Genomic DNA, 72,089 nt, shown 5'->3' with positions numbered 1-72,089 from the left:
CCTTGTTAACGAAGAAGGAGTGAAATGTTCTCCCCTCTTTTTTAATGAACCCCGTCTTCCTGTGCCTTAGGCGGCGTGTGCCGGCGTGTAATGAAGGTCCACCGGAGTCAAGTGTCAGAAAAAAAAGGCGACAGAGTTGGACTTGGTAAATCTTAATTTTTAGAGACATTAAATAGTCTGTGTGAATATTCATGGTGTCGGGACATAATGAATCGCACCTGTTGGTGGATTCGGTTTGGTTGGGGGGCTTTTTTTTGATGCCCCTGCAATTGTATGTTGCATGACGAGTGACAAGCCAAGAAAAAGAGGGTTGAGGGGGTGACGGGACTGGTGGAGGGGGGGGGGGGGGGGGGTTGAGGGGCTGTCGGGACTGGTGGAGGGTTGGGTGGGGTTGAGGGGGGTATTGGGACTGGTGGAGGGTGGGGTGGGGTTGAGGGGGTGTCGGGACTGGTGAGGGGGGGGGGTTGAGGGGGTGTCGGGACTGGTGGAGGGGGGGTGTTGAGGGGGTGTCGGGACTGGTTGAGGGGGTGGGGTTGAGGGGGTGTCGGGCTCCGTCAGCTCCTGACGTGCGATTCATACCAGATTCATCACGGACAACAGGCAGGACATCCAGGACTTTATTACCCCCATCCATCACCATCACTTCATCAATCTGTGGCCCCGGTGAGCCCCGCACCCCGACATCATCTGCCCCCCCTTTCGGCACGTTTACGCTGTGACTCGTGGCCCCGACCCTGCTCCCTCCCTCCTGCCGATCGATTCCCATAAACTGAGCCGCGGTGCGGGGCGGCATTTCTAATTTCTACGCTTTCGCTCATGTGATTACCAAGAAAATGAACATTGTTCGAAATAAATAAAAAAAGAGCGTGGCTCCGAGAGTCAGACTCCGTTTTAATCGCACACTTTTGAGCTTGACAAACACAATCTGTTATTGGATTGCGGGTGAGAAAAAAAAAAAAAACAGAACGAGGAATACAATTAACTGCAGGCACAAACATTTTAGGATGGGAAATATTTTACTGAGGATATTAAGGTAAAGAGCTTCACTCATTTGTCCAGATGAGGTAGATCGTGAATCCACATTCCATTCCATTTCATTACACATTCCGTTCTGCACGTAGTGCTTGTTGGCATGAATCATCATCATCGTAATCATTATAATCTCTCCGTCTTCATCATGCTCATTATATGCAGAATAACCCACCTGCCATTGTTTACTAACACACACGCGCACACACACACACACACGCGCGCGCACACACAAATGTGTTACAAATAGACAAAGCCAATTAGCGTAAATCCTAAATAAAAGACATTGAATGTCCTGTTGGAATGATCTGCCTGATATTTACATTGAAGACATCTGCCTGGACCACGGTGAACTTCACTGCTGTGTAAAGCCGCTCCCCTGAGCCACATTAGGCATAACACAAAACTAGACTCTGCAGAAACCACCGTATCGAGGCAACGATAATCTGTTCATGAACATCCCACGTTTTAGAGTGCTGACCTGAGGAGGGTGGAATCCCCTGTTCTAAAGTGAAGTGATTGTCACATGTGATACACAGCAGCACAGCACACGGTGCACACAGTGAAATTTGTCCTCTGCATTTAACCCATCACCCTGAGTGAGCAGTGGGCAGCCATGACAGGCGCCCGGGGACCAGTGTGTGGGGACGGTGCTTTGCTCAGTGGCACCTTGGCGGATCAGGATTTGAACCGGCAACCTTATGATTACGGGGCCGCTTCCTTAACCGCTAGGCCACCGCTGCCCCCTACAAATGCACGAGCCAGCCAGTTCCTCGCTCAGGGTTGTTTTTTCCTTGCTGCCGTTGCCTATGGTCTGTGCTCTTGTTAGATGTTTTCTGATGTTCCGCCGTACGTTATAAAAATGGCTGTTTTAATACAAACTTGATTTATTGTGAGATCAAATCTGGACTTCAACCAGGCCCAAATACCCGACCAGTGAGCAGGTTGCCTTGACATGCCTGCATCTATATGCATGGTTGTGGAGATGCACTCGCTGTCAGATATCCCACCTCGCCGGACCATCGCCGTCCAACCAGTCGGAATCAAACTTTTCCTGAGCTGACAAAAAAAAAACTTTACTCTGTCACTCATGTTCTTTTCCCTCGAGACAGCAATGGTTTTTATCACCCAGACACCAAAAACCTCCACTAGATAACCTTCTGTTTACTTGTTTGTCTTGTTTTCTGAGCTCTTGAGTTCTGCTGACAGTTTTGCAGGCTTTTCTTCCGCCCCTGCCTTTGAGAACTGTACATTTCAGCAGGTGGCCATCTCTGCTCGGAGAGGTTTTTGGGTCTCCAGATCCTTTCATGATAGTGAAGAAAACAGGTAGACTGTCCAAGTGAATTTCCAGATTCCCCACCATCCCACCACAACAGAGCGCACGGTGGCTCCGGTCTCAGGAGAGGGGCTTAAATCATGTTTAGACCATTAAAAGCTTAATGTTTTGGCACTTTTCCTTTAACCATTTCATTCATGAAAATACATGAATGTATTGTGATATTATTACAGCATGTTGCTCAGGACCAACAAATACTCAATAGTGACATGTCACGCAGGTCTAGGGGCACTATTTTCAAAATTGTGCCAAGCATGGGACCAAAAAATCTACGGTGTACTCCTTACATAAATAGAGTTGTATCTCGGTGCGTAATTATTTCTGTCGCCAGGAAGACGATCTTTAATTATGAATTAAATACACGCCCGTCAGTACATCACATGTGCAAACACTATGAAAGATTATGTTTCTTTCTGTTCTTTATCTATCGATCTGTGTATCTATTAATGTCCTATTTATTAATGTCCTGAGTACATTGCTGACCACAAAACAAGCCCAATGCTTAGCGTGTAGCTCTGTGCTTGGTGCCTGTAAAAAAATTCCTTCCCCCTCAGGAACATGGTATTCAGTGGCATTCTGAGTAACTTCACATGTTATGACATAAACTCCCAAAATTACAGATTTTTTATAGCACCGGTTACAAAACAGGGCAGTATACATATCGTTAGTTTTAATACCACTACAAATGTGTCTGAGATAAAATATAATTTAAAGAGAAGAAAACCAAGAATGAACTGTGTCCGATTGTTGAAGGGTGTCCACAAATCTGTCCTCACCAACTAAATCCCATTTGAACAAGTCTGTTTTGTGGTAACACGTCTCATTGCCGGCTCGGTCGTTGGACTGGCTTCATTCTTGCCGGTACGGACGCGGGCTTTTCCATCCTGTTTTGTTTGTGCCGCGGCCGGAGCGGGCGGAGTGTACCTCCAGTATACCTCCATTGACTGAATGTATAAATTAGTGGCTGGAAAATGTTTACCCGGCCGGATGGCTGATGAGGAAGGCAGTGGAGGAGGCAGAGACGCCGCTTCTAATGTGACTGACTGTCAGCGAGGAGATGTTTGGGTAATGGTGGTTTCCCTGGCGACAAAGTGAACAGCAAATATACCCACCAAAACACACACACATACACACACAAAACATTTTGTGCTTTTTCCTCTTCTAGGAGATGTTGATTGTGGTTTGTGCACTAATGCTCACACCAGTGTCACGTTGGGATGGAAGCCAGTTGCTCAGATGCTTATGTTGCTAATTTTGTGTGTGTGTGTGTGTGTGTGTGTGTGTGTGTTTCCTATTTGCTTCCTGCTTTCAGACTAGATAGAGGTCCAGCTCCCTCTGGATATCACAACCGTTATTCATTCTGACTAAACAAAGAAATGCAAAGATCCAGCAGTGCTGCATTCATTCTCTGAGAACAATGGATCCACCGCTTCTCCTCTCCACTGGAGCTGGTGTTCTGGTAAATGCTCTTTGGGCTGTGGGAGACCCCAGGACACCCCCCCACCCCCCACCTTATCAATTTACATAACCACAGAGAGGACCATGGCCACAACTCGTAGCCGCCTGCTCAAAAATGGCACTTGGAGAGATATAATTGCTTATTAATCTCCTACCTCAAAGCCGGATATGAGTTAATTAGTGCATTTTAAAGCACTGAGCAGAGTGGAGTAGCGTAATGTAAAAGATTAACAACAGCGTGTGCCTCTGTGTGTGTGTGTGTGTGTGTGTGTGTGTGTGTGTGTGCGCGCGCGCCCTGCGCACGCTTGTGTGTAATCTGTTACTCATTCAAGTCATGTCACAGGCCAGACACTCCATTGTCAAGAGACGCTTTCATCTGCTCACTTCAAATGTGCCTGTCATCCACTCCAATTATACAGAGAGAAATAGGTATTGTTACACTCCAAGGACTGATTGAAGACAAAATAGAAAAGTGAAGAAAGGGAATACCGCCTGAGATTCAAGAAAGTCTCTCTCTCACACACACATGCACACACACACACACATGCACACACACATTCTCAGCCAGTGAAATTTAGAGCGGAACGGCATTACAACACATAATCCTGAAGTGCAGCTTCGTAGAAGCTCCTCTGGACATTTCTGAGATGCCAGATGTGGGCCAGACGTTTCAGGCCGAGAGTTCCCAGCATGCCACAGCCCGGCACAGTCAGGAGATCTGCATGGCAATGAAAGCTGGTGCTGTTTTATTTATAAAGTGAGGTGGCGCCGAGGTGAGCGAGGACCAATATCTGCGCAACGCAATGGTCCGATGGGGCATGGATCCGGCCATCAGGAATCTCATTATCTCATCCGCCCGGGTTCCCCACAGCACGCGCGCCTATTACTTCTGCAGGTTTCCTCGGCCTCGGGGCTTCTGTCACACTTATTCCCTGATCATGCCATCACATAATCCGCTCAGCCCAGATAAACACCCAAACACGCTCACGCGGCCCCATCCCTGCCGGCCCCCAGGCTCACAAAGTCCTTCAGGTAGGTCCTCCTGTGATTAAATTCCATCTTCTGAAACGCACCCCTTTCCAGACAGTGATTGACTGCTCCCTCCTGTTTCTTTCTTTCTCTTTTTTTTTTTTTCCCAGTTGATGCATTCATATTCCTGTAATTACTGTGCGCCTCTCACCGGGGCGCAGAGAGGAGACAAATGGGTGTCTGTACATTAACTTAATGTTCATTATTCCTAAAGCAGGGGTCTCTGCGCATCTGCTGAGGCGGGGGAGCAGCACAGGCTGCATCATTAATGCGCTGTGTTTTTGCTATTAGACCGAGAAACGGTAATTATGCACTTAAGTCTTACAGTGGCAGTGATTAAATTATAATGCAGGATAGAAAAGAACAGTTGCCGTCTATTAATGCATTGTGCTTAATTATACCCTTGAAAATAGAAAGTCAAAGCACAATCTTTTTTTCTCCTCATGCACATCAAAACACACACACACGCACGCACACACACACTCACATACTCTCATTCACACACACACTTATTCAAAGGAGGAAAAGTGTCACTATGGAAACAAGGGGAGAGATTCTAAATGCCGGGCTCCTGAGAAGACGGCATAAAAGACAACAAAAAAGGAATCTCCAGTAGTGTCTGTAGCAGTAACGTCACCTTGCGCGTCCTCTTTCTCTCTCTCTCTCTCTCTCTCTCTCTCTCACCCAGCCTGACTGTCTGTCTCCTTCTGCTTCGCCCGCTCCTCTCCTCTCCATCAACATAAACAACTAGATGAAACGGGCTTATCTGGCTGTCATCTCTGGAAATTCCCTCTCCCTTTTTCATTGTGTGACTGTGTGTGTGTGTGTGTGTGCAGGAGGTGAGAAGTTGTGTATCCGCATTAGATCAGTTTAACAGAGTAATCTATTTTAATAACAGCTGCCAGTGTCTTGCCTTACAATGATGAATGTAAATCTTGATAATAGGAGGCAGAGTCATGCAGCATGGTGGGTGGGAGAGAGATATAGAGATGTGTGTGTGTGTGTCCGTGTGTGTGTTGGTAAAAAATATGTGTGGTGACGGAGAGCGAGAGAACCTGAGACAGTATGTGTGTGTGCATATAAAGTGGAAATGAATGTGTGTGTGTGTTGTCGGTGGAACACAATCTGTTCACTGATACCTAACCCCCCCCTGCCTGCTATCAGCTGTGTGCTGCCGGTGTTTTTCCTGCTTGTGCTCTGGGGGTCTCCTGCTCTTCAGACATCAGGTCAGATCTGCAGCAAACGATCCCTTTCAGGACCACGGACAGCGCAGTGGGCCGAGGACCGGCCATTATCCCCCCTACGCTCCTCTGACGGGTCATGGCTTGGCAGTCTACAATACATTGGGGGGCTTTTTAATTTTATAAAACATGATGAGACAGTCTGGCCCAAAAATAGAAGCAAAAACACAGTTTTGCGTGGGCATTTAAGAGCTAATAAATATTTCAGCTGAATTTTGTCCTGAAAAGGATGATAGTCGGGGGTGGGGGAGATGGATAGTCTTCAGATGCTGGAAGAGAGAGAAAAAGAGAGAGAGAGAGGAGAGTACGTAAGAGGCAAATAGGCAGTGGGAGAATCAGGAAGGAAAAAGAGGCTGTTTTAAAAAAAAAAACAGGGGATGCTAAGAATGTGTACGCTAGACAGGAGAACAGAGGGTGTGTGTGTGTGTGTGTGTGTGTGTGCTGGAGTGTGAGCTAAAGAGACAGAGGGAGGAAAGGGGGAGAGAGGGGTGTGTGTGCTCGTATGCGAGAGAGAGAGAGAGAGAGAGAGTGAGGGAGAGAGAGCGAAAAGAGAGAGAGAGGTGCAGACAACGGGAGGGGAAAACCTCCTCTTCAGTAAGGATGATGTCAGTGTCTGCAGCTGAGCCCCCCGTTCCTGCCTCGGTGTGCAGAAGACTCACTTCCTCAGCCCCCCGTCTGAGAGGGAGCGAGGGGACAGGGAGGAAGAGGAGAGGCGAAGGACGCGCGCAGGTGTGTATTATCACTCGAACGTGTGTGATCCTGTCCCTGTTTTCACTCGGCTCCGTGTGTGGAGGGATCCATGCTGTCGGCTTCTGCATCATCCTCATCTTCATCTTCACCCAATTGGGACATTTGTACTCTGTGTCTGGGCGGAGAGGGTGCAAGGGGGAATTTTTTCTTTTCTTTTCTCACACCAGAGAACATTGAAAAATGTTCAGTTCCGAAATCAATTAAAAGAGATCTGCTTCTCTCTGTCGCCGCCCCCCCCGGGGAGGTGGAATTGAAAAACGAGCTGATTAATCTGTTGAGCGCCCCTGTGACATGCCGGGCTGTTTGTGTGGAGAGGCGGTGGAACTCTACGCCTGACATGGTGCCTGATAAACGCCGGGCACGGGGGAATACTGGAGCTCAGACAAGAGGCCCAGCAGAGGTTAGCTTTTACAGAACACATCAGATTGATGTTAGGGTCACTGTCATTCCCATTGCAGTCCCTCAGGAGCCCCCCCACCAGCTCGTCACATATTGCTCATGCGCCGGGGCTGATTAATTCAATTGATCACTTATCATCGTTAATTGATCGATTGGCTGCCGGCTATCTGGGGAGCCCAAAAAAAAAAAAAACCTGTCGACCTCAAGCGAAAGCGCAGCAGATGCTGTGGTGATATCGACTGCGAGATCTGACCAGGAGCCAAGAGCTGAGCAGAACTCCAGGATAACCATCTCATCCGTCTCACAGAGGAATTCAGCTGAACTGATTTACTGACGTCACCAGCAAACATAAATCGGGGGCAAAAAATCTAAGAAACTTATATATACATGGCCTTTGAACACAAAAATTTTATTCATCAATATATTGAAATTTATGAATGATCTTGTCAAATGTTCATTTAGGACCACACGTTTTGGCAAAGGACCGCTCTCAGTTGGCAGAAGTGTCTTGTCTTAGGGACTATTTTTCTCATAAGACTAACTCAACCACTTGATGCCATATATATCCATTCATTCATTCATGTTTTCTGTGAGGTAATATTCATATTACATATTAGAACAATATCAAATTATGGTTAATCTTTTGAAACCGATAAACGTAGCACACATTTTCTATGTGTGCAAAAAAAAAAAGATCTGTTTGTGTTTGTGAGATTTTCTCCCAGACACACATATTGTAATTTTTTAGATTTCACCTTGTCATTAAACCTTTTGTTTAATGACTGGTTTTCATTCAATTATGGGCAGAGCTGTCATTGGTTCTCAACCCTGTTACGTGATGAAATCCATTGCAAACCTGGCTCACAATTGCTTAAATGGCTCAATTCACCCAGTGCAGGAGATGCGACTGTAAGCCTGGCGGGTCGACCAGAGCTTCACTAATGACACCACCAGTCGCAATCCAGAACCTCAGCCCCTGAGGCCGGTTTGTGTAAAAAAAAACAAAAAAACGACGTAATCTCTACAGCTAAAGGGGTGAAATAAATCAGCGCGCCCAGCCCGTTCTCGAGAGGGCAAGGAGCCGCGGCAGATACTGCAGCAGCAGATGTGAGGGGCGTGAAAACGTTCAGTCGAACCCAGTAGGATCCGCTCCATAGTTTGTGCTGGAGATCGGTGAGGGATTACATAATACCTGTGAAGGGTTACAGTGTCGCAGTACGAGGGGAGCGGGGGGGGGGTTATCTGGCTGATGTGTTTTTAATTGGCTCTGCATCATAAAGAATGCAGGCAATCAGAATTCATCCTTTCTTTAATAAGTGGAAGGGCGGGGCACAAGGAATTTTTTTGCAGTTACATTTTGCACTGCGGAAGCTTTTTTCGTTTTATATTATGTTTGCCATTGAAGCCAAATAATCAGACGGAAAAGGCTTCAGAAAGATTCATCTTGGTTCTACAAACCCTCCACCCCGACCGGCGCCATTCATCCAGCGATTGAAACGGTGCCGCTCTGTACTGCGCTTGCGGGCCTCACCTGTAAACGCGCGATAAAAACTCCTGACACGCGTCAGATTATTGGCTGAGAGCGGCACCTCATTACCGCCGCTGCTGTCCGCCTCGCCGTGTTTCAATCAGCCCAGATGTCCAGCCCGTCTCGCCGACAGCCAATCCGCTTGTTTGCATTTCCGCCTGACAGACACCTCCTTCATTTCGCTCAACCTGGAACATCAAACAAAGACTTTCAAAGACCCCAGCGCACCCTGCCAGAGCTCTCCCCGTCCTTATTTCATCCTTATCACTAATGACAAAAAAAAAAGGGGTGAAAATGTTCCCCTTTTCTTGATCAAGGCCCTGATAAGTCTGCTGTGATAAAGGCACAAAACCATTTCAACCATTTCATGGGGAGAGGCCTTCGGTAGGCGCCGCAACGTAAGCAACACGTCTCCAGCTTGTTTCCTGCACTTGGCACCGCGTAGGGCACGTTCGGCGGAAGGGGGAAGAGCACTGAATCAGGCGAGTAAACAAACCGCAATATTTAGACACGGCGGCGAGGCCGGAGGATGCCAGCGCCGCCGTTGCGGCTGGCTGCGGGGGTGCTGGAGGACAGGAGAGGTTGGGTGTTAATTACTGGGCCTCCTCAGCTCTGTCTGGGCAGGATGTCATGAGCATGTGACATCGGGTGCCTGCGGTGTCTGATCTAACGCCAGCTTTGATCTGGGCGAGAAACTCACACAATTCCTCTGTAAATATAATTCCAAGTTCATAGAACTATACATTTATAGAACAGCGATTGGATGTAATATATTGCACTGCACTCAATTTGCAATTAAAAAGAATAAAAAAACGATTCTTGAGTTAGAAACTTTGTAGAAAAAGGCTTCTTGAGTTAGAAAGATGATGGTGACCTGCAGACATCCTTTGCCAGTGTGACCCTGAATGATTGGGTCTCTTTATTCCCATGCTTTAGTCATGGCATTTGTTGCACAGTGTCGATCTGATTCCTCTCCCTTAAGCGGCCCGAGCGCCATCCATCACTCCCCCTTTCCTTGACGCCTCCACCTTGACATTGTTTTTTTTTTTTTTTCAACTGTGCCCTTTAGTAATTTTCCATCCCCGAAGCCGCAGCCCCGGCTTTTGTGTCCAACCCGGGGAAGGTGGGGTGGAGAACACCGTTAGAGGTGGCCCCTGCTCCCATCAGCAACCATGTCATTACCAGTGACCAGCTGCCTGTCCCTATCGGTGGCTGATCTCCTGCCCTCCCCCCCCGCGGCAGCGCAGCCCGCAGCTGGGGAATGCGATGCTATTTCGGGGCCCGGGGACGCTGATAATGTCACTCGACTTCAAAGAGCAAAGCCGTCCTGCCTCCCCAGAGATCTTCTGCACAGATGAGGTGAACCGATCAGCCTTGACAAGGAGCTCGGCAATAATTGCACTTTTTTTTTTTATTCCTCACAAAAGGTGTTAAGAGAAGATGTGTTATTCATTTGAAATAAACATGACTTAACATTTGCTTCTGTTTGTAAGTAGTTATGACAATTTTGCCAAGAAAAAAATAGAAAGTAATTCAGTAATTACCTCAGTTCGTTTCCCTTTTTCACCAGAGATAATTTGCCTAATGACATAGTTTTTCATATGCGCCGGCTCATAAATTCATTCATTGCAAGTCACACAGTGTGATAAAATGGCACTATCATCATTAGCAGCTGATAACAGGACCTGGCTGAAATTTAATTAAAAGTGGTAGTAAGAGACTGTGTGGGGTAATAATGCCAGATGCTCATCTGTCCCTCTCCACAGAGGAGATTTTTTTTTTTTTACATTTTTTAAAAAGCTGTGGCACCGCAGGAGGAGCACTTCAATTTAAAGCATACCTGAAAGTCTTGTTCTTGAAATTTTCAAATGAGAAAACCAGACCCCCCTCTCTCCTACCTGTCTGGCCTACTTATTCTCTGCTGTCGATCTGTTACTCCCCACCTCTCTCCTTATTCTCTCCTCCCAGGTGAATAGAAGTCCATCTCGCCAAAAGCCGGGAATCTGTTCCTGAGGCCCTGCTTCACCGGCCCTCTCTGCTGCTGTGTCTTATGGCTTTTTATTCCTATGTGATGCTGAAACTGGATTCATGTAGGGATATAAGCCACTAAACACACGGTAAGGACTCAGCATGAAGGCCAGCTTGGAGGGCGACTCAAAATGGCAGCCCAATTTCCTCGGCAATCAAGTTTCAGTCAATTGCATTCCTCCGTCGCCTGGCTGGTCATTTAGGTAATAGAGTTAACCTGAATCTGGGACCTGTTAGCTCACACCGCAGGGACAGTCTTCAGTGCCTGTGCAATCTGTCATCTCCCCGTGACGCCTCCAAAACAAGAGTGTGTTTGGTCCAGAGATGTGGGAGCTTCAAAGCCCACAGCTAGGCTGGTAGCAGTGAAAACAACTAAGCGATTAAGTAAAGTCATTTAGACTGTGGGAGCGGAAGAATAATCAATGTTCCAGGCTGGCCTGGATGGCAAAGTACTCACTTCTGTCAAACCCCTACAGGGATCAGCACCACAGACAGCTCCCTCCCATTATTATTTCAGCTCCATAGCCAGTGACGGACATTCCTAGATCAGCAACTACAGTTCCAGACCAGGCAGCAGAGCAGTAAAGTCAGTGAAGACAGCTTTGCTGAATGGATTGTAGTCGGAAGCTATAGCTTCTAATCTTGGAATGCCCATGACTGGAAACTATTGCATAGAATAAGGATATGGAATGGGTTATGTTCAGTCCCGAAATCATTTGTTTTAGTGATTCAGGGATTCACTAATTGATGGAATTCCCTTAAAACTGAATGGTCTGTATTATAGAACCGTGATTTGAAGCTCCGACATGCAATGACTGAAGCTCCGGAATGTTATTGGATGTGGTCAACATATGGGATTTACATTCTAATCAATGTCCTCCTGGACTGATGCAGGATTCTTGCCCTGTTGGGACATTCAAGTAATCGTCCATTTCTGTCTGAGTAAAGGACCAAATCATTTTTCCACAAGGAGCTGTAGTTATTCTGTCAGTAATCGCTCATTTACAGTCTCTTATTACAGCTTGTCATGACGTCCCCTGTCTCAAGTGAAATAATCCCGTTGACACAATATTAGTAGTCTTTTGAGAGTTTATTTTTTATCTTGAAAGTTTTGAAATGCTAATATATAGAATATGGCATAATGTTGAGTGTAAAAACATACTGACTCAGTTGATGGATAGCACCCTGGGATAATGTTTTTCCCTCATGAGATTTATCACAATTTTATTAAGCTCTATAGTTGAACACTGTGATGTTCTTTGATATGTGAATATTTTATTTACTGAAATACAGTTTTACAATGACCATTTTATAAAGGAAATGTTACTCTGAGATTCTTCAAGTTGAAATAGCATATCTAAAAACAATTATGTGTATTAAAAATTAATAAATGCATAAATATCAGTGGCCCCTTAATGATTTTGTTGATTCATATATGACTTCAATTGTTAACATCCAGTCTTACCTCAAGTGACAAAACACAAAAGGACAAAACAACAAATGCAGACTTTTAATAACCAACTTTATATGAGGCACTTTGTGAACCACTTAAAAGCCAACAGTAGGCTTCTTTTTCAATTCCCTTTCTTTTTTCTCTTCATCTATTTTGCACATTATTAAAATAAAACTTTGACAATACGCATTGCACAAGAAACATGAAATCTACCTACAATATTGTACAATATAAGATACATATACACAAGATAAAGCACCTTTTTGTTTGATTCTAGAAGTAAGAGTCATAAACAAGTGGAAGAAGATTTGATAACTGAGGATATGTTTTATACATGGTGACATCAGTGCATGGGAAGAGTTTCTGATATGGGCTTCATGAGGATAGTGTTTTTTTTGGGGGGTGGATGGGGATAAAACCTGAGATATTGTGACAGATGGTATCTCATTCAGGTTAAAATGGTTTTCCTAATGCCCTCTCCTAGAAACCAAATAAACATGTGAAACAAATGCATCATTTTCTATGACAGTATTTGCTTTTCCTCATTGCTTCAGAGAGTACAAAGTACCAGTAAGAATGTTGTGGTGATTGTTAACCGCTACATGTTCCCTTCAGACAGAGGACACTTGTGTTCACATTACAATATAATATAAAATAGCACCAGTTAATGTTGATACAAAAGCTAATACAATGAATGTCACTGCAATACAGTAAAGTAATAGAATACAATAGGGATAATCCTGTAAAGCATACACAGAAGGCATACTGCCACAGTCCCATTCATATGAAAAGTCCTTTGGTCCTGTTTTTTAAAAAGTGAAAAAAAAGTGAAGTAAAAAGTGTCATGCATTACTTGGAAAATATTTTCAGTTTAATTTCAAGTAATATATTTATCTTTTCGTTGTATTTGTAAATGAGAGTCTGTAGTAAATAATGTCCAACTTCAGAAAAGAGGAAATAAAGTTCTTTAAAATATCTGCTGCATACGAGCTTTTCATTTCATATTTATGAAGTTGTCTGTTCAGCTGATCCTCACATTGATGTGATGGGACATTTACAGAAATAAAGTGACTAAATAAGTGAAAATGTTTTTTTCACTTTGGTGAGCCAGTACAATCTCAGTCACATCAATGAACTGGGGCTTCTTGAATTGCAACACTTATCCAATGTCAAAGCATTCAGCGAGCCTCCTCAGTTTATTGATTCAGAAGTGTCCTTCCTCAAAGGAATTTTAAAGCTTGTGAGCTTCTGTCCAAAGAGCTGGCTCAAAAGGTTATTCTGTGACTCCGCAGTGCGGTAGGCGTGTGTATCCACAGCTCTGACTCCCACCTTGGGCCTGGACTTGTTGATGGAATTGCTGACGGGCGTTACTGATGATTTAGATGTAGGGGACTGAACAGGCCTTCCAGGGCCCAGCCTCTTCCCTTTAAAATCCCCGTTCATATGCCGTACGATTTCATTTTTCCTTGTGGCGTAATTATCAAGGGAGCCTCTCTTGAGTTGAAGACTCAGACTCCCTGTCTTGGGCTTGGAAACAATTTTGTTGCTGACTATATCATCCTTCACAGAGGAGAGCACTGTGTAGTCACAAGGGAGGTCTGTCTTCCTGGTGCTCTCACACTTACTGGGGCGGAACTTCTTTTTGGCTCTAGAGTCAATGTCAAGGTTTTCTCGTGTGGCAGGAGATGACATCCTCTGGGAGTTGTGTGATGTTTTCGACTCCTTCCTCTTTTTCTGTAGCTTTACAGAATCTTTGTCTTGAGTTGCAGCTGAAGTAAATGCTCCAATCTTGCCACGATGGACTGGTGGCAGGTCAGTGGCTGCAGAACCAGCAGTTCTTAGAGTGAATCCTGTTTTTTGATTGTCACTTGTTTTGGAAGACATCTTGTCCTTGTTATGATGACCTGTTAGCTTCTCAGCAAAGCTTGGTGACTTGTCTGTGCATTCAGATTCATTGTTCATCATGCTGGATGGATTTTCTTTTTGTTGATCATCCATAGGTTGGTCTGTCAAGTTGAAGGGAGGGAGGGTATCTTTCCCTTGATGGTCTGCTGACTCTAAGTTGCTCAATGGCTCAATGAACAGTTCCCCACTGGAGTGATCTGAATCTATTAACTCTTTTTCTGGAGCAGTATCATGAATACTGTAAATCGACTTGACACTCTCTGCGCTTTCCTCCTCATTTTCAGCAACGCTGTTCTCTTCAGGCAAAGTCAGAGGAGGAGCAGATTTTTTTGGATGATCGTCATCTTCTTTTTTTACATCGCAGCCCTCTTCCGAATCTGTTTCCGAATTGTTTTCTGTGCTTATTTCATTTGTCTTCCCAGCATGGTCAGTAGATGTATCAGTCTGTTCTATCTTTGGTATGGTGTCGTGGAGGCAAGTCTGGTCAGAGGAATCAACATGGAAGCGTTTGGGGTCTTCAAGAACATTTGAGAAGTCCCCAGCAACGTCCTCAGTTTTCACATTTACGTCATTTGTATCACTCTGTTTGTCATTGGTTATTTGCACAGGTTCAGCCATGTTGGCTTTTTGAGGGATGTCTGCACTCGGGGCAAAGTTCAAACAAGCTCTACTGGCCACGCAACTGTCAAAGCTGTTCTCTAAGCTCTCTGTCAATTTTCTCCTCTTGACTGGTGCCAAATCAAAGGCATCATCTCTGGATGTGGATGGCTTAGAGGGCCTGAAGACCCCTCTGAACTTAAAAATCTTATTACCCCCTGCTAGATGTTTCTCCATGTGCCGATCAAACTGCTCCTTCTTTGAGAAGGTGTAGTTGCAGGTGCTGCAAATGAAGGATTTTTTTATCACATGCATGACATCAGCACATAACTCACAGGTATATAGTGTGGTATGTTTAGAGTCAGGTTCATCCAGTTCCTCATGCTCCTTCTTTAGATGTTCTTTGAGATCTTTTGCTTCCTGGTATGAAACAGGACATTTGTGACACAGAAAAATTTTTTGCAAGCTGTGCACTACTAAGTGACGCTGGAGCTTGAAGGGTTTAGGGAATTGCTTGCCACAATGGTGGCAATCTCTGGAAGGATCTTTGCAGTTGGGATGAATCTCAACATTCTTGGGTGTGGCCTCAATGGGAGAACACGTGCCTTGCTTGCTTTCGCCTCCTTTAGTCTTTGAATCTGAATTCTCCCATTCTTCAGGTGTCTTCATTTGTGGTACCATACTATCATTGGTGGATTTCTTATCCTCTTTACATGTAGATTTGTTAGCATCCCCCTTCACAGATTTGCTTGGTCGGTGCTGCATGATGGAAGTGATGAAATTCTTAACTGCACTCTCCTGCATGAAGCACCCTGGCATGTCTAGAATGGAGCTCTGCGTTTGGCCTTTACGCGCAAACTGGGTTGCATGCTCACGCAAGTGCTCGTTGTACATCCACACATCTGAGATCTCTTTCAAGCACATGCCACATGTCCAAACTCCTGCTTTGTTTTTGGCATGTTTCTCCTTGAGGTGGTCTCTAAGCTGTTCTCTGGAGCTGAACTTGCGCTGAACGCACATGTAACAGGTGGGGGGTGGTGAAGGGTTATGAGACAGCTTGTGGAAGTTCAACTCTCCCAATGTAAGGAACCATGTAAAACAGACCTTGCACTTATACTGTTTGTCTTTGGGCTTGAGACCTGATTCTAAGCGTTTTCTTCCCTTACGCTCTGTGGACTTCTTCAAAGGTTTGTCACTCTCTGTGATAACCTCATCCTTGGTCACAGTTTTTCCAGCCACAGGAGCAGGAATGTCCTTGCCTTGTTCAAAAAACTGAATTTCAGGAAGCTGGAATGTAGAGTCAAGCTTTTGAATGTCAATGCCGGATAGTGTCGAGGCTAAATACTCCTGCTCAGAGGATGTACCAGAGTAAGAATGAACGATTTGGAGAGGACACGGTTTAGACAGAGCCTCTGATTTGCCAGCTGATGAGTTGTCTTGGGTATTCAAGGATTCTAAAACAGCACTGTCATTGTTTTTAGAAGCACTCAAGGCCTCTGATGCATTACTGGTGTCACTAGCCTGACATGTGAAATCTTTCACCACAGATTCACTAGTCTTTTCATGGCTATCTCCTGGATGCTTCACCAAGTCATCCTTTACACTGGTTACCTCAACGGAACTGTTGTTGTCTAACATCACTGTATCTTCAACAGACGTAGTTTCATACTCACAAACAGTCTTTCTATTGACACAAATTTTGCTAGTCTTATCTTCTTGACTCGTTTCCTTCTTGTCAGGCAGCATATCAGTGAAGTCCTGAGCCAGTGGCAAAGCAGCGTCATGCTTTTGCTTTTTGTTGATTTTGCCATAGACCCTAGGACATTTCTTCCTTTTCATTTCTTCATTTCTGGGGAACAATTGTGAGAATGTACTTTCATCATCAAGAAGATCTTTCAGGTCAGGAATCATTTCTGATGGTCCAGTTGACGAATCTTTAACGAGTGGATCTGTATTAGTGACATAGTTTAGATCACTTTTGATCACATGTGAAAATGTATCTGTGTCAATGCATTCCTGCTCTAAATGCATTGGCTGAGTAGACTTTTTGATGTCAAATAAATATTCTCCCATCACCTCCTTGTCCCTGCAAACTACACTGCTTGCTTCTTTGCTTTGTGGTATTTCTGGAGGATGTGTATTTTCATTCCTCTGGTCAACTCCCTCATTCATGTTCATGTGGTCAGGACCGTTTTCTGTAGTTGACGCAGCTAGTTCTAGGCTGTTTTTGGCCGGCAACTTCGAGCATCCTTGCTGTGGTAAAGAGGTGAAATCTGGAGATAACGTGTGCAAAATGTCAGTCTCCAAAATGGTGAGCAGTTCAACGGAGTATGGGTCAGACTCTTCTCCTCTATCATTGTTGGGTTCTTTTTTCCATGAATCATACACTTGTTCCTTGTCCAAAGCAATGTGACTCTGCTGACCCTTTTCAGGGTTCATGAACATTACTGGATCTGTAGGATCTTCTCCATTCTTTGACATGTTAGTGCATTCTGTGTGGAAACTGGTTTGTGGATTCATTAAGGTCTGTCCTTCTTTGTCAGTAGACTGTGGGCTTTGGTAAACAGATGCAGTGATATGATTGCTTGCAGCTTGAGTTTTTGGAGAGCTGCCATTTGTCCTGATCACATGCTTCATGGCTTTATGCCTCTTTAATCCTGGCATGGTGCGAAAATACATTGAACATATTTCACACTGAAAGTTTCTTTCAATGGGCTGAGTGGCATTCTTTTTGGAAACATTTTGTTTATTGGGTTTGAGGACTTGCACCGATTCTGGCTGACTTAAAAGTAATGATGCTGGTTCTGCCACAGAAGGTGCTTGAATTATTTTTTGGTCTTCTGGTACCATACTGCTCTCTCCCAAAGAAACATTACAATTCTCACTAGACATCACTTTAAGACTTTCTGTCTCCATATTGTTTTGGAGGCCAGTAAAGTGTGTGCAGTCTTTAGCTTCTGCCCCATCATGAGACAAATCCAGATTATGAGCATGCATTTCATTCATCGACACAGAGGTTTTGTGGAGAAGGCAACCAAATCTTGGACACAAGCACTGAAGGCTGGTTTGGAGAGAGACGCTTTCTGGATCTGTATTTGGTAGTCTCAGACTAGGAAAATCATTTGTTTTAGTTGGCAGCTGATCTGCATCTCCGTGTTTAAAAATGAGTTCATTTAATGGCAGTGGAATGGCAGCACTGCTGTTATTGTCACAATTAGTTTTGAGACATGTCTCTATGCCAGTGCCAGGGTGGGACACGATATCCTTATTTATAGGTGCTGAAGGGAAAGCGCACGAGCCATGATCATGGAAATTTAGGGGCCTTAATGTGAAATCATTTGAGGCAGAGTCAAGGTCACTTGTTTCCGATATGGCTGAAGTCTTACTGGTTTCAGTTACAGAGCTGGGAATTTTGTCCACACTCATTTCAAACTCTAGGTCAGGTTCAAATGTGTGGTCCATCCCTGATATGGCTGTAGATGATTCACAATGTATGACTTCATTCATATGAGGCTCTTCGCAGCTTTCCCATCTGGAAGACTTTCTGTCTTGCAACAGGTCAGGGTTTGGTTTGTCACCATCAGTACAACACATTTCAGGTCTGCTGTGCTCACTTTGGATGGAATGGATCTCATGTGAGGGCTGGTTTAAACTGGGACTTTGTGGACAAATGAGCAAACTCGAGCTATGATCCTCCACCTGCATATCTTCTGTAGATACAGAGACTAAGGTGGACTGCTCAGGACATTGTTGGGAACCTTTTATTTTTATTTTAGATGGAGATTCATCAGTCAATGCCAAGCTTCTTTCACCATTAGACCCCTTGCCCTCATTGTGAATATGTGCCACATGCACTGATTTGGGTGGCAAGTCATGTTGTTCAGTGCTTGATATAGACTCTGTTTCAGTTTCCTTACAAAGACCGTTTGTATGTTTGATTGTCTCATGTGAAACATCAAAGTCTGGACTGTGTTTTGGTGTGACTTTGTTCACCATTTCATTGTGTATAGCACTTTCACACTCTGCAAGGTTCCAACTTACTAAGTTGCCATCTTTCAAACTCAATTTCTTCTTGTCTTTTGGTTCATCACTTCCGCTGCTGTGGAAAAACTCAGATTCCTTCAATGGTATCTGTGCGCCTTCTCTGGAATCTATATCTATTGATGGCTGAGTAGCAGGCCAGGGAATGTTCTTTACTTGATGTTCCTTAAAGGGAATGGTGGTTGGAAACAACAGCTCTGGAGATTTTATGGTGTCACATTTGCGCTCAATAAAATTTTCCTCCGTTGGATTGTGTTCACATGTCTCCACAGGAACTTGGAGCTGTGATTCTAATGCATCAAAGAGTCCCTTTGACTTACTCTGAGAGACATCTGTAGTATTTTCAGTGCTCAGCATGTCTTTGGACTGTGGCTTGTTAAATTCTGCAGACTTGTCCACTTTGAGTGAAACTGTTTCAGGCTCATCGTTTAGGCACTGTGTACGACTTTGAAGCTTTGTATCAAACTTCAAATCTGAGCTTTTTGGCTCACTTTTACAGTCTAGGTCAGTGTTGTCATGGACTGTGGACTGAGGAAGCTGCAAGTCCTTTAGTGGCAATGTCAAGGAATCTTTTCTAAAAATAGAATCAGAAATCACTTCCAGACTTTTCATGAGATTTTTCGCATACATCTCATTCTCAAGCATTTCTTCCGATTTATCCATTTTTGGGCTTTTGATTGTCTCTGTATTCGTTTTTTCACCTGCTTGCAGTTGATCCCTTGCGCTGATTGTTGAGCTGAACTCAGTGACTTCCTTTTCATTGAGATTTTCATGGGCAACTGAGTGTGTTGGAGTGTGAAGAGAGTGTTGTCCCTCTACCAAGCCAAACTGAATAGGAATGGTCCATGGAAGGTCAGGGTCTGAAAAATTCTCTGTTTGCATAGTAGGTGCTGTCAGTGCCATGCCATCTCCAGGACACTCCGCCTCTAGTCTGTTTTGCTCATCATTAGCCTTATTATCTGATCTCGGCGGTGATAATTTGTTCAGTTTGGCTGTCTGGAGCTGGTTTTCAAGTTCATTCACAATTCTCTTTATTTCCAACTCATCTTCAGACACACAGCTGCCAATATTTGTACTGTAGTCCATAATTTGGTCTGGTAAAGTATATGGTACATTAGCATATTTGTTCTTTTTGTCATTTGTAATGTCTGAGTCTTCTTTGTATTGAGATATCACATCTGGCAGTACAGGAGTCACATCTACCATCAGACTCCAGTCCCTTTGCTCCAGGAAAGGTGAGAAAGAGGATTCAAACATATCCTTTTTTTCAGTAGTAGGCTCCATAGGATTAAATGTGTCTTTGTGCAGCTGTATATCCGGGTAGAGGCTGTTGTCAAATCCTGAAACTGTCAGGTCACCAAACATTGATGATGTGTCAAATGAGAGTGGAGACTTCAGCAGACTTTGGTCCTGTTCCAAGGAGTAGGAAACAAGACTCTGCTTTATGTTCTCTTTCTGTGCTGCAGAATTCTCTAGATTGCTTGAAGACAGGCACGACTCATCCACTCCACTGCAAAGGGAGGACGGTTTTGCAGAAACAACCCTTGGGAGATTCACCTCCTCCCTGTTGGCATTAAGAGCGTTACCAAGTTTAAGGTCAGGAATGGAAGTTTCTGACAGTGGATGTGCAGAGTGACTACTACTGTGGTCCTTTCTTTTGTGTGCTGTTTTCTTCTTTGGAGATTCATCTCTCGTTTGCTTGCAGTAAATGCTCGGCTCCTTGTTAGGTATTGCTTCAGAAGGATACAGTTTCGAACTGAAACCACTGAGAAGGGCTGCGGTGTTCCTGTGGTCTTTCTTCAGAGATGTAGACTCTTCAGTACATGCAACAATGCCTGTTTCACAGCTATAGATGTCCTCCTTCTCCAAAGAGGAAACTTCTGTGCTTTTGAACCTTGTTAAGCTGAACACACTCCTCATTTTAGTGAGCTCTGATACAATCTCAGTGTTTCTGCTGCTGCTTGAGCATCTTGTAGTAGTTGAGTCTTCTTTGTTTGCAGAGAGGAGAATTTTCTCAGTGCTGAATTTCTTGGTGTTTTTCGAAAAGGACAATGCCAGAGAAGTGCTTGTGCCTTTGCGTACCTTGTGTGGTGACATCTCATGTCCACTTTTTTCAAAGCAGTCTTTTGCCTTAACATCTATCTTTCTCTCATTATCGGAGTCACGGTCAGTGCTTTTAGGGCTGCTAATGCTATCACTGGAGACACTAACAGAAGTGCTGAGGTCGCTGCTTGTTGAGGACCTGCTGCTTCGCCGTCTCAGTCTTTCTTTCACTGGAGATAGGGTAACATCCTCACACTTTTTGGACTCAAAGCATTCATTTTTGTCCTGCTTCCATGGAAGCTCACTGGTTTTGATGCTCCTTGCTCTGCCTTTGCACTCCTTTGTGTATGTGTACTTGCAGCGGATACTCTGGCTCAGCCGACCCTGGCTGGCTATCTTCAGAGGCTCACAATCATCATCAGAGTCTGAGACATAATCATACTCCCTGAATGTAGGAGTCTGTACGGTGGGGGTGAGCCTCTCCATCACCAGTGAAAACTGCATATTTTTGGTACCCTTCACATGAAGCTTGTGAAGCTTATTTTTCTGCTGGACAATTTTGTGGATAAGCTCTTTGCTCCAGGTTCCACCACCTGTCCTCTTTCTCTTACCCTCCCTGGCTATAAGTCTCTGGTTGGTTGAATTACGATTGGACGAAGATGATGGAGAAACAGATGATTTGATGAATGAGGAACTTTCCTGAAAGCTTTTGAGACCACAGTGCTCTGAGAACTTTTTTGACAACAGAAACCGTGAACTGTCAGTACTTTCCTCCAATGCGCTTCCAGGTTTTCTGGTTTCTTTAATCCACTCTTTTTGTGAGTTTTTGTCCAGTGAGGAAGTGTGGAAGTTTTCTGGGGAGCTCTCTTCCTTTGACTGGCTGTCACTTTGCTCCAGACTCAGAGCTTCTGTATGGCTGCTTTCTGTTTGTTTACTATCAGTGCTTAGGCTGTCAATGTCGGAGTCATATGGGTATGTTCCTTTGGTGACAGATCTTTCATTAGTACCTGTTTCATGTTTGCTCCTACTCTCAAACACCAAAGACTCTTTGGTTTTCAGTGTCTGTCTGTTTGATGTGCACTTTGTGGTTGTAAGTTCATCATCTACAAATGCATCAATAAAACTGCTGTCAATCTCTGCATTGTCCGACTGATATCCAAGGCCATTCAAGGCTTCAGTGATAAGGCTGTCTAATTTAGCATCTTCCATTTCCAAATCAGGAAGGGGAACTTGAGGGTTGACACTAGAAGAGAACATGTTAAGTTTCAAATTGTCTTCTTTAGAATCTGCTTTTACCTCACTATCTTGTATAAGTTCACCATTTTTGCTTAGACCAAGCAGAGACAGATGTAGATCAGATGGGCACCGAGACATTTGTGAGAATGGCTGCCCAGGGGGCAAAACTTTGGCAGGATCTGTTTGAAACTTTTTTATTTCATCCACTTTTGGCATGTCTTTGAAGTCATTCTGTGAAAATGTGTGATGTCCACAATATTGCTTATGCTCAAGGAAAGACACCAGGTTATTGAAATTCTGATCACACTGCTTGCAAGTGAGGAACACATCCCACTGGTCAAGGTTAGCCAATGATGAGGCCAGTAGTTGGTGTGCAGGATATGGAGGAGGGGGATGCTCCATTGCAAAGGTGTCCAGACAATCTTTGTTACCATCCAAGTTGGACTTTGTGTGCCTATTATTTTGTACAAAGCCCAGATGATCCTCTTTCAGCCTGTCTGTGACATAGGGCAGGTTACGATTGACACCTGACACCTGGAAGTGATGTTGGTTTACACTAAGGTTGTCTGAAGACATCGGTGCCTTATCCTGGTGTTGAGGAAAAAATGGAGGAGGAAGTGACTTTTGGCTGTCATCAGAACTGCTATTTACAGGGCTTGTGGAAGCTGGTGAGAGTGAGGAGCATGTACTGCTGGATGCAGGGTTCTGGATGGGAGATGGTAGTGGGGATTCATATGGGGAGACAAGCATCATGTCCACAGGGGTGTGCTGCACTTGGGGATAGTTAAAGGCTCTGGTATGCAGTGGCACAGGGAGTGCCTGATTCATTCCAAAGTATAAAGATTTGTTTTTGCTATCACAGACTTGAACGTGGTTGGCCTCCATTTTGTTGCTATATGTACACAGTGGCAAGGTATTGTGCTTGGTATCATGTCTTTGGGTCATATAACCCTCGGTTGGTTGTTTGTTCTGAAGGGTGCTGGAAGGTTTCAGAGAGACACTTTTGTGCAATTTTCCTTCATCCTGCCATTCAGTGGGTGCTATTAAGAATGTAAGCTTCTGGTTGCTCATCTGCCTGGATAAATCGATTTTGTTTTGGTTTGGAGTAGCTGAGCTCAGGCGAATTTGCTGCCATGGCATGCGGCAGTTTTTACCCGCACCCTGTCTTTGTTCATGAGCTGGCTGACACTGAAAGGGGTTCTTCTCAGAGAGACTAGGATATAAAGCAGGGTTTTCCATTTGTGAAAATACCTTGCTCTGTCCCTCCCAGGGCTGTGGTACCTGACCTTTGTTCATATTTTTGTCATGGAGCCCTGAGCCCATATGAAGTGCACTGTGTGGGGAAATACTGTAAGCTTTGCCTGGAAAGTGCATTTGGGAATTTGATGTCTGTGCATTATTTCTGATATGGTGGACATTGCCTTGAATGAATGCTCTCTGGTTGGCAGTGCAATCTTTGGGGTGACAGCTCCTCTTTCCCCGGGAGTCAAGAGCTGCTTCCCGGTTCTCTTGGTGACAGTAATTGTCTGTCTTGTCTGGCATGGCACTGTTGCTCTTATCTGACTGGTGTGATCCAGCGGCTGAGCTCTCAACCATGCCTGGTTGCTCACCAATGCCCCTTGGGCAGTGTGTAGCAGATGGCATCCCATGTGGAGCCTGCAGATAGTGCTGAGAGGACAGGAGGTATGGTGGCCTATCCTCATTCTGTTCACTAGAGAATTGGCCACTATTGTGCATTGCGTCTTGACCTTCTGATGCAGACTTTAAGGTAAACGAGTTCTGAGGAATGTGGTTAGGAGGCAAAGACATGTCTATGTACTCCTGTGACTGAGTGTTTTGCTCACACGGAAAAGTCTCTGTGGGTGTATCCTCCAGCATTGAGAAGCCATACTGAAATGACATAGGCACAAAACTACTGCTGGCCTTACTTGGCTCGGCCACAATGTTTGATTTCTGTGACAGAATTCCACAGGTACTGGTCCCAAATGTCCTATCTTGGGACTGCACTGCATCAGTCCTGTTCAAACCTTGGAAGTCAGAGAAGAGTATCTGGTTGGCTGGTTGTGTGCTTCCACTTTCCAAAGACCCCAGGCCCTGTGGTTGCTGGGTGGATGTTGGGTGCTTGTGGCCAGGGAGCACGGCTGCAGAGCTCACTGTTTGTGAGGTATAACCTGGAGAAGTGAGATTTGAGGAACCGTCCTGGAAGCAGCGGTTGTAACAAAGCTCCTCTTGTTGCAGCTCGGCCTCTCGCTCCGGATTGCTGGGCACATGGAACCTGTAGCTGCCAGACACAGGGCCCCGGTTAGCCTCCAGCTTCTTGGGAGGTGACACTTTCTGTTGTGGGTAGGCGATCCCGATTGTGGGGTTGGAACGTGGATTTGTGACGCTCAGTCGATAAAGCTGCTGTGGGTTGCTACGATCCGATTTTCCTGACTTCTTTCCCTTGTCTCGGCTTCGGCTCTTCCCACTGGGGGACTGTGGGCTTGTCTTACCACCATTCCATGTTCTGTCACTGACAAAATTGGAACGGTTCTGCAATGACTTGAAGTCAATCTTTCCTGCTTGCTGTGGACGAATAACAGCCTCACGTTGTTGGGTGCTGTCCCGATCTTTGTCTACAAACTTTGTCACACTGTTTATCAGTCGTAGCTCAAGAGTCCCATTGGGACAGTGCTCAGAAGAATCTTTCAAGTCGTTCTCACTGAACTGCTCTCCCGCAGTTCCCTCCTCCTGCTTTTTAGATACAGTGCCCAGGTCTTTGGAGGCATACACTGGATTAGTCTCTCCCGCCATGGTGCCGGCTTGGGCAGTTCAGGCAGGCCTTGTCCCTTTTCTGTGTCAGTTATAACACAAGGACATTGTCTTTTGGATCAAGATCCACCAGTCACATACGTGGAATGGACAGGTTGTTTTTCTTTCTCCGGTGGGTTATTCTTTCGTCTCCTCCATGTCTTACATTGTTTACATCACTATGTGGGGGTCCTGTAGAAAGAAAGAAACAGAAAAAAATGATCAGTAAAATCATGAACCACCATACAAACTAAAAACATAAGTGCACATTGTATCAAAAGCAACTACACAGCACTGGAATTAGGATTGTACAATAATCAATGGCTATTTAGTACTATTAGAAATGCATTTCGGTAAACTACATTACAATGTAATATGAATTTTTAATAACAACTGTGCATCCTTTACCATGAGAGGGCAGTATTGCTACAGATTTGTTAGAGGGGTGAGACCATATGGTCAAGTTTCCAAAATAAAGTTAATTAGATTAAATATTCATGAAATAATACTTTGGTGTTTAAAGTTCATCTGATGGGTTTCAATACCTGGTTTTTTTCTTAAATCAAAAAGACACAGCTTTATAAATATGCAAATACTGCCTGCCGTTTGTAATTTTAATGTTTTCATATATTAAAATTTCTGATTCATTATTCTTAGAAAAAAATGCTCTTTGTTGGCAGTGCCAGCTAATGCAGCCTTGCTACTAGCAGTGAAAAAGACCTTTTCAGCTTCTCACAGTCAGCAGGGTGGGACAGTATACTGTAGTTTCTCCCATGCATCCTAAAAACTGTTTATACCATGCTTTACTTTGGCACGGCATCTATTCGTTTGAGGTCAGACTACAAGCAGCTGAGAGGCAGAAGCAGAATGTCATCTCTGTGCCAGTGAACCAAATGCTCCCCTGTCCCTGGCCAACGTTTGATTTTAGCGACACACCAAGCAAAAAGCCCCATTTGTATGTAGCCTGTGCTCCACCCCCAAGGTGCATGATTGGACTTCACACTGAGCATCCAGTCAGTGACCACAGACACCATCCAGCAGTCATACGCCCAGTGTGACTGCCAGCTTTTGCTGTGGCTGTGCCTAGGACCATTTGGGGACAAGTAGAAAAATAATCATAGGCCAACTCAGGCCTCCCCCACATACACGCAAAGACAAACATAAAGGGGAATAGAGACGTCTTTGATTTCTCATTCATCCATTCATTAACTCTCTGAAGGTACGTGTCATCACCCTGTCAGATGTAACCACCCCTGGGTGGTTAATAAGCTAATGTCAACTTGGTGGGTCTTAAGAGTGGGAGGTAACGTTTTTGTTATCTTTACACATCTTTTTGCTGTCAGAAAAAAACATCTTTGTGCCCAACTGGAGCATACTAATACCTGCTCAAGTGCTTGAGTAACTGGAACACATGATGTCCAAAAACAATCTGGCCAGTAAGTGACATGACAACCATTTTCAAACTATCATGGGATTCTTGAGGTTCTTAATGACAAAACAAAACAATAGGGCGATAATAATGAGCAATCAAATTGTTGGCCTGCTAAGAAACCACACATTCCAGTCACATGACCTCCACCCAATGTCCCTCACCCACTGTGTGTGTGTGTCATTCAAGGCATGTTAAAATGGTATGGTATGCAATTACAGTAATTACAGAGCGAAGGCAATGAGCAAGAGACTATACACTAAAGGACATTGGGGAAAAGGAGAATCGGAGATGAGATTTCCCTTTTCAGACCATTCCGACCCTCTGTGTACCTTCTGCTCCTCTTTTGGACACTTCAGCTGTCCATATCAGTGACACTGAAGACACAGAATTTCTTTAACTCTCCACTGTTTCAGTGGTCGTGTGGTTCAAGTCTGCGGCAAGACAAACTGCACCTGTGACACTCAAGCATAAAATTGCACTGGACTGGAGTCAGTAAACGTGATAATAAGCAATTTCCAGAAAGGAAACGTCCAGTGACAAGCTGCCTAACACAGGGTTCTTGCATATATACGATCTGAACTAAACAGTCCATTGCTCTGAACCCTGAAATTAATGAAGATTAACAGGGGTGAATATTTTCACTGCCACTTTCTCACTGGCCTTGTTGACCAGATTTTGATCCTAATATGATTTGATTTAAACATTTTTTTGGATACTTTTAGTCAAGTCACGTCTATTGTTCCATACCTAAATCAATAAAATAAAAATAAAAGTTGCTTAAAGAAATCACAATGATTTTTATTGTATAATACTCTCAGCTGACCTTTCAGCCAAAAAGACTCATATATTAGCTAGATGAAATTATGGACGTGGAGGAAATATTCCTACAGTACATTCCAACTTGGACGTTTATGTGGAAAATCTCAATAGATGTAGATATTTTACACAGTAATGACACATTCTTTAATGTGCCTTATGTATCAACATACAGAAAGTGTGCCGAAGTCATAATAATAAATCTTTCTTTCGGAATGCCTGACCTCCAAAAGCCATTCAGCACCCAAGCACCCTCCTACCCAAGAGCCAAACCTTTAGAGGCACTATAATGGCATTATGGCAAGTGTGTTCGATGATAGTGATGGCCAAATCAGTCTGATCAATGTCTTGTAACTGGATCTTCAACTGGATTTAGTCTCTGAATGGTATTTAACACGGTGTCAGAAGGCAAACCGTGACCAGGTTTTTAGGCGTGGCTGTGAAAAGTCACATCCACACATCAGCCTCAGCTGTTCTCAAAGCCCAAGTGTCTGCCGAGGAGGACAGCCACCAGCCGGGCAGATGGGTGTCGGAGAGGGAGAGCGAGAGAGAGAGGGGGGGGGGTGCTTGATCCTGCTCCAGGCCATACATCACGTCGTCTCAGTGTTTGCCCATGTCGTGTGGAGGGGCGGCGTGGTAGAGGAGAGGAGACGCGAGGCCCTGACAACAAAGACCGCAGTGAATCACAGCGGCCTCTCAGATATAGCACCAAAGCCTGAGTTGTCAGTGCACAAAGGGCCCTGGGTCGTTTATACCCTCATGAGTGCGATCTTCATATCCCCCCCACTAAGTTGACAAGAGTGTCCTATGATATCAAAATCTCTGGTCTGAAAATTGTTCTGTTAAAAGAAGAAAAAAACAAGCAGTTTTATAAGCCACTTGAGATGAGATGTACCACATACCACACACAACACTCAATCTTTGGTTCCCCACACTGCTGCACCACCACACGGCACCCAGACAGAATGGTGGGGTTGGGGGAGTTTAATTATGTGTGCTCTCAGGTATTCCAGAATATATGAGCATGGTAAACAAAAAACAGCAACAGCAAATTTCCTGCCTGTTATGTATGGTATTGATTAAAAATAATGATTATAACCAATACCCACCCTGAAAGAAGCCCTCCGCTTCAAGCACTCTGCAGCAAATTCTCCTCCATTAGCGTTTCATGGAAGAGATCAAAACAAACCAAAGCACTCTCTGGCCTGTGGGTGTCAGGAATGATAATAAACAGCTCCATTAGTGCCATTAGAATTAGCCTCATGAATGTTATGGTTCATTCTCTGTACTGTCCTTATGTTGCCATGAAAGGAACCACTTGTTTCCCCAAGCCTCAGAGATTCAAAATGTACCTTTCACCCCAATATTAAATACAAGATAAACACTCCGATAGCCGAAACACAAAGCCCTATTCTTCCCACCCCCCTATCCTATACACAGATATAGTTTACATCTTTACATAATTTACCATTGCAGCACAAGACAAATAAAACTTTAAGCTGTGCGCCCCTCAAAATCTTGGCCACGGACGATAGGATGCTGCCACGGAGCCGGCGTGTTTATTATGCGAAACTCAACAGTGGTCAGGATAAAGCGGCGAGAGATCACAGCAGTACTGTATACAGCAGGATCACTATAAAAAGACACGGGTCCATCCGGTGCCGGGAGAGAGACCGCGCCAAACACACTGTGCAACCTTTAGCCCAGTCACGCAGAATGGTACAAAAGCCCGTTCATTCGCGTGGAAATCAATAAAGCGCCGTCGGGTGGCTCCCTCCGCAGTTCTCCGCACCTTCCCCAGTGTCGCCCGCCGGAGGAGGCCGACTCCCGGGGAGGGGAGAGCGGAGGGAGATGGGTGTTAGCCGGCAGCGGCTAACAGAGGAGGTGGACTGTGGGCCTCTTTTTTTTTTTTTTTAGCGTTTTCCCTTTTGCTTGGGAGGAACGGATCAGGTAGCAGCAGAAACACAGTCTGACTGCTCCGCTCACGTTCTCCTCGGAGCCTCGGGCGGCAGGAGGAGACTGCCTGGGTGCAAACGGGTGGCCCGCGGCCAAGAGCCATACAGCATGGGCCAAGCCAGCCTTCAGCAGCGCCTTCTCCCACTCGTATTTTTAGAAACATCCATTATCCAAGCAATTTGCCTTTAAAGCCTCACATTGCTTCCGTTTTGCTTGGGAAAAGTCGGCATTGTGAGGTTTGGCTTTACGGTTTCTCTAAAGCTTTTGCCACTGGACAGAAAAGAATATGGAATCGTTGCTTGATTCATATGACATATTGATATATGTCATGTTTATTTAATAACTTTGATTCTAAAATGTACTGTTCATCTAGAGAACATTTAGTACATTTAAGAAAGCATTCAGTACCCCAAAAGCAGTTTTATAAGCCATGCTAAAGGCTTCTCCCAAACCCCCAGCCAGACTGCTCCCTCTCCAGCAGATGTGGTTAAAACTGTGCTGAGGGTAGAGGCCTCAGGGGTGGGGCTGGCAGGGAGGTGGTGTTGGGGGGGACGGGTGTCTCAGCGAGTAATTCCAGAAGCTCCCCTGACCCCCTCCCAAGATTTTCTTTTTCCTCCTTTTCAGACAATTTTTATTGCCACTTTTTTTTTTCCCTACCCCGTCTCTTTCCATATTGCTAACCGCGACATTCCACAAACATGATGGAATCTTTGTTTCAGGACATTTAAAAGCCATTTTCCTAGTTTTTGACACACGTTTCTTAATTCACGCAAGGCTATGGAATATTAGTCATGTGTTGCGCAGTAAGAGATGGGGAAATAAAAGAGAACAGTTAAGAAGGGATGAGGGTATCAACAGGATTTTAATAAGACGTCAGGGGGGAAACAACTCTCTGGTTCCATCTTGAAACACTCACAGTCTTCCCTCTGTGATTGACAAAGTCTATATTGAAAACCCAAGCCTCCAATTAACATTTCAATGCATCAATATTTTCTTCTCCACGATCCAACCCAGAGCAGAGGATTTGGTTGCTGCTCAAATGAACTTTTATTTTAATAGCTGTGAGCTGAACTTTACAGAGGACACAGGGTTAGTCGAGACTGAGCTATACCTCGTGCTAGACACAAACACTAAATCCTTCCTCAGTGACCCTGGCTGCTCCCTACATCAACAAATGGCAGCTAATTAACAGGGGATTAATTAGAGTTTGTTTTTCCCTTTTTTATCCCGTTTCCACTTTCTAGGCATTATTTAATTCTCTGAGCATTAAACTGTTTCTCAGAGGTGCGGAAATGGTGGTTGAACTAAGAACAGTCATTTTTATTACTTTTGCCTGTTTTTCTAAAATAACACTCTCATTCTTTGGAGATGAACGGCTAAATGGTTTTCTGTTTTATGAAAAACTGTTTTAGTGCGTGTCCGGAAACGTCTTTGGTGCGGCCTACTTCTGATGCACCCAACTCTCGAGGTGCACCATGCTAAACAAACAGTATATAGGTATGTGTGAAAAAAGAAAGAAAGAAAGAATTTAAGATAACATCATGGTGCTGAAAATGTTAAGTCCCTGTCCAGGGAAAGGAAATAGAATGACACAATGTGGCAGCGGTAAGTTGAGCTGCCGTGGAAGAACATAACAAACAGGCCTTTGGAGCCTCTGGGCAATGACCTTCGCCCCCCTTCCTAACTCTTCATATTCCCCACCCAAGGCCTTAACGTGACAGTCTCATCAACAGCTCACGTGTGTGAACACGCCATGGACAGCAGCGTCCATCTCCGACACGACAGCTCTGGAGGCTCAGCTCTCAGAGCTGTCAAAGGTAAAGTGGGAACACGGCGGAGGGAAGACCGTTCGATGTGCGCAGGAAACGTCTTCTATTCTCAGTTCAAAAGTTCAGCGGGCTACCAGAGGCAGCCTGGGGAAAATAAGTCGAACCAATCGGAGGCGAGGACAAGTGGAGAAGCACATTCATCTCCATACCCTCATTTTGCCACTGATGAGTCCTCTAGCAGTCACAGATCTTTAAGCACTGCCTTTCTGATTGATTAGTTTTGGTGCTTCGGGTGTAATGATGGAACTGGGCTTTTTGGGGGGAGCAACTAATCATGAGTGGCCAGAGGGTCCATGGTTTTGACCTTTGACTTTGTCTTCGGGTCTTTGTATTTGAGGACTGTACACCTGCACGCTACACCCAGGAGACAAAGGTGGACTGAGAAAGAGAGCAGAAGGAAACAAGCAGTAATCACCAGATGAAAAACTGTAAAATCTGTCTCTCTAATATGCACAGTAACTGACACGGTTTAAAATGTTTTCATCCTGCTCACACACATCAAACGTGTGTATTTCTGCAGATGCATGAGTGTGTGTGTCATGAACTGACTCCGGATGCGGCACTCCGGCTCCGCCATTCGGGCAGGAGCTTTGTTGGGTTTTGTTCATTGTTATCCTGATTGTGAGTGTTTCAATGTCGTCTCTTGTCGCTGTCGGGGCCTTAAACTGTATGTCCTGTTCTGATGCGTGTACCTGTTTTTTTTGCAATGTGTGTCCATCCATGCACCATGCCGCCGTGACAGTGTGCCATCTGTGTGTGTTTACCTGCATATATTACCGTGTATGTCCCATGTGCATTCGGGTCACTGGAGAGTGACTGAAGATGCTTGTTATGGGGGATAAAGGTAAACATGGCAGCACACACAGAGCACGCCTGTGGCAGCGCATGGACCAGAGCTCAGATTAATGGACAGGAAGTTAAGCATTTCCTATAGACCTGGCAGCATTTGCGCTGATTCATTCAGGTGGAAACACAAACCTCTTCCTCACATGGTGTTCCCATGCACCTTTCCTCTTCCTCTTACATATCAATTTCTATCCGTTTGGTATATCTTACGAGTCTATTCATTCTTTCCAACTTTGCAAAGAGACTCCTGGAGACATTTACATTCAAGCTTCTAATGCATTCTTAGCCAGCATGGGGCAAGGTGAAATCCAAGGTCATGCAGTAAGCGTCCCTGATTGACAACCATTTACGATTTTCCTCCCAGCTCCAGAAGCATAATGTTCCTCAGCTCAGTTATGGCTAACAAACAGAATCTGGGCATTAGCTACAACTCAGTAAGTGACAGTATATCAGGATAATGTCATTCTGATGCACTTCTCTAAACATCATTCCAACAACAGCTATATTAGAGAAGGAAGTATTTCATTGCAGAAGATAAAGGTTTGTACAAAAAACAATAAAAGGTAAACTTTATCACAATAAAGTAGTTATGCACCGGAGAGTAGTGTAGTAGGTGCAAATCTGAAAGCCAGCGCAACAGCAGCATTTTATGTTGTATTCTTCTTACAAATAATTCATCTTCAGAAAAAAACAACAATTTAAGCTTAAAGCAATGCATCTGCTTACTGTGCTTTTTTTCTAAGCATACGGATTTGTTTATAATTAATTTTCAATTCAATACAGTTTGGTTTTAATTAGTTTTAAGCACAGTTTGATAATGAACTTTTTGCCACTGAGAGGTAATTAGATTGCAGTGTTACTCCCAACACTGGTGAGCGTGCATGACTCACATCTTTCAGTCACTTCTTCTGACTCACGCTTGTAAAGTGCGGGTGTCTGGAGGCCGAGTGGCGAAACAGTCAGTTATCATTATTCTATTTATTTTACATCTTTTTCAATTGACTAAAGCATTGCCAACTAAAGCAGTACCCCCAGCCAGATGCAAAAGGGAATTCCGGGCACCACAATCATGAGTCACTGTTTGCACCGACTTTCCCCCCATGTGCGCCACCTTTAAATAGTCCAAGGAACGTCCAAATGACCTAATTACAACTCAGCCATTTCTAAGTATACCAGCACGCATGATGTGGTACTTGAAAAAGCAGGCAATGAAAATGACTGTGTTTTTTTTTCTCTTTCTAATAGCAGGCAGACAGGACATGAGGGTCTTTGCTTCAAGTCCATTATCCACTAGCCTTTTGAATCTAGGCCATAAGATAGGCCAAAGACAAAAATGCTTGTCTCCAGGCTTGCAAGTAAATACATAATGTACAGTATAGCACAGTAATTCTGGCACACACCGACCACAATGCAAAGCATTCAACTCAAAATTTGTCACCATGTCCACATTAGTGATACTTAGTAAGAGATCTCGCAGTTGGCCTAGAAGGCAGAGCCTCACACCTCCAGCTGAGCATGAATACTGCAGATTGTGCTTTCAGCCAAGTAAATTTGCCTCGGCGTTGATATTGGTAAACACACACACATTTGCTGACATGCTTGAACACGTGCTTACCCACCTCCGTCTCTCACACACACTGGGAACGGTGGTGACGAAAGGGAGAGTGCACACACAAATGCACGTCTCAAAAAACGTAGGTAGACTCGATACGTTCACTGTGCTTATTAATTTTGAACTAAGGTAGGCAAGTGCAGTGGTAGGCAACTGTTCGCAACTGTTTTATGGTAATGGATTGGACATAGCTGTAGTAAAATGACACAAAGTGAATTGGATAGACTGGTTGGGGGCGCTTAGCATTCCTTAGACAAAGTGCTTCCCTGATGGCCACCTCTGCGAGAGAACCTCACTCCACAACCTCACTATAACTCCCAGAGAAGAGGTTTAATTGCTACTGTTTTCTCTAGTTATACAGAAGAATATTATAATAATCATTAGCAGCGGCATCGTGGATAATGGATAATTCATATTACCATAAAAAACAATCATAATTATTGTGATGGTGACCTGAGCTGACAGTTGGGTGCTGATTATTTTTACACTTTCATTGGGTGGCCGGCCAGACTGCCTCTCAGGTGAATAGCTCTCAGTGTCATATTTGGTATTTGAGCGGCGCAGCAGGACTGCTGGGCTGGGGTGTCCCTGGTGTGCGCTGCCCCGCGAGGGCTGCTGTTTGTGTGGCGGAGGACGCGGGGCTGCCTGGTGTGTCACTGTGCAGGGTCGCGGGGTTGCGTTGAAAAGGCTCTCTGTGCTGCAACGCAGATCGCCTTACAGGGCGACTTCCTGCTTCCGCCCCGCTCCTCACAGGCAGTCCAGTGTGCCCATCGCGGGAGAAAAATCAAAACAGAGGGGTTCAGTGCGCTGCCGACTGAGCACAGCACGCCATTCACCCCCGCCCAGCCACAGCCCTACTTTTATTTTAAAATTCACAAAATTGAAGTTGGGGAGACGATCAATGCGTGCTAAGGCCCGCCGGCTGCCACATTGCATCAGGTTGGAACTGTCTCAACAAGTCCCACCACTCATCGTATCTGAGGGGACCTCTCTCAGTGTGGCACCTAAAGGCAAAATAGTGAGCAGGTGCATTTGAGACAGTTTTAAGTTTCCACATTTCAAGTAGTTTATTGCCATATGCACAGTACATATGACTATAAACTATGAACCAAGCAATGAAACCAAGCACAATGAAATTCTAACTTGAATGCCATCTCTATAGATAATACATATAACAGAACACACAAGACATGCCAGTGCAGACAGAGGAGAATCAAGAGGCTGGGCAGATTTGAGAAGAAAACCTGGAGATATGAATGATAGAGTAAAAAACGTATGACTTATCAGACAGTTAAGTTAAGTAACTCAGTTAAGAAAGAGTTTGAATTCTTTTTTGTAGAATTATTGGATAATGTGAGGTTGAAACAATCAACACTGTCAGCGAAGCCGAGCGGAGGATTGTATGGCGACCTTGAAGTGCTCTTTCAGTCATTTTTCTGCTTGATGTGACCCTGACTTCAGTAGATCAGGGTAAGAGCGGTAATGGCAGGGACCGGCTGAGAGCAGCGTCTGTTCACAGGGCCGAGTCGACGCGTAGCTGGGCGCTGGGGTGTTTCAGATTCCTGGGGAAATGGCAAAGTGGGCAAATAACTCTTAACACAAACAAACCCCAGGGCACTAATGACAGGCTTGGCTTTGCGTCTGGATGTTTTTCCTGCACGGCTGTACAGATCATCTGAAGGGAAACGCTTTTACCAGGAGCCCGCCCCCCATCTCCCTGTTTTCACTGCTGTCCCTGTCCATCCTCCTGCTTCTCGCCGTTGGACATAGCTTAGTTTTTCTTCTTTAAACGCATTAAATCAGCACTCAATACATCCATTTCTAGCATGGGTGCAGGAAAACATTCGGCCCGCCTGACTGCCTGGGCTTCCCTTTCGGATGTCAGGCCCCGATCAGGGGGTAAAAAGAATGGTGCTCTGTACCAGGGCTGCAAGGACCCATTCATAGCCGACAGCATGGCCATAGTGGGCATGCAGGACTGACCCGAGATGCCTAGAACAAAACTGGTACTGATCAGATCCTCACACAGACAGAACCGGTATTGATCTGATTCCGTGGACACAAACCGGGCTGTGATGTTGTCTGGCCAAGACAGGATCGGCCCTGACTAGATTTGCTGGAACAAGCCCAGGGCTCACGCAGACTTGCTCAGACCCGAGCCAGAATTGATTACTTTCGGCCCCGCTCAGAATAAACTCCGTCTCTGACGCTCCTTTGTCAGTTTTCTGTTTGCTTTGGTCTAGGCTTTCATGTTGTCTTTTCTCCTCTGTCTTATCCTCAGGTTTTTGGAACAAGATAGCGATCAAGCAGACGCTGAGTGAAGACGCTGAGTGAATGTCTGTGCGGATGCCCGGGGGGGGCGGGGTGAGGGCCAGTCCGTGGGCATTTTTCTGAGGCGCTCGCGTTGGTTAGTTCAACTCCGGGTGGCTGTGGAGCTAAATGCAAAGCAGAAAGGTGTCCTCTGTCCAGGAGAGGCTACCTTGCCGGACTCTGCGTGTGAGGCAAGCAGCAAAGCCAAGCCAAAGTGTGGCCTGTGGAGAGGGCTGTGTACTTTGGAAGAATTTGTTGAAAAATCCCAGGCTTATAGAAAACGCTCTCTTTCAGGGGCACTTAAAAGGCCGTTTATGTAAGCCTTACAAGAAAACACAGTTATTTGTTCCCTCCCGGTCTACCATAAATTTACAGGGGAGACAAAAAAAGAAATAGACATTCACCAATTAAAGAGCTTGCAGGTTTGCGGAGAATTCACCTGCAAGTTCGTGAAAACGAAGCGAGGAAACTACTGCTTCTTGCCAAAATGAAGGAAAGAAAAGTGTTTGTTCATTCATAGCTACGTTATGGCCTGATCAGCGCCGATGCAACCAGGTAGGCAGGCATTTTAATTGTAAAAGGATGAAGGCAGAGTACAGCCACCGTCAGAGTCAGGGACCATCTGCAAACTGCAGCTGTGCAAAAACTAGAAATATTTAATGGTACACTAAAAGATTGATTTTACTTTCAGCAGCAAAAAAAAAAAGACAGGTGGTGGTATTTCACAAGAACAAATTAATCTCTAACATAACCAAAGGCTGTTTTTTTGTAGAAGTTTTTGCCCATTTTTTACCGCCTAAGAAGTGGTGCGGTGAGCCTGATGCAGAGCCTTGGTCTGCTGCACCAGTCTGGAAATACAACAAACCAAAAGCATTTGTCACAGTTAATGCAGCTCATTGACAGTACCTTGGATGGCTACAGTTAATTAAAATTCTATACTCAGGATATTTATTAGCTGAACCGCCTCTTGCAAATGGAACAATTACGCAATCATACACCTAGAATCTCTCAGTTGCACTAATATCAGTCACTTTTTGGTCCTATTATCACATCATCACACACACATACACACACCCTAATCCAAATGACTTTGCAACCTCAGACAAATGCAAAAGTGTCAAAGACACAGCGCTTCCAGGTTTCCAGGGTTTTAATTCACTCCTCTTCAGTTAAGAGGATGGGAGGAGAGGGCCAACATTAATTCAACCATTATGCTTTGAGGAGATCCACTGGACCAGAAGGACAAGAAGAGTTATTGTTCCTATTCTCTGCTCTGTCTGCTTTGGCCTTGCGAGAATCAACTTATTACGCCAATAAATGGCACAGTGAACTTCAGAGGAAGAGGCTGAGGGAAATAATACTGACTAAAAGTGAGAGAGAACAAATGTCCTATACTGATCTAGCATTTCTGTGTTTGGCCCACATGCTGTTTTTCTATTCTAGTACAATCGATGCCTGAATACAAATAAGAAAGACAAATTTCCAGAGCCTCCTATTTTTTCTCTCCTATTCTCCTGTGCCAATTTAGGGGAAAAATAAAGCTAACTGACAATATGCAAAAGCACTTTCCTCCACCAAATCTCTTAATCTAAAATGCAACAGAAATAGCAAGAGGTGAGTTAGGTAGGCGGAGGTCAAAAAGGCAAAAGTAATAATGCCGAGCACAGACGAGTAACGGCAAATTAGAAGCTTCGAATCTGCAGCATGAAATGAAATGAGAAAGCTTCAGCTCAAAGGAATTATTATGGTATTATATCATTATAAACGCATTATCCAGCATCAGCATGTTTTTTTTTTCCTCCCTTCGTCTTAACTGCAGCTAATCTTGCGCAGCCTACGTGGGAAAAGCTAAGTGCATTATCAGGTGCTGTTCCCTCCGCACAGCAGGGCACCCAGTGTGCCTCATGTCGCCCATCATTCACAGCGAATGCAGAGAGGAGCTATCGACTGCGATTCATATGGCACCTGGTGCATGCGAGGAACGCGCTACTGTTGCGACCCCCGAGTGCCTCTGATGAATAAACCATTCGGGCTGTTGTTGGGACAGGCTAGGGTCTGTGGCTCGGAGTGGGGTGCTTTCCAGCTTTTGGACTGAAGAAGCCAGACCTCGGCAGTCTCTTGGAGCTTTTTTCATGCCTTACAGAAAGTTAGGGGGGTAGGTGAGTTGTTTTGGATTCCAGAGGGGTATCAACACCTCCCTCAGACTGACTCCACTGCACTCCACTGGAGCTCATTCCCATCTGAAGGCCTTTCACAAGAGCCCAGCTAGGTGAGACTCCACCCTCACAAAAAAACAAACAGTCCCACGCACCTCTGTTCCACTTATAACTCCCAACTGGAAAAAAGGGGCACCAGACAAGAGTGTGGAAGAATGGTGGAGTGTGAGAAACTGAAGAGATGTCCAGATTGTGTGACAAGAGCGTTGAGTGTTAAGTTGCACTGGGCACAATGCAAATTCACTTCCCAGTTGCTTCAGTGGATACTGACAACAAGACCATGTGGTGGATTATAGAACAGATTGCCAAAGACACAGCATGAGGGGTGAAATTCGATGGGAGGTGGCCAATCGTATGATCCTGACATTCCCTTCAACGCATTAAGCATATGCTGGAATAATGGAGAATTGGGGGTATTCACCAGGATATAACACAACCCCCAAAACACTAATTACAGAATAAACACTCAATACAGAATTTGTTCAAATTGAATGATTACTGTACGTCCATAATGGCTGTCCACCAACGTTAGAGGTTCCCTAAACCCAGGTGTGTATTTGATCAAATGGGTGCTTCTACTAAATACTGAGCAAAATGTCTGAATACTTAGGACCATGTGATATTTAGTTTTTTCTTTGTTAAGAAATCTGCAAAAATGTCACCAATTCTGTGTTTTGCTGTCAATATGGGGCGCTTTGTGTTCATTAATGAGGAAAAAATTTACCGTTATGATTTTAGCAAAAGGCTGCACTATAACAAAGAGTGAAAATTTTAAGGGGGTCTGAATACTTTCCGTATCCACTCTATATTATTGGGGTGTGTCCACTAAAGGTACTAAAACCATACCCCTTTCTCTACAAGTGGAAAAATGGTTGTTCCGTCTAGCTGCTTTTTTGGCATACATGTTCAGGCACACATGTTTGAGCCAGAATATAGCAGTATATGAATTATTGACTAGACTAATTACCTGAGATGGGACTGCTGCCTTACTCACTTGTAACAGTAGGAAAACCACAAATTCTTATTTAGCTTTTGTAGGGATAGATTCTCCGGTGCATCATTAAACAAAAAAATCCAAGTTTTGGCACAAACATAAATGCAGATTTTATTCTATTTTCAGGAAAGTCTCATACTTTGTTGACAAATGTCCCAAAATGAGAAGCTGATGAGCAGAAATCCCTGTCCCTCTGGTTCAAAAGCATTATAAGACTGATACTCATAGCTACAGTCTTGAACGTGAGAGCCCGAGAGTTAACGAGAAGATTTCAGGCCCGGCACTGTGCGGTTTGTCGCTACATATTTCACAGCCAAAGGTGCTTTCATGGCCGCAGTGACACCAGCAGTGAGAGACGCGTGCTACTGTGCTGCTGGGCCCCAGGTTTTCGCACTCTCTCCAATGACCAGGCGGCTGCTGGGCGAAAAAGAAGCCGGTGACAGAAGGGGCCGTCTGATCTCCACAGCAGACGGAGCTGGGAATGTTACCTTATGAACCCTCCGAGTCATTCTCTCACTCTGACACACATTTTCTGTCTCAGCAGACCAGACCTCTTTAACAAGCCTGCCCTAGTGGGCAGCAGACAGAAAAAAAAGGGGGGAGGGTTATTTTTAGATTGCGCGTAGATTAAACGTGGAACGTATTTCCTCATCCTCGTAAAGAGCACTTTTTTGAACTCTCGTTCACTCATTCGCTCCCTCCCTCCCGGCCGCTCTCTTCGCGTTCCGTCTCTGTGGGGGAGCTCACATTTCTCCCAACTCCGCACATTCTTACCGACAGCCCTCCGCCCCCACCCCAAAAACCAAGGCTTTAAAATCTGACGTCAGTCCTCCATCCGCCTCCTCCTCCCTGTCCGGCTTTTTTTGCACCGGCCTCTACCCAGTAGCATGACGGTGTCGGCTCTCGCTCTGGAGGTCCTGTCACCCACCCGGGCAGGGAAAATAAGCCATCGGAGGAAGGAGAAGAAGAAAGCGGGCGTCAGGAAAACAAGGCTAATGCATAATTACATCCCCACAGCCGTCTCCCCACACAACCTCGGCCGGCTGCATAAGGGCTCAGGACGGATGTCAGAGGATAAATAAATCACGTCGCTCATAGCAAGGCCTGTGTAATTAGCTGGGGGCGGTTGTTGTGAGCTCAGCTGGCATAGGATGGGAAACACGCAATAAAAAAACGACATGGCTACTTCCAAATCTGCCCTGTCCACGCCCTGAAGGGAACCCGCCTGGCTCTCTCTCTACCCCTCCTGGTGTAGATCACACCACTGCTGGCGGTGTGAGGTGAGGAGAGAGGAGGAAGCACGGCGCTGTGGCTTTAACTGGGCCTGTTCGAGCTGACCCGTGTCTGTGTGGTGGACATGGGCTGCAGCAACTGTGAATGGGTTTACGGCAGGGTCCAACCATGAGGCTTAAAAACTGCACAAATACAGCCTTTAAGTGGAAATTGAGTTTAGGAAGAGTATAAACCATATAAACAAAGCCATTTTTTTATTCCTTCAGTTTCACTGAATAACAAAAATGTATTCTGAAAGCACACATCTAGACGACAGCGGAAAATCCCTTGTCAGCAGTAAAGGCAAATATCTTCTGTAATAAGGGGGTGAGACGGAATGGTACAGAGCAAGCATGTGATTTAATAATTGGGATGCAAGGAAATGCCTCTGGGAGCACAGAAAGCACCCTGACCACACTGGAAGAAGCTCCGGCTCTCAGCAGCGATTCGGGCTCAAACCACCCGGTCCTAAGCAGAGGCGTCCTTAGCATGCCATCGAGAATAGAAGAGATAAGATAACACGGATGGATGTCAGTGTAGACAAGGAGAGAATTACCTGAACCATGCATTAATTAACACAGTAGCAAGAACCCACTGCGAGGTCAGAGGGCTGTGGGCTGAATAAATAAGTCTCAGAAGGAATCAAGAGAAGGAAAAAGGAATAAAAACAGGGAGCGAAAGGGGGTGGACTTCCAGGTGTACCAGAGTGGTTCCCCTCACTCTAAGCCCCCCTAAGCACTCTTAAGCCAGGGTAATAAAACTCGCGCAGATAGAGGGCCATTTGGGGGCCAGGAGATCATCTACCTATTAGACTTGCCATTGTTGGAGGAAATGCAAGACTGCGAGCCAGAGCTTTGCTTTTTAAGGCTCGAGCAGGGAAGGCCCTTTTTGCAGCAAGCCTGGAGCATTTATGTAGTTAGCATACCTAAAGCTCTGCTGTGCCCCGAAAGAATTCTGAAAAAAAAAAAAAAAGAGCTCAGATTCAGCCAGAGGGGTCTGAGAAAACGCGACCACACGGCTGCTGTCCATCCGAATAGGGGCACACCCTGCCTCTTTTTCTCATTCACAAACCTAACCCTATCACTGACTGGCCATAAACACTTCCAGCAGCCGCACAGTCAATCTATCGGGACCTGCTGTAATCAGATACTGATGAGCAACAACTCAATCCAGTCTGCACACTACATCATCATATAAATACAATCTTTGTTTCCACACAAGCAGCATTTCTGTGATGCACAACTAGAATAAAACCTCACATGGTTGAGGTTGTCCATTATTACAAGCCCCATCAATTGCAGAAGCACAGTAAGCAATGCAGACAGTGGAAATCGTGTTATGAGTGACAGTGCCATGGGATTTGGAAGAACTCTAACCTTTAGATTCCAGGATCAACACTCATATGATAATGTTGTTGACGTGAGCTGATTTAATGCTGTGTTAACATCTCGCAGGACAGCCTTCCTGGGGCTGTGCAAACAGAGCACAGCCCAAACCAACAGCCTTAAAAGGGAATCCTGCCGTGTCCCTCCCCAACTATCTCTCGGCTCATTCTCTCGGAAACCCTGGTATTATCAGGAAAAGCATCCTGCCACACAGAGGACATCAAATTCCATCTGCAGGGGGGAACGCAGCACATTACAAATCTGACTACAGGGCAAACGGGGGAAAAACTAATTCAGAAGGGAGACGTACTACATTGCCAGACAGCATTGTCATTTTAATCACGCCGTCGTGAGCAGCTGATAACCTGCACAAAATTATATTAGTTTTTCATGATTACACGAATCAGTCCCTCCAGGATATTCGTGATGTCATGATTGCCACATTTCAATCAACACCTTGCAATTTTGTCCAATCGCTGCAAATTTGATCAATGATCTGCTGTCACTGCTGCTGTTCCGTGTTTACATTGATATGGCAGGAATGTACATTACATTGCCGAAAACTGAACAGCAGCGTACACATGCACACACAGATTGGAACATGTGTGACACAGATAATCCAGCCTATACACAAAGATTACAAAAAAAAAACAAAAAAACTACTGCTTCCAATTAAGACTTCAAATTTTAGAATTTTTTTAGAAATGTTGCTATAAACAATCCCCAAATGCCTGCAAAAGCCATGACGAATTGACCCCCTAGACCTAATTTACAAAGCTGATGAGCAAGTAACAGGTAGAGTGACCCCTTTTGGCAAAAGTGGAACCACATGTTCCTGAAACCAGGGTACAGATTTTATTCACAGCCACAGAAAAATAAACTATGAAGAAATTATGAAGTTCTTTCATAATAGTCACATTATAATTTGTGCCGATATGGATGTTCATATCGTGCTATTTCCCTTATGTACTGCCCAGCCCAACTGCAAACATCAAAGAACCTAAAGTTTACAACAGCATCTGAAGGGAGAGGCACTGAGCCTCGTACCATGTGTTGCTTTGAGCTTCAAAATCCCACACTAGGACCCACACATGGTTCACATAACAAATCCCTCTCCTCTCATATCCTCGCCAGTTTACTGCTACATGCAAAAAAAGGAAATGAGACTCACAGCATCACACAGAGACTGAATGCTAAGGACTCCTGTCTTCTCCATCGCAGTGTGCATCGCTGGTGGGGGACAGCAAGAATGGCCTTCACATCAGTGTCTGAGCAGGAGCCATGCCCTCAACCGTGGCTTTGGATGGTTTGTGTTTGCAGACTGTTAAATAGCAGGCATAGAGGTCGACAAAAAGGGCCATTGTAAAACGCCATACGACCCTCCTGTGACCTTTGTGCAACGCTACTGAGTTAAACACATATGGACTTCTTCTGAGGGAAAAAACAACTTTTTTGGATGTTGCAAAACACAAATAAGTGAAAAAAAAAAAACGATTTATGTGCAAACCCGTGTGTTGATGCCAAGCTGTTGATGGCAGGCACGCTAAATGAAAAGGCCGCTCTCCACATTGCGTGCCACTTTGGAAAGCCCAGAGGAGTGACTTGCGGGGAAATTAAACTGCATTTGTGCCCCTCGAGGGCGCCACTCCCTCTAGAACTTTTAACCTGCTTTGAACAGCTGTGCCCCCAAACCCTCCCCCCACTGAGTGTACTTTAGTCTCCGACCACCCATCTCCCTCAACAACCTGCTTCGCCGCTCCACCTGCGCTGTCAGGTGTATCCCTGGGTCATTTTTTTTTAGTCCTGACTGCAATTCTTTGCTCTGAGCAGTGAGTTTCTTAGCTCTGAGCAGGAAAGGAAAGGAAAGGAAAGAGACAGTGGAGTACGAGGGCAGGGGAGCTTCAAGCATTTGCACGAGCCTCTCTGGCATGGCCTCCTGAAGCATGCTGCACCCACTGTGTGAATTTATCACCCTGGTCACAGACAAATGAATCACAGAAGCTCTGTGTGCCTGGATTTTTGAATGAATGATTGTGTCGACTCTATAGATGTTAAAGTAAAAGAAAAAAGGGTGTGTGTGGATTTTTGACAGGTGCTCATGAGAAAAAAGATATGTGGATGCCATAGTAAATTGGCAGCCCTGCACAAAAAAACAGTCACAAGCCTTGTTAGTGAGGTTAGTTGTAAAAATGCTAGGAAGCAAAAATATTGGACTCTGGAGGAATGCAAAAAGGTCATGTGGCCTGTTGAGTCCAGGTTTTCCCTGTTCCAGAGTAATCGGGGTAAAAAGGGAAGCTCATGAATTAATGCACCCATCATGCCCCGTCCCTACTGTACAATCCTAGAGGCAGTGTTATGATCTGGCAGGGCAGTGTACATTTATATGGCAGATATTTATGACGTCTAGTCCTCACAAGGACTGTGTATGTGTGTGAATGCGCGTGTACATTTGAGGGCCACTCCCTCCGCTGAGATATACGAGATCACGGCGTCTGTTTACTTCACTCAGCTGGGAGGGAGGGGGCGCTCAGCACTAGATGTCCGCTGTATACATTTCACCAAGCTGGCTGTGTGGCATGTATATAGGTCCCCATAAACAGAAAGCGGGGAGGAAGCCTGATCACATAGATGTGCTTGACCTGATGACCCACGAGCTGCACTGTTATGCTAACACCACGCGTGTTAGTGTTTGAAGAGAACTGGGCGCAGCTCTGGACTGAGTCCAGTCCACCGCAGGGAGGGAGGAAATGACAGGTCCTTCTTCCAAAAAAAGAAGACACACAAGCATTTCTCAAGGCTCAGAAGAAATATGTTAATGAAAACACAGATATCAAGTGCACATGCCACACACACTCATACAAACACACAGTCTGCCGATCTCCTGCAGCTCACACCTGCAACAGACATGCTGGGCAATGGACATTCCCCAAGAAACTGCAAATTCCCCGTCTGTAAAGCAGCATCGCCGCTCTACAGCTGGACCCCAGGAGAGGGCGGGTCACCATCGCATCAAGCCATCAGATCCAGCTGATGAATATACTTCAAAGGCATGGCTCTCCTTTCAGGCCAGTTGAATGTTAACCTGCTCAGACAGCAGACTGAGGTCAAAGTGCACCCCAGGGCCACTCCAGGGCCTTGAAGAAAAATGAGAAAAAAGAAGCGCACCAAAGGGTGAATACAGCAAACATGAACGTTTGAACCGGAAACATTCACAGAGCCGGAGTGTCTCTCTGAGACCCCACAAATATGTGTGTTTAAAGCACAAACACTCTGAACGCTCCAATGTGGAATCTGACAACGGGCACCGACAATCAGCAACTGCTGATGCTGGGCCATGTTGACAGATCAAACACAGGGTAAAATTGCTGGAGCCACTGAAGAAAAGCTATGTGCTCATAAATTAGAACAGTCTTTTAGCCATGACTGGACGGCATGCTTGACAACACCAGCTGAATTGGGGTGCTATTACAAATGGAACTTGGACGACCGAGAACATGCATTGACATACAGTATTGCACGTATGCAAAAAACACAAAACTCTGTTTTAATATTAATATATTTTGTAAAATAGGTTACATATTCTTTTATCCCTTGTAGGAATATACATGTGATGGCAATATGTATAACGAATATAAAATTTTGTATCTGTATTCAATTCACATTACATTTTACAAGGCAGTATTACAGTATTAATACCTTCAATAAGATAATACTTTTAGAATCTACTGCTCTCAATAAAGATATCCATGGAGATCAATTGCCTTTTGATATTTTTTGTCCAACACAAGACTTGTATTATGACTTAATTTGTCACAAAACCAACTTGTGTGAAGGTGATGTGACCACATCCATAGGGACATTTCTGCTTCACATGTTTCATACATGCATTTCAAACATTATAGAAATAGTGAAGTGATTGTCACATGTGATACACAGCAGCACAGCACACGATGCACACAGTGAAATTTGTCCTCTGCATTTAACCCATCACCCTGAGTGAGCAGTGGGCAGCCATGACAAGCGCCCAGAGAGCAGTGTGTGGGGACAGTGCTTTGCTCAGTGGCACCTCAGTGGCACCTTGGCGGATCGGGAATTGAACCTGCAACCTTCTGATTACAGGGCCGCTTCCTTAACCACTAGGCCACCACTGCCCCGACTTATGTTTTTTTTTTTTTTTTTATATGTATTTTTTAATATTCTGCATTCATTACTTTTTATGTAAATGTATTCTTCAACAGAATAAAAATGGAATACATTTATGCCAATGTATTCAGCATTCAACAATTTAGCACTTGCCCTGCTTATATTTTATTAATTAATGCTTAAAACGTCCTTTTATAATGGCTAATTTATTTGAAATTATAATCTCTTGCACACATCCATGGGGGAAATTCCTGATTCAAACACATAAACTGAACACACAGCAGGAGCAAGAGGGAATGAGAGATGCCAAGAGGAAGAGGGTAAAAAGGAGAAGACAGTCACAAGTTCACTATCCAATTCCTCAGTGGCAGGACGTGCTGGCTGTGGCAAACTGACAGCCCCAATTAAGCCGGCAGCCGAGAGGGGAACATGTGACTTCACTCTTCCTCCACACTTCCACTGTCATGCCTCTGTTCTCCCATCAGGGCTCCATCCTCTGGAGGGGTTCCAGCTGCCGGATGGGCCTTCTGCTCCACCAGAATATACATTACTGGTCCAGTTCAGCCTCTCTAGTCTGATGGGGGCTCAAAGAGCTCCTCCTAAAATCCATCCAAGCTCTATGAAATCTCGGATCAGGATTGTTGGCTGTCGTTGAAAACAAATGGGTCTAAACAACAGCACACATCTGGACAGAGAAACAGAGAGAAAGAAAGAGTGAGAGAGGTGGAAGAGCAGGAATGTAGCAGAAAAAGGGGGGAAATAAAAGAGGGGGAGGGCAGCCAGCTGTTTAGAACCAGGGCCAAAGTGTCTGGATATGTGCTGTGCTCTAATTTACATGAGATCTCCCTTCCGATCTCTCTACCCCATTTGACCAGAACCCCCGGACAACTGTCCACTCTGCAGGGCGCTGGACCAAACTCCCCCACAACACTCTGTGGTCAGCTGGGTTCTTCTGAGACACTGTCTGACTCAGTCCCCCTCAGATTTTTAATCCAGCAGGAACGAAGGGGGAGGAACTGCTTCACACACAGTTCCATGCTTGGCAGCGTCTGCTGGGCTCTACTGCAGCATCTTCTGTTTTCCCCAAGAGGCTCAGTCTCCCCAACAACCAAGAACAAACTGAATGTCATTTTCTCATTGTGCTGACAGATACTCAGGAACACTGTGTGTGTATAGATATATATATGTGTGTGTGTGTGTGTGTGTGTGTGTAGGGGTATAATGACTGCAGCTACAGCAGAAGAGAGCGCAGCAGAGAAGAAGCTCAGACGGAGGGCCTAATTACCTGTCTGCTCTGGACACCGACTCAGTCTCACACACCACAGGGACAGGATAAAGAGAGCAGCCCAGTGGGCACAGGCAGCGCCAGCCAACACACACTCTCACGTATACACACACTAAAACTTACACAGTCTCTCTTTTTTTCCCTTAGACATATACATTAACACACACACACACACAACACTTTTATCAGCACAGCTCCTGTTAAGTGATCTGTGGGAGCCGAGAGTCATACGGCAGGATGGAAAAAGTGAAGTGGGGGTGCTGGGGGTGTGGTGAAAAAAGGACCTGAGGGAGTGTGTGTCATGTGTTTTACATTAGTGGTGAGCTCAGTCTGCCCGGATGCAGAGGAGAGCATCACACCCACCCCAAATCCCATTCACTACCTATCATCCCCACACCCTCACAAAGCTACCAAGAAGGTGATGCCAACCCTTATGTGCATGTATACCCACTATGTGTGTGTGGGTGTGTGTGTGTGTGTGTGTGTGTGTGTAAACAGAGACAATAGAGATAATCAATGTAGTGACTGAGCAATAGCAGCACATATTGTCAAGGTTAAACCAGGCAATCACAGTGCAGAGACCAGAGGATATCAATTTCCTCTACATCCTGAACCCAACTCTTACCCACAGACTACCTATCAGTAGGTACATGCAATAAAAGCATGCAATTATTACACCTCAGCTGTATTCATAATAAACAATATAGTAAAGTTGAATTCTGGGTATAGACTAGTCCTGGGAACTGGCAGCACAATACAGCGTAACAACTTTATACTTTACATTTCTACCCTTGATGAGTAATCATTAATGCTCATCACGTATCTCATTTCTGCATTATGAAAAATGGTTTAGGATTTGGGATATGACAGGGATTGCAGAGATAAAACTCTATCCGTGTACAGAATTCGCTGCATCATTAACCTTTAAAGAAACGTGTAAGAAAATATGTAAGCTTATTCCCTCAGAGCATTTGACTGAAAGGTGACTGGTTGTTCCACATGAGGTCAGGTGAGTTCCCAGCTACTTTCCCCCTTTGGCAGTCTGAGATGACACTCCCATGCCCTGGCTTACGTACATTGTGAAAGTTAGAAAAGGGTTAAAGCAGTCCCCCGTTGGGTTGGGTGTAAAGTTACATACTAACAGCCAGAGACTGACAGCAGGGGAGGGCAGAGGTCAAATGGCATTTAACACCGATATTTACAGCACCCTCCCTCCTAAAAAACACACACACACATGGAGAGACCCCTGGAGTCCAAATAAACAAAAAGTCTTCTTCCAGAACCCCACGCCAGGCAACGGTTACAGCTCTTGGCAACGCTGTTTACCAAAATGTGCGAAGCAAACATGCCAGCATTGCCGAAGTCATCCCTTTTATGACAGTAAACGCCACAAAGGCTGAATCCATCACACTCCGTCACAGAAAATAAGGAAGACTCACTGAGGACAGCCTCGCTCGTTCCCTCACCAGGATACCAGAATGAGAATTCCCCCAGAAAATGCTATTTCTGGCAATATGCGGAGGTGAGATTACATCTTTTACAATGACCTGCTGTGAGAGGATCACAGGCTCTTGTGCGGCTACTGTAACTATGGCCACTGTAGTAAAGCTGCGGAAAGTGTAAACAGCGGGCGATTACAGTATGGGTGCGTTGGGGCGGACTGCGCTAAAGGCAGATTAACTGCAGTAAAGACAAACCATGGAGAAGATTGCCCTGCCTGGAGTTGTGTGGTTACCGTGGCTGCGGTGAGACTAGTCCTGAGATTGCTATACTGGTGAGAATGCTGTATAGGCACTGTTGCCGCTGGGCGCAGCGCAGTAAACTGGGTTTTATCGTTGGCTTTTACTGCTGTCCTGTGGGGCATAATCACCGATGCTGCACACAGACACATTTGCAGCCAATCCATGCCGTGCAACGTTAACCCTCGCCATATAGGTGAATGACGCCAAACAAGCTTTACTGTGCACTTAAATCATATAAGTGCAGGTTCAGACCAATTTTACCTTATTTAACTTTTACGCTTTGAGCTGTTCCTCTAACTTTATACATTTAATATCATCCTTCCCCTGAGGAATGTTGTCCCAGAGTTGAAATTAACTGAAATTGGTTGCTATGCAACAGGGACAATTTGCTTCAGTAAAAGCATTGCCTAGTATGTTGGCAGCAGAGATAATAATGCTCAATGTTTGGCATCAGCGACCAACTTATAATTATGGCCAACTTCATTTTCAGCTATTCACATTTTCATTGATGCTGTTGGTGCTGTATTTACATTCAAATTTGGTTTTACAAACACCAGTGAGTTTGTCTCAGATCCCAAATACTGAGAATTTCTGAGGACATTTTCCAGCCCTCTAGCACAACTGTTAGGGCCAGTTAGTGCAATGTAAAATGTGGCACTTGAGGAGGGTTCAAAACTATAACATCAAGCACAGACGTATAAACAGCTGTAAACAGACTGTGTACTAGGTATCTGTATCTTGGAGAGGGGGAAGGTACAACCTTCCCTATGGCATCCTGCTGTAACCCAGCACATGAACTTTAATGATCGTTTTACAAACAAAGTTTAAAATGGGAGGGGCCAATGGAGATGACTGACAGCACTGACACAACCTACTTCCTTTTCCTGGATGATTTAAAACCTGCTCCTCTTACTGCATCACATACACACGCACAAAAAATTACCTGCTTGTATCCCTTCTTTTGAAATGCAGAAAATATTGTCTTATTTCCTTATGGTCAACATTGAAGTCACCACATACTATAATTTGACATAAAATCTGACAGACTATAATCTGGTAACAATAATCAAATGTTTGGGGGCTTCTACTTTAAAGACCAAAGATTCAATGTCTGTTACGTTTTGTATGTACTACAGAGGATGTGCCTGCAAAGTTCAAGTTCAAAGTTCACTTTTTTACATTGAACCCCTTTACCAGTGTCATTTACCATTAAACATTATTTTCACTTCCATTTACCTCCACTCATTCTTAATCTTAATCCATGAATCTCTTTTATTGTGAGTGCAGGAATATGTACCCACTTTTTAATGTCTTCCATGAAAGGGAATAAACTCTTTAATATACAGTGAGGCTGTGCAGTTATAAGTAATGAAGCAGTTGGACTGATTGTTCTGTTGTATTGTACATTTGCACTTCAAAAAAGCCTGTTTCAGCCAACTTGTTTTTTTTCTAGTTCAGTTTCTTATGACAACTCTTCCCAAGAAGTTTTTTTAAGTTGGATTTCATTGGAAGTTATTCTCTTATTTATATTCTCAAGTCCTCTATGCTTCTTTCTATCAGTCTCCTCTTCTCCTCCCCCCTGGCTGCAGGCAGCTCTGGAAAGTCCATTCGCTCAGTGAAGCAGTGACACAAGGACTGTCTCCTCCATGGCAGACCACACTTGTGTTTTTTCAATTAACTCCGACTCCTGTACAGCCTTCAGGAGAACATTGGGGAAACCATAATTCTCAGGGCCCAGCAGAAACTAATGGAAAGTCGCTTAAGATTTTTTCCGGGAGAGGTTTCAGAAAGACCCGTTACCCAGAAGTCTGGGAGACAGGCTGCATGCGTGAAGGACCAACAGAGTGGTGGAAAGTGGATGGATGCTTGAGTGCAGAAACCACACGAGGGCAAGGGGTGAAGTCTGTGTTATCCTAGAGCGGGTGAAAACTTCAGGAGGGTACTGAAGAATGGACAAGAGGCAGTGGACGAGGCAGAGGAGGTATGAATGAGGGGAGGGGGGTGAATGAGTGCAGATGGATGGATTTCCCTGAGAATCTGGATGAAAGCTCACCGGCCCGGATCTCTTCTGCCCCGCGGGGAAGAGGACAGATCCACCGAAATCACATCAAAGACGCAGACTCGGCCCAGCAGCTGAGCAGACCTTCGTCTGTCCCGCACGTGTTTACACAGATGAGTGCAAACAGCCACTGACCCCCCCCCACCCTCCCCTCCCACCACAACAGACTCAATCAGCAGCACAAATAAACACCACCGTGGTGACAGGCCAGTCTCGACCAACTGACATGCCAGGACCCCTTGCCCTGGGTTACCCTTCCCCTCGCTGTCAACGCACCAGGGTAGCAAGGCCACCGCCAACCCTGCTAGCCAGTCAATAACCCCAGCCTAGTGCCAATAACCCCTCACTCAACACTGCAGCATCCAGTGGCTCCCAGCAAGACCCCCCACTCACAGGGAGGCTAAAGCTAAAAACAGACCATCACAGCTCTGCCATGCTGACACACTCGCCTATTCTTCCTTTAAAGAACTCACACACTGATTATCTGACACCTACCTCTCTCACACACACACACACACTTGTGGTGGCACTGCTCTGCATTCATCAGCTGAGTGTATAAACACACTCGGCACATGTTGCCCAGACACACTCAATAAAGTTCAATGAAACACACACACAACTGCAGGCATTACTCAATCTGTCAACACCGCATGCTAAAAATGTGTGTGTGTGTGTGTGTGTGTGTGTGTGTGTGTTTGAGTGAGGAGGAGTGTGTGTAGAGACATAAGACACCCCCCCCAACTTTCCACGCCCACCTAGACACAATGACACAGACAGACAGACAGACAGACAGGGTGGGTGACAGCGGCAGTGCTTACCTCAGCAGCAACAGAGCTGGACTGCCACCGGCCAATGCCTCATCACTGGGACCGGTCCTTAAAGTGCAGGAGTTTCACACAGGGACAGAGGGAGAGACAGCGGGAGAAAAAGAGAGACAGAGGGAGAGACAGGGAGGGAGAGAGAGAGAGAGACAGACATAGAGGGAGAGAAAGAAAGAGTTTGCGCTGGAGCCGCGCAGCCCCTGGGCCCGTCCACTCAGACTCTGCACACTGAGGATGAAAAGAGAAGTCTTCATTACCAGCTGGAGACCACGCCCCCGGCCTCGCTTCCCCCCACCCTCCCGTACGCACTCCAGCCAGTAGCACGCTCCAGATCCTGTCCCAGCCAAGAGAGAGGGGGGAAAGAGTTGCCAAAGAAAACCTCCAGCCCCGTGGCCTGCCAGCACAGTGCTGCGCAGAAGAAACGAGAAAAAAAAAAAAAAAAAGCCAGCGAGGTGGGGGGAAGGAAGAGAAAGGGAGAGGAGACAGACAGTGGAGAAAGAGGACAGCAATGACAGCTGTGGAGACAAACAGACAGGAAAGAGAAGTGCGGTGAGAAAGAGAGAGGGGGCAAAAAAACACTTTAATCAGTGTTGTTGAAGATTTTAATTAAAGCTTACTGTAGGAAACATCGGATCAAACAGACAGCTTGACGTTAAGAAGATGCAGGAATGTGTGTGAGTGTGTAGTGTTTAAGGCTTAATCACCAATGCACCATACACTCCTTTAAACATGAAAACTAAATGAAGAAGCTACTTTCTGCGCTCCTGACATATCAGTTCCTTGTCTTGTCTTTTTTTTTGTCTTCCCTTCCAGTGCCAACGGGATCTTGAATGCTACAACAGCCTGCAGAGCGGGCCTTTAAGGAGAGCTACGGAGCGTCTGTAATTATGAGAGGGGCTGGGCACGAGGGATGGAGCGGGCGCAACCAAACCCCCCTTGCCACCACATGCAGGCCAAACCAGGCTAAAGCAAACCAGTATGGCGCATGAGAGGCAGAAGGGAAGAGAGAGAGAGAGAGAGAGAGAGAGAGAGAGAGCGAGAGAGAGGGGGGGGCAGACTTATCACAATGTTTCAAACCCATATTTATTCAAGTGGATGGAAAAGATCTGAAATGTTGTGTGCCGAGTGTAAAAGGTAACAATTACGCCACGTTCAAAAGCACGTCTGAAATTGCCGCCTCGCTGAGTGAAGAAGATTGAGCGGAAACCCCCTCTCCTCTCTGCTTTCCATGGATTAGACTTCACCTTTGCGAGAAAAGTCACTTTCTTCACAGAGGTTTATTTTTTTTGTTGTTGTTCTCTGCAGATGGTCATGTCTCTGAGCTCATTATTTTATGTAAATGAAGCCCGTGGTCGTGTTTGAAATTAGAAATGTCAGTAGACCGGCCCCGCCCGGTTAATGATGTCTCTTTTCATCCCTGACATAGAAGCTTGCCTGTTTTGCAGCACTGCTATGGTTACGCAAATGTTGATAAATTGCATCAGGTTCACTTCTCTTTTCGAGGATAGAGAGAAAATGTAATGAAAGAGAAGAGAAGAGACATGAAAATGAAAGAAATAAACTATTTACAGTAGCACTAAACAAAGAAGGGGCGCGACAAAAAACAAGGGCAGAAGGATAAAGCCACTGCTAGGCAATAGGTATTGCCAGGGATGTGAAAAGGACTGTAAAGTATTGTGAGGGGAAACTAAATTTATTCATGGCATGAAAGTACAGAAAGCAAAAAGTAAGAAAATGTTTCTCAGGAGACACTTAGACTGGAACATTAACACCTAAACAAAAACAGAATGTACTTAGTGGCATAACGGTGTCAAATTTACACAGCTCCACAAACCCTAACTCAAACTGCGTCTAAAGTTACAGCCTGCCATCATCCGTGTCACCGAGGCACACATGTGGCTCAGGGAGAGATGGATTGGTGGTGGCCAGGCCCCTTTGTACGGAATGCTCTCTAATCTCCCCAACCTGGCGAAACACACGGAACTTAAACACACCGTCTTATTCCCTAATCGCTCTCTTCACTTGCAGATCCATGGATGATCCCTGTGCTATATTTATTCCCCTTCTAATGGGCTGTCAGCCTCTCCTGCCATCATTACAGGGGCTGGAAAACATGGATGTGATTTTGTGAAAATGTACAAAGGAAAATGCCAGAATAATAAGAGGCTGTCACCACTCAGGTGCTCCACGCACCAGTGTGGATGTGAATGTGGGGGTGCTGTACCAGATGTCCACCGCTAGGGGCTCTTTTGAGCCACTGAAAGTGCAGAAACCTGCTTTCCATTCCGTCTGTACTCTCAAATACCCCCCAAACAGGTACAGTGGAAATAATGATGAAGTCAAAATGAAGTAAACAAACCTACAAAGTGATGGCATGACACCAATTATTTTCCATGATGTTTTGCCTATGAAAATGTCACATTTAACAATGAACAGAGAAAGCGAGGGGGACGTAAAGTCTACAAAGATACACAGTAGGTTACACATGGGATGGCAGCACACAACAGGACTCCAGTGACTCGTTAGGCAAAATAGATTCATACCCTTCATACTGCACCCTGCCACTGGAAGGCTCTGATTAAAAGAATATTTATCGTTTCAACGTATGCCAAATTAGCAAAGAGTTTAGGAAAAGTTCCATATTTTATGCTCACAAAGAAGAGTGATTAGATATCTGGGGTACTCTGGAAATCAACTGCGCTGCTCGCAGAGCCTGCTGGCTAAGCGGATTGAGCTCACAGCAAACACGCAAAGAAACCACATTTCCAAACAAAAGGCGACGTACTAACAGGGTGCCACTGGGACTTCCACTTTGACTGTGTGGCTGCAGACTAGAATTTTCTTTTTTTTCCACAGAACAACATATATTTTTAACACATATACAGCATATCGCTGGTCTTTTAGATCATTATTCCTAGATTATTCATAAGTATCAAATATTGTCAAGATAGCATGGTGGTTAGCAATAGTGGCTTATTCAAGTGGCACTCCATGTGTGCCCAACATGGTAAACAGGTTTGTGAAAATGGTCAACATACAGCCTAGGAGGAATGTCATCCGGGAACTGACAGGCAGTGGTGGGAAAGTCTGGTTGCCTTGATGACCTTGATAACTGCTGAGAATGGATGACAGGGACCACATTTTAAAGGTGCACTCAATTAATTTAGGGGCATCTACAAGAAGAAAATTAATATGGCATGCAGACATGCATTGTATTGCATGGGTATAATCACTTGTAGCTAGGCATCAACTTAGAATGAGTTTTCTATCTAGAAAAAGAGTGGGTCACTTCCTCAGAGATGCAGTACATTTTCTTCAGCGGCACAGAATGAAGTTTGCAGTTCTAAAGAAGGTATTTAATGCCATACATGACATAGTAAATATTTTGGACATGAACTGCTTGTACCACAATGCACTTTCCATTACTTTGTATTGCACCTCACTGGAATTTGATGGCCACCAAAGATTCTTGTAAAGTCATGGAAAGGAATACATTTTCACTCTAACCTCACCGCTAGAGATTACATATTACATCTTCCGACCAATCTGAGGACAGAGCTGGGCACAAATGGTAGATCTATAATCATCTATAAAAATATGTTTCATGAATATAGACTACACTTCACCAGCTTTTAAAAATATATGAACTTTTTCATGTAAAATCTGAACTAAAGACAGACTCCTTTCTTGAATCAGATGCTAAAGTCATTACTATTTAAAGATCGATTTGAAAAACCTTGAATAGTTTGATTCTACATATAATCCCTTCATTATGGGCGTTGTAGCTAAATTTTGCACGTTTCAAAATAATTCTCAAGGAAAATCACCTGACATCAAAGTGATTCTGATCAGACAAAACATAAAATCTGCCTTTCCTGTAAAAGTTCCCAGAAGCTTTCTGGGTTAAACAGAGTAGCAAAGGAGGAAAAAACCCACCAGCTCAAGGTAGATAAGGGAGGTGATACAAAATTATTTCCAAATCAATACAAATCTCGAGGAAAAACAATGAAAGTTGGAGGAAATACAGCACCACCAGGAGTCTGCAAAGATCTGAACGTCTGTCAGATAAAGCTCATTAAGACGACTGCCAAAAGGCTAATGCTGTCCTTATAGGAGCCTCCATATTTCATCCATATGTGTCACAGTGCCTTCTGTGGAAAAACACGGTGATGGAAAGATCATGTTATCAGACCTGCAATTTCTCTTTTTCTCTTTTTTTTGTCAGCCTGGGGCTGATGAAGATACCATAAGTAAATGGTAGCGCTAACATGCAGGGTTACCATCTGAATAAAGTATGTCATGATATAGCTGATATAAGAATACAACCAAATCAAACAATATTGGACTATGTGAATTGTATGATATGTGCTTGTGCATATTTCTAAATATGTGCTTTCTGTGTGTGTATATGTGATGCAGAATGTATTTGTGTCAGTGTGTGTGGCTTTGTATCTCTCTCTTGTTGTGTTAGTATAAACAGTTGATATGAGGGATTAGGCCGAGCACCCTCTGAGTGCATCTGCCCGTGCACGTTTGCATGCTGCAGTGGCCAGACCGCACAAGACTGTGTGTGTAGATGTGAGTGTGTGTTTGTACCTGATGCTATGTATATGTCAGAGGCCACTGGGAGCCCCAGAGGACAGACAAGCTGTTCTAGGAGTTTGGGCTGGGTCGCTATAGATCAGACAGGCCCTGGGGGGGCCACACCTGGGTCGGTCGTGCTGGAATTTCACACCTCAGGTGACTGCAGCAGAGGGCTCAATGGGAAGAGCAGGCCCATCACACCATGGTGATGCCGGTTTTGAGGCCGTACAATGGGGTGGCGGCGAAGCCAAGCGCTCACCAGGGCAAACAGAGGCCGTGCTGGCTGCTGCTGTGGACATTGCAGCTGGGCGATGTGTACTCACCGCGCCGTGCCGAGCCGGAGTGAGGATGTTCCCAGGGCCAAGAGGGAAGCAGAGAGGAGGGGGGATTGCTTTGCCGACCACCATAACCTCAGACTGACCTGCACATCACATGACCTGCAAGAGGACAAGCACCTTGACCTGACTGAAGATGTTCAGTGAGTAGCGGCCTTGCTATTACTATTATGTGTGGCCGCAGGTATACGGTGTGGCTGTGAGGTTATATTGAATGTAATTGAGATGTTTCATTGATGGATACAGGTGTGCCTGTGTTATCACAAAGAATGCAAGCCTGATATGCATCTCTTCCCATGTGAGCGAGAGAGAGAGGGAGGACAGAAGGGAAGAGGAAGAGGGACAGAGGGGAAAAGCAAACAGAACGCCTCTCAAAGAGCCCATTCATGGGCATCCTCCCATCAGAAGCTCTGGTATTTTTCTGCTATTCAGGGCTGGGCTGTGTTCCTGTCTCTCCGATACCACCCATGTGTTTTAAAAAAATTAAAGACGAAACAAAGAACAAAAAAAAAAAAAAAAAAAAACAGAGAAAAAGTTCTGGATATTTCCAAACCATTTTCCCCTCTGTTGGACTGTGTTTATTCTGTGCTACAGCTGTTCTCCTATGTAAACTGATTGTGTGTGTGGGCTTCCATGTGCCGACAGAGCAAAGGAATAAAATAGGCCGGACAGGAAGATGGGGCTAAAGGTGAGATTGAGCAACAAATCCTTGCTGGGCTGAGCTGACAGCGGACAAATGGATAAAATGTGGTGCATTTCAATACTTTCACTGCTGCAGAATGGTTTCAAGCCTGGGCTACTTATAGGACTGCCTGTGTTTTCAGTGCAGTTACAACCAGTGACCCAGAGCAAATATAGTTTCACTTTGCTCTCACAGACACAAATGGGCCTTTGAATAGCACCCCCAATTTTGCCCCATCAATGGCGTTCTTCTTCTCGTGAAGAAGCCACCCTGCGCCCACAGAAACCCCCTAGAAAGTTGAATACCGGGCACTGTACCCCCCCCCACTCCCGGTGGCAACACACATTTCGACCGTTTATTATTTATGTCTGTGGACAAGGGAAAAGTGAGTGAATTATACAGAGAGCAGTAGAGTGGGCAGGGAGAGTAGAATTGAGCAGAATTTGTGCATGGAACGCTGGCAAGCATTTGGGTAAGTTTGAATGTGAGAAAGTATAATCTTTGTGTGTGTGTGTGTGTTTTTTTGTTGTGTGTATGTGTGTGTGTGTGTGTGTGTGTGTGTGTGTGTGTGTGAGTAAGTGAGAGTTAAGCAGAACGCACTACACCCTCCCACACAAGTCTCAGTGATGGTCCAGACTGAGCGTGCATCACAGCAAGTACATAAAATCTGTTTCTCACACAAAAACAAAAACCAAATAGCCACAAACACATACGCACTTGTAAGCGCACACACGCTGGAACTCAACCCATGCGCTCATCAACGGCGCCTCCTGTAGGCGTATGTGGTAAGAACGGTCGGGGGGGTTAGGCAGCGGCGGCCCTCTCCGGGTCCTCCGCATAAACCTTTAATATGAGGCCTTTAAAGCAGCACCTCACCATCAGAAGTTTCTGCACCCTGTAATCGACCTTAAAAATACTTTCAGTAGAGGTCGGCTGCGATGTCATTGGCCATTGGACCATGTGGCGGCTACGTTCGCCGGAGCCCAGAGCAGCCTGGGAAGGCCTAGCGCGAGTGTATATTTAGTGCCCTGTCCTTTGACAGGGACAGAAGACAGAGATAATGCCAGTCTGTGTTTAAACCGCGCACGTCCACCCCGCACTGGCCCGTTTGCATTCATGCTCTGAAGTCCCACAGGGGCAGGGAGGGGTCAAAGGGCAGAAGTGCTGGCGCGATCACTCGGCCTGTAAGAACCCTAGTCGCACTGTACTTTCATATCTTCCGTTCATCATCGGGCCAATGGGCTCTAGCTTTCAGCTCACCTCCAAGAACAGCAGCAGCCATAGTCCACATTCCACAGGACCGCTGTCGGCATCAGCATCTGACAGATTTAATTTATGTGTTTTTTCATGCGAGGTAAGCTTTCGAAAAATATCAAAGCCTCGGCCTGTCTCGTAAAGGCCCTTTTTTTGGAGAGAGAGAGAGAGAGAGAGAGTCGGGTGTGGAGGGGGGTGGCCGTAACACAATGCTCTTACACAATCCAGGCAGAGATACAATGACAGCTTCTGTTTAATGGCCTGGGCCGACTACAACAAATATTTACTTAACACACAAAGGACAAGCAGGGAAGACCTATTTAAAAACCATAATGATACCCATTAATCATCCATCAGTGCACTCATTCAGAACCATCATTTAAGATATTAATGAAATAGAATTAATTAGCTCACATTACTGAACCACCCAACCAAAGAAGTGTTTATAAGATAAAGCACCAATGATGAGAAATATGACATATTCATTTACAAACAATGTAAAAAATGTAAAGAAAGACAAACATCAATGGCCATTATTTCCTGCCACCATAAAAGATTTAGCATTTGGACTGTGTTCACTGTTTATAAAATAAAAATTATTTTAAAAGTTTGTCTTCTGGGAATCAGAAATAATTACACACCAGCATCTTACACAGAGCTGGGAAAACATGGTGTGTAAATCATGTGCCACCAGAAGGGCTCCTCATCACAGATTACTCCACTGGAGGTATACGTGCCAGTTTTCCAGAAGACATTCCTTCATTTGGATTCATGTCTTGCATTTAATTTACATAATTTTGATGCTTAACCGTTCATTGAGGCTTGTGCCCTGGGGATGAGGACGTCCTGTAACAGGATCAAAATTGCCTTGTAGTGGACCCAGAGTATCTGCACTCATATTTTATTTCCAACTTTGGTTTCAAAATACAATTCCCTGAGACAAATGGCACATAGAACCATTAACATACAGCATCACTGAGCCAGCAGAAATTCAAAATTTCTCATGATTTCACGATGCAGCCACACATCAGAGACCCTCCTGAAGCAACGGTAATAACTCCAAGACATTAAAATTCCTTTAGGGAGTCTAATACTGAACACCTGTTCCTGATACTGGCCCCATACCAGCAAGACCCACAAACATACTATGCTAATCCCCCAGCCAATGGCCAGCGTGAGTCCCCAAACACTCTCTGGTGGGGTGCAATCTATCATCGTAATTGTGCGGTCAAATGCTGACCGGTACAACAGAGCGCTATGAACAATTAAATGCATGCTAATCTTGACTTCCCCTCGCATAAACCTTAAAGATGTCCTCCAGCATTCTGATCATTCCTAACAGGTCCCATTACACACACCGAGGACAAACAGGGCGGATGATCTGGGAGTTGTCCAAAGCCCCCCGGCCAATAAGAGCCCATGCCAGGGCCCTGCGTCAGCATCCCAGCAGGAGCGCCACACACCAGGGCTTTATGCTCTCGTCGATGTGGTGACAGATCCGACGCTCCGGCACATCCTTGCCCATCTGGACAGCGCCATGGCCGCTAGCCCGTAGAAAGAGGACACCAAGTTCAGTCCCCGTAATTTGGTTCAGATGAGGTAAAGCAATATTTCTCGATTAATATGAGCCATATTCCTTCAGAACTGTCCCCCTTTCTTCTCCTTTCTTCTGCCGCTCCACCTCAACTTACATGTCCAAAGACTTTTTTTTTGGCACAGGATAAAAGGCAAAATGTGCACGAGAGAAAGAATGGAGAGAGCTTTAAAAGAGAGAAGAGAACCTGGTTGTGTTGTGGCCGTATTTCCTCCACGTGGAGTACTTAAGGCAAAATCCCTTCATTTCCTGGTCACTGGTTATCATCACAGGACGTTGAGGCAAATGGTTTCTAATCGCCCTTAAACAGCTTATGCCAAAATCATGTTTCACACCTTATTTAATAAAGACAGCCGGAGGACAGGTGATCTAAAGGCATTCTTTGGCAGGGCCTTTAGTGAGCTTTTTAATGGCTGGCTTTTTAAAGGCTACAGCATTCAGCTGCACAGGCATTGATAAAATTACCACTGAACACAGTGACTGATAGGAAACAACATGCCCACTGATCAGCCATAACATTATAACTACACACCTTTTTTTAAAAAGAAGAATGCATGGTATGACTCAAGAATCAGATTCTTCAGAAGCACCTCTCCTGACCTACATGACATGACGCTTTTGGCATCATCATGACCAGTTTCATAAGACGCTCATTAACATGAGCGAAGGAAAAGCAGCCAACAAGTTTTCAACATTGGAACTCTTTGTGGACTGTCAGAAAACCGTTCACATTGTCCCTGTTTGGTGACTGAGAAAAGCCAAGGGTGTGAAATGTTGTTATAACATCAAATGTTTTCTGCTTTGAAGAGCCTTATGTATGAAATACGTTGCTTTTTTGTTTGTTTACTCCATAACTTAATGTACGTTATTTCATAGTTTTGAGCCTTCACCTTTCTTCTACAATGTAGAAATCATCAAAATGGTGTATAAAAGAAAATGACTAGTGGTTTGGAACACTCTAATTAGCATTTATTTGTCAAGCAAATGGCAGAGGGCTCTGCATCACCGTAACTGCTGATCCAATCTACTAGCTGTACTGGTGGTACATCACTGAAAACTACTGGAACCAATGCTTACTGGCCCAGCTTACTAGAGCAGCACAGTTGTGTGCAGTTGGCCTTTCTGATTTGCTCACTGTCTACTGGGGCCAGCCATGTGTTGTTCAGACTGGCAAGCAAGACATGAGGAACGTCAGGCTCAGTGATTAGCAAGGGGACTCTTGACAGTCCAGTGTTGTGCGGAGATTAGGCCTTTTTGTGCTGGGAACTTTTCTCTGTTACTGGAAAAGCAGCAGGATACCAGTCCATGCCAACAGTTCCTTCATCTATGATGAATGGATAACAAGACTTGTTTTTTCCTCCATTCCTTTTTTTTCTTCCATTGGTTCATCCATAGCATAGATGTGAAGTCATGTTTGGGTCCTTTTTGGCTAGTTCTTCTTGCCCACAACTCCTGAAACGGGTAAAAAGCATCAGTTTTTTTTGTAAACAGGGAACATAACATTAGTGGTAAATCATCTATGGCAACCATGTTATTATGTAATTGCACTACCAAAATGATGAGAATTTATCTAAATTTCCATGAAATCAGACCAAAATTCAGGATGTGTGGCTCCGCATCTTAGAAATGGTGAGGCAGTTATCTTAACCACCACATCCAAGTCTTGGGGTTTACAAAATATCATCTCACCCAGTTTTGCTGACCTCAAATTATATAAATTCTGGGAAGCAGTTTAAATTAACGGTACCTCTATGAATATTTAAGTCTAAGCCGCTGGTAAACATCATGAAGACAGCTTTTGGGTTTGGGAAGTGCATAATTCCCATCGTATTTCATCATCGTCCCCTACAAAAAGTCTTTGCTAAGGGAACCTTAAAGCCTAGAGAACAAAGTTCACGCCATATTCTTGACCTTAGGCAAACGACATCACCATGACGACACCTAAACAGCCAAGAGGTTGGCTCAAGTGATACACTCATTCCACAGCTGGATCGGCATTAAACACAGAACAGAACAAAACACATCAGCAACACTATACAAATATGACAATGTAGAATCCTGCGGAGCCCAACAAGCGAGGCTGTTAATATTACGTCATGCACAGAGAAATACGATCTGCAATTTTTCACTGTATCAAGGACCAATGGCAGAAGTTGAATTGCAGTGTCCCACTTTTACTACTTGAGGCTTAAGTCGTCTCAAATTACCATAATTACCATCCAATTGTCTAATTAAGCACATTTGTGCCTCTTTGCAAGCCAAAGTGCAAGTTCTGTACTCTTGGCTAGGCACCTGGCATGCGCTGACCTCACTTTATACTCAAAAAGAGGGGCGTGGGGTGGAGCACAATCCTCCAGAGTTACGTAAAGGTGATGCATGGACCCTCACAGCCACAAGAAAGCACACGGGTGTCATGAATTTCGTGCTTTCCTTGCTCAATACACACATCTGGTACTAAAACTTTATTTTTCACAGTGAGGCATAATAAACATGTGCGAGTTCCAGAGAATTAGGATTTTGAATTTAATTGGAGCAGTCACTAACTGCGATAAGGACCGGGCCAGATTATTGACGCTATCACAAAAGCACCCACAAGCGCTCGGAATTGCCAACCTGTCTCCATTAACACTGCACACCAGCATTGTGTTAATATGCACCTACAGGTGCTGGCTGTTGAGCGTATATATACGTGAGCACCTGAGCTGTCGGCCTGAAAATTCGCCGACGTTTCTACGCCGCTGTCATAACAAAGCGCTGAAGGTCGAGAGAATCGCCATAACAATGTCTCCTCACCATCTGTACGCCGCAGGAAAAGCCAAACCACCCAGCCGCTCTCCAGCGATGTCTTTACACTGACCTGGATGACCCACAGCTGTGGGAGAGAGCGAGAGAGGACCGTGCGGATGGCGATGGTGCTTCTAAATGCAGACGGGGGCTGGGCAGTATTTCCACCGCTGCACGGGTCCAGGAGAAAATATTTACAGAAGAATATGTGTACTGAAGGCAAACAGAGCACAAGCTTCACAGTTAGACATGGTAGTTCAGCTAAACTGGCCAGGACTCAATTTGTTTAACACAGACTAAAATAAACACATATTTGACCAATTTAGTGTGTAATTCGAATCTTTCGCATCTTTGGTCATCATTTTGATTGCCAAAGAAAATAAATAAATAAACAAACAAACAAACAAATAAATAATAAAAACTATAGTTAATTCATCCCACTGTCCCACTGTTCTCTCCAGGGGAGAAGTATAAACCCCACTTTTTGTGCAGTTGAGATAGCCAGGCGGAATGTGACCCTGCGCTGCTGAGCGCATCTGAGATTTATGTGACTGCTATGGGGTTTGCATGTGGCAAACAGATGGTGGCGTTGTGTTTCTCCCTCTGTCTCTCCTTCTGCATATCTGTGCTGAATCGGCGTCCGTTACCCCATCTTTCTCCGGCTTCCAAAGAAGCAAGCCCTCGATTCCCCATCAACACCAGTCGGGTCAATGTTTCTCCGGCCTGTGGGGATTCTTCCGTCAGGTAACCCCGCATGCGGCAGTGCTTGCATAATCGAATATGTTGCTGTAATTCCAGGAAAAAAACCTTACACCATTCTAATGCTATTCCAAGAAATCAGTTTCTCAGCACATTGCCCAGATTCTAGAGTTGTTCCAGTAACTGGTTCCAGTAACTACCATTACCAGTAAAGTTGCCTTTCAAATCTGTACAAAACCATCTTTTTCCACACATAACTTCGGCAATGAAATATGCCTCTAATAAGAAGGGAGCCATGCAGAATAGAACAATTCATTATTTTTTTTGATTGAATATTTGCTTCCTGTTTGTTTATTGTTGTTTATTATTATTATGGTATCATGCCGTTAATATCCTCCTTCAGATTCGGACCCAGTCTATGTTATGCTCCGTGTCTGATTATAGATGACGTTGTTTGACATTACATTACCATGACTCAGAGCGCTCATCTCATCCTTGTGTGTGTGTAGGTTTATACCTAATTGGGGACCACAAAGGTAGGGAGACCTGGGAGATATTTTGTTATATAGGGGTAATTATATATTTGTAATTTATTCCTTACACAGTTATTGCCCCAAGTTGTCAAGAATATTAAACAAGACGCGTGTGTGTGCATAAGAGTGTCATTTATGATCTCTCTTTAAATCTCAGAAGGCACATTCTTCCTTCTCTCTATCTTTCACTCTCTCTAACACAAACACACATGAACATTCATGTACATTCATGCATAAGGAGTTCACCAATAGCTCTTGCACTGGCAGAAGTATGCAGTCTTGCATAAATACTGCACACACATTTTGCATTATGGACTCTTCCTCACTCATGCATACATCACCTGCTCTCTGCCTAACACAGCATTTGACATTTTTTTTAGAAGAACCCAATTTGAAATGGACCAATGATATTTAAATATTCTTAAAAAATACTATCTTTCTTATTCAACTAATATCATCACTGCATATTACATTATATGAATTATATTATTTTATCATTCACTCACTTTCCTCAACTGCTTAGTCCTAGGTTGAAGCAGCTGGATCCCATCCAGGGTCTCTGTGCACAAGGCATGGACTCAACCAGGGCAAGGTGTCAGCCCACAACAAGGCAAACACACTGTCACATGATTCTGTTCACATGACCAGGAGCAACGAAGAGGTGGGGCAACACAACTCATAAAAGGCAAGATGGCCGCCTCCAGTCGCTCAGTCATTGTTTGCCTTTTCTTGCAATATTTGACTCGGCTAGTACTCAGTTAGTACTTCAGTCCCACCTACAGATTTCAAAGTTGCCAAGTCACCTAGTGTACATGCCTTTGGACAGTGGCAGGAAATCGAAGAGCCCAGAGGAAACCCATGGCAAACTACGCCCACACAAATTAAGAAGGTGGCACTTTGAAGGTGTAATGTCACTAACCGTCAGACCACTGTGAGCATCTGATTATATTATATTATATTATTTTGTTCTTGTGATACACAGCACAGTGCACACAACAAAATGTGTCCTTTGCATTTAAGCCATCACCTTTGAGCAGTTGGCAGCCATGAAATGCACACGGGGAGCAGAGTGATGATCCTTTCTCAAGGGGACATCAGTGGCACCTTGTCAGTTTGGGATTTGAACCCACAACCCTTTGGTTACAAGTCCACTTCCGTACCTGCTCAGTCACCACTGCCCTTTTTTATATTAGTAGAACACACTTTGCTTGAGCCTGGATTCATTAGTGTAAAATTCCAAATCACCTCAAGCCCAAGCAAGTGATGTGACACGGCAGTTAGGTTGTGGTAGGATGTACCCAGGGGTTGTGTATGTATATACACTGTGTATACAGACATACATAAACAGACACATTTCCCTCTCTCACTCACACATACTAACACATCTAGCATCATTCTCTTCCTCCCTCTCCGTGTTTCCATCACGTAAAAATGGACGTATACAGACTGATGCGCAGTGACTCATTAGCCGCAGATGTGCGTTTCCTCTGTTAATCTCAGATGCTCTTTCAGTGTCTGGGAATGTAAGAGTGTTTGGTTGGATGACACACTGGGCGCTTTGCCATGGGGAGTCACCTCAGGGAGCTCTCCTGGCCCAGCGTGACCGCAGAGCACTTACATTCACATTTGTATACACACACCTAGAACCTTGCACACTAGTGCTGAGGCATGTGATCTTAATGCCAGCTGGGTTTACTCAGCTGAAATGAATCTAAATCTCGAATATTGGGGGTAAAGAAAAGAAATGAACTTACTGTGGATGAATCAGTTTTCACATTGTAGGTTGGTTCTTTGCAGTTTGACATTCCCTCCTACTCCCACCCACCACTTGCACTTAACTCATCTAGAAAAGAAAGAGGAAAAAAGTACAAACATAAATGAAGTGACCTTTTGTGTTAAAATGGCACTGGCTTTGAAAGAATTACAAAGGCAATTTCTTGCTAATGAAATTTCAGATTTTCAGAAAATTGACTGTACACATTTTCACACTACTGCAACCTTGCAACTTTATTTAATTGGGTGATAACAGCGTTCGGGACAAAGATCAATTGAAATGTATTTGAGTGAAAACTGAAGTTCATTCTTGGGTCAGAGTTCCAAATCAGGACCATTAAGTCAAAATTCTATCCTTGAAACTTGTTTATGGTGTGGTGGGACCAGGGTCGGTGAAACAGTTCAAGTCAGTCCCTCCACGTGTGTGCACATACATTCATCCCTGTAGTGATTCCAATAGCACTGCCACTGGGGAGGCTGTGGTCCCTGACATCTCATTTTCATCTGCAGCAGCTCTCAAAACAGCATAAATAATTGTCCCAAACTTTGCTGTGTTCACTTGCTGCCTCACTTGCTTTCACATTCGCTGTCTATTTTCAGACACTCGCACACATTCACAGTTTATTCCCCATCACATGGCAAAGGCCCAGGCGTGAGCTAACCGGAGCGTACTGACTGCTTGGCAAGGACCTAATAGAAGTTCCATGAGTTCTCACATATTTAGCCTCCAGGATGATCACAATGAAAATGTTAATTTTGCACATACTCACACACATATTCATTCACCAGGCAGCCTTTTTGCCACTGTCAGATATTTACATGGGATTTTTATTGCCATTTCTGTATTAATATCCAATCGAAGTCTCTTTAATATCTGATCTGCAAAGTGCACGTCAGAAAACAGACAGCATTCATCGCCACCCATTGACAGGGGTGGGGCTCGTATATTTTTACTACCAGCTAAATAACCATACAACTGATACAGGAGGTGGGCCACAGGCAGCTTTAGGCAGATATTTTACAGTCTGTGAAGTAAACTGCTTGCTGTGCGAGTGAAAGCTGCCCAAGTGTCATACTCCTCCTCCTCCTCCCTTCCCCCAGGTAAAGGACAAACGTCTGCTGGCCTGGTAAAAAAAAAAAACTCAATTTCAACGCACATCAGACTTAAATTGATGTTGTCTCCTGTTGTTTTTCCATTCATATGGATAACGATTCATCCTGTTACGAAGATTAAATAAAAAAAAAACAGAAAATCTATGCTTGGAAAAATGTATGCAATTCCTAGACAAAATTTTGCTTATATATGGCAGGCATCATAAAAATGTATCAGCTAAATCCCTGATAGGGCCAAGCACTCAGAGCCTTTTTGAATGTTGAGGCTACACACTCTTATCCAAACTATGCATGTTCACCTGATTATGGGTCAGGGGTCATCTTCAACACTTTTAACCAAATTCAGGCTGAAAGCAGTTATTCTACATTGCGTTTTAGTAAATAGTAAGCCTTTGTACCATTAGCCTTATTGCTCATGCTATACCTGCCATAGACAAGAAAGGATTTCTTCCAGGATTTATGAAACCAGGATTCATAATTGACGCATGTGATGGCGAGCCTCTGATAGCGAGCCTTACAATTTGCAATATCAATCAACTGTGGCCTGAGCCAGAGAAGGCCTGCACCACAGCTAAAGATGTTAATTGGCTACTCTCCCTCTTGAAAAGAGAGGGAGAGACAGAACTATGTCACATTCCTCATCTTAAAGATGTGGCTAAACGCCTTAATTAGTGGGAAATGCTGAGCCCAATTTTTTGCAAGTTTGTCTATGATGCTTTAGCTCTACACCAGCAGCATGGGTTTGTGGGCTCCGGTCCCACGTGTTTCTTATTTCCTGCAATTTACTAGATTGGCACTTTATTCAATCCGTTTATTCAAAGCTTTGCGCTAATGTCCATCAGACAGGAAAAAAGGGGATCAAAACAACCAGCCGTGTTCCGTCTAACGCTGCTGAGACTGGCAATAACACCATCGCGGTGCCACCCTTACATCCTGAGTTCTGCAGTCAGAAACAAGAGCTCTGTGTCAAAAGGGTGTGCTGATTTAAATGGATACTGTGGTTATTTGAGCGCATGTGTATCGACTGGGCGTGAAGCTGCCACTCTGCCACCATGCACCATAGCTTCTGTTCCATGTTAGCCCTTGTGTACATCTATTCTGTTCTATACTTTAATAGGGTTAGGATGACTACAGCATTTAGTGCTTTCTGATCTGTCCTGGAAATTTAAATGGCCATCACACTGTGCCTCAGAACATGTTTGCATTTGTATACTTTTCCAGCTGCCTGTTTCGCATTATCCAGGGCTGGGGGATCAGTATACCCTGAAGTCTCATAACATATGGGCGTGTGCGGGGATGGGGTTCGAGAGTGTGGCTGCAAGGCTGCCATCCAGGTGTGGATAGAGACGCTCCATTACTTACTGGTCTTCCACTACTCCCGAGAGAAGACCAGGAGAGCAGTGTCATGTCTGCGGGGGGGCAGATGAAGGTGATGTGTGATGATAATGTGGGATAGGGAGGTAGAATGAGGTGAAGAGACTTTTGTGCGGCTGTGGGCAGGCTCTCTCCTGTCTGCTGTCCCACAGCTGGTAAGGCTCTCTCTCCTGCTCTCTCATCTGCCCCTCGTTGTATCTTTCTACACTCGTCACTCCTCTCCTGTTCTTGTCGCATAGTAATCTCCATTCCAGGGTTTCAAGACTCTCGTTATCCCCCTCCCCCTGCTTCTGCGGTCATCTCTGGCGAACCCTGTCTGTTCTTTACAGCATGTGTTTCAAATCTGGCAACCACGACCCCCTTCAACACAACACATCTCAAAGATCTGGCAACCCTCTTCCTTCCACCAAAAAAGTCCATCATCTGGTAAAACCCTGTGGCACCACATATTAACCATTCCATATATTACATTTTACCAATATCACAAATGATGTTACAAATTGTAATTACCCTTCTTTTATTATCTAACATAGTCAGTGAAATATTTGCATGCCCCAGTTAAACGCTGTTTTTGTTGTGTTCAGCAGTCTATTTGGAGATGCTGGGGACAGCAGGACCAGCCAAGGAGGTCTGTGCCAACTCCAGAGCACAGCCCCAGAGCACAGCTGAGCAAGCAGAAGCCAGCGCAGAAACAATGAGCGTCTGTTAGCAATGACAGCTCGCCCTGAATGCCATGGGACCCCTGGACAGCGCTGTGCATCATCATCACTGCTCCCTACGTGATGACGTACCTTGGGCTGATCTGATACCCTCTGTCACGGCCGCATTTTTTTCTTCTTGCTGAATTGCTTTGAGGGCTTCAGTCAGGCAGACAGGGTCAGACCTCCATGGGTAATACAGACACAAGTGGACACACACATGCATGCACACACACACACACACACACACACACACACTGAACTGACTCTTATCTCTATTTAGTTGTATGAACAACCCTCTGAAAGGAAAGGTGTTGCAGAAGGGGCTCTATCCAGCAAATCATCCCATCTGCTAGCCATTCAAAGGGTATGGCTATGCCCAGATGCTGCCAACATTTCCATAAATAATAAAAAACAACTAAGCACTGTTGCCTTGGCACAGGGAGTCCGGGACAGGACCAAGCATGCATCAGTGGAAAGAGCCTCTGGAGGTAGAGAGGGTGGGGGTAGTTGTGGGCCAGCGGCAAATATCTGAGATTCCAGTGACCTTTCAGAATGACCCAAGATTTACCTGTTAATCTGACAATCTGCCTAAAACTAATAAATTACTCAAAGGAGGGACTCATACCTGAGAGTGATACTTTACACTCCAAAAACACAAAAACTCCAATCTCAAAACTTTTTGTTTTAACACACACATATTAGATTTGTTTTATACACACATGCACACACGCCATGATTTATACAGAACTACATATTTATTTTAAGACTAGGAAGACACAGCTCTGACATGCAACAGCTAAGCCCTACATACATGCTGACTGATTGTTCAGCTTTTACCTGTCTCTCATCTGACATACCAAACTCACTAATCTTAATTAGCTGTCATGGATTTTGTCTGTCTTTGAAGCACACCTATTTTGCAGAGCACCAGCCCCCCTCCAAAGTGCACCTCCTGAGCCCCTCTGAAGTTTGAATCAGCAGTAATTAACACTAAAGTTCATTAGTCAGCTGATGTCCTCATGAAAATACTTAACATTCACGCTTCAACCCAGCCACAGCCAGATTTGCCCTAGGCAGGTGTACTGATAGTTAAAAAAATGTCCAAACTTGTGAAACTTTATCTTCCAACTTGCACATATACTCACATGCACGAATGCATGCACAGAAGGTGTGTACACCACTGCTTTTTGGCAGCACATGGCACCGTAAACCATGCACACACCTACGGTAATTGCATGGTTGAGGAGATACACTTGTCATAATCTCCATGTGTGCAGCCAAAAGAGGATTCCACTTCAGCTAACAAAAATCACTTCTCTTTTCGCCAGGTAGATTCATTGGAAGTGTAGACGAATTTTAACATGTATATATTTACAAACAATTTTCCATTTTGCTTTTAACTCTTCATATTCATCACATGCTTAGTAGCACACACACTGAACACACACAGCCAGTGTCTCCTCACCTTCATTGATGCTGACTTGCTCCAAGCTCCAATAATGTGCATTAGCCTGTGTTTCTCTTCCTTTCTTTAGTGTCCCTCTCTTCTCATCCCATATTCATCGCATGGCTCTTGTTACGATCCAACACAGAGGGAGGAAGAGAGAATAAGAGAGAGGGAGAGACAGAGAGAGAGAAAGAGGGAGGGAGGGGAGTGAGCCCTGCCCTGACTGATGAGTGAGGTTTGAGAGAAACAGAAACAGCCCCAGGAGAAAGCAGATTTCTGACCCTCTGATACCTCGTTTTTCGCCACCTTTTCCCGTTTCACGCCGTCTTCGTCCCCGGCAGTCACCCTCTCACCTCGAAGGTCCTTCCTCCCTGCTCACTCTTCTCGAGTCCTGTCACAACTTCTCCTTTCACTGCACTTTTCACTTTGCCTTTTGGTCTTTCCCTCACTCCCTCCCTCCCTGCCTGCTCTGCACTTTCCCTCTGATTTGCAGCTGTCTCTCGAGGAGGGATCCACACCTGCCTGGATCTTGTTTAAGGTGTGTATTGAGAGAGAGAGAAAGAGAGAGGGAGGGATGAAGGTAGAGCAACAGGAAGCATGAATGCCCTTACGTTTGCCAGACCAATAGAGCACGCTGTTAACCACAAACCACTGTCTGAACGCAAACAGGGTTAATGGAGAGCTTCTACTCCTCTCTCTCCCCCAACTGTCCAAAAAAAGCACCTGTGGCTGAGGCCTAAGCCCAAGCGGACACATAATAATCCCCTGCAAAATATTCAAAATGTCACCCACTGCAATCTCGGTGAAGACAGACAGACAAAATATTCCCAAAGTCAAATGCTTATAAATAACATTGGGCCCAAGACGTTGCATAACGAAAACTTCCAGCTGCAAAGGACACCAGGTTTTAAGATATTTTTTACGGCATTGCCAATTCTCCTGCTGAATGAGGCTTGCTGATTGGCTAAGAACTGTGCCTGTTAAATTCATGCTGAGACTTCCTCCACAAGGTTATGACCCTAAAAAATGAAGTGGGAGCCAATGGAAACGGTCACTTCCAAGGAATTTAAGCTTCTGTCTCCCCACTTTCCCTGGCTGTGGTCATCAGTAGTGCTGGGAGAAGAAAAACTGCGATGGTTCATTTTCAGACATTATTACCCAAATCCTCTCTGCATTCACCGGCTCCTAAACATCTGCACATTCACCTTCAGGGATCCAGCAGCACTGTGCTCACTGACAACTTCAGTAATGGCAATCTGGATGCCCTCACATGTCATCGCCTGAGCCGAGCAGTGATTGGTTAAAGGGTAGCAAATATGACCTAGATACAGCGCAACAAAACAGGCCAGCAGCTGCAGTGGTGTTCCTGGGCCAGCTCTGCCTGTGGGACTCAACTCACTTTCCCCATCCAGGTCTGAGTCATCCGCTTCGTTCTGAGCACCAGGATCTGCCACTTTTCGCTTGTGTCACTGGACTTTTCAGACCACTGTCATGCACCAGAACACGGAGACGGAGATCCGGGAGAGGTCCTCACAGGCACACTTGGTGATTTAGCGAATTATGAGAAAAATGCTGTTTACACTCAAGGGGTCCTTGAACTGTGAGTCATGTGATATGCAGTGGATGTGAAGCCTG

At 44.8% G+C, this 72,089-nt stretch overlaps 1 protein-coding gene across 2 annotated transcripts; it reads right to left on the bottom strand.

The window, feature by feature from the left end:
• Positions 1-12,294: 12,294 nt before the first annotated feature.
• On the bottom strand, positions 12,295-70,560 carry znf469 (zinc finger protein 469). Of its 2 annotated transcripts, XM_028958447.1 has the most exons (3): positions 70,473-70,560; positions 65,801-65,889; positions 12,295-25,055 (listed from the first exon to the last, which is right to left on the bottom strand). In XM_028958447.1, exon 3 carries the CDS (start codon positions 24,864-24,866, stop codon positions 13,443-13,445), a length of 11,424 nt encoding a protein of 3,807 aa, XP_028814280.1. In that variant the 5' UTR covers positions 24,867-25,055; positions 65,801-65,889; positions 70,473-70,560; the 3' UTR covers positions 12,295-13,442. The 2 variants fall into 2 exon arrangements, with proteins under 2 accessions (XP_028814280.1, XP_028814279.1); XM_028958446.1 differs by lacking the exons at positions 65,801-65,889; positions 70,473-70,560 and adding an exon at positions 51,579-51,809.
• Positions 70,561-72,089: the final 1,529 nt, after the last annotated feature.

This window comes from Denticeps clupeoides, chromosome 17, assembly GCF_900700375.1.
Source record: "Denticeps clupeoides chromosome 17, fDenClu1.1, whole genome shotgun sequence".
Taxonomy (NCBI): Eukaryota; Metazoa; Chordata; class Actinopteri; order Clupeiformes; family Denticipitidae; genus Denticeps; species Denticeps clupeoides.
This window is presented reverse-complemented; position numbering and strand designations above follow the sequence as displayed.

Bases quoted from the DNA above. Each gene is read 5' to 3' on its own strand.
- znf469 (XM_028958447.1), bottom strand. From the start codon at position 24,866: ATGGCGGGAGAGACTAATCCAGTGTATGCCTCCAAAGACCTGGGCACT.